The 60762-nt window shown below is 47.7% G+C and overlaps 1 protein-coding gene across 2 annotated transcripts; it reads right to left on the reverse strand.

The window, feature by feature from the left end:
* Positions 1-12991: 12991 nt before the first annotated feature.
* AKAP1 (A-kinase anchoring protein 1) lies at positions 12992-46433 on the reverse strand. 2 transcript variants are annotated; one of them, XM_041724968.1, is made up of 12 exons: positions 46320-46433; positions 40766-40774; positions 25459-27137; positions 22798-22931; positions 21052-21178; positions 20340-20467; positions 18401-18578; positions 16824-16974; positions 16325-16392; positions 14937-15010; positions 14640-14702; positions 12992-14080 (listed from the first exon to the last, which is right to left on the reverse strand). In XM_041724968.1, exons 3-12 carry the CDS (start codon positions 27110-27112, stop codon positions 14006-14008), a joined length of 2652 nt encoding a protein of 883 aa, XP_041580902.1. In that variant the 5' UTR covers positions 27113-27137; positions 40766-40774; positions 46320-46433; the 3' UTR covers positions 12992-14005. The 2 variants fall into 2 exon arrangements, with proteins under 2 accessions (XP_041580902.1, XP_041580903.1); XM_041724969.1 differs by lacking the exons at positions 40766-40774; positions 46320-46433 and adding an exon at positions 32857-32933 and having other exon boundaries at positions 25459-27136.
* Between the last annotated feature and the right edge of the window lie 14329 nt (positions 46434-60762).

Genomic DNA, 60762 nt, shown 5'->3' on the forward strand with positions numbered 1-60762 from the left:
GAGAAGAACAAAGACTTTGGACGTGAGCTGAGGAGGGAATCCTAATTGCCAGCGAGAGAGGAGCGCCCGCGGGCTGCAGGAGACAGGAGACGCGGGGTGCTGACAGTGGCCGACACAGGCAGGTGCACTGCTGACTTGGTAAGTAGAAGGGCAAGAAATCTAACGGGAATGAAGACACCGAGGGAAAGGGGAAGTGGGAATGAGAGAGGAGAGGGGGTGAGGGGTCCCGGAGGCAGCCAGCTGAGGATATGCGCCTGGGGCGGGGGAGGGGTTCCAGCCTCTCCCCATTTGGGAACAGGGGCCTGGGTGGCAGGTGTTTGATGGTGACGTCCCCCTGCGGATGTAATTACAGCTAAGGAGGCGTCCCATGGAGGTTCCAGAGGACGAGCAGGGAGTAGAGGAGATGGGTGGTGGGATCTTCAATGTGGAGGAAATGATGGGCCTCCTGGGCCCAGAAAGGTGGGGTAGATCCCATCCTTCGAGAACCCGCAGAAGCAAAGATGTCCAACCGGTCTGAGAGACCTCTACAAATCTTATCCTCATCCCTACCCACGTGGGAAGCTGAAAGGCACAAATAATAAACGAAGTGCATCCTAGATGCCATGAAATTCACATGTAATTCCCACAGTTGGAGGTGACCCTAGTTCACAGATGTGCAAATTGAGGCCCAGAGAGGTCAAGTAACTTCCCTGAGATCACACAGGCTCTTAGCCGGTATGCCAGCCCGTAGGCGACCATAGATGTCGATTGCCTGTGAAGTCGGGAGATCGCAGTCTTAGTGGCACATACCCGTGGTCAGATACATCGCGTTCAAGGGCCTAAGACCCAGCAGGTAGGATGTGTCCTTTTAGCACACCACCTCCCACCTGGATCCACCAGAGACCAGCCTGGCACCACCTATCCCAGACCTCCCCGCCGCTGGTGCAAGCCACCTGCCAACTGCTCTGCACGCATTTTCTCATCTCACTCCTCCAGCTCCACCTGAACGCAGCTCTAACTGGCACGGGCGGGATCTAAGGAAGGTTCCTGACCCAGAGGCGTGAGAGGCTAGAACCCAAGACAAGGGAAGAGTCATGGCACTCTCTCTGGGGCATTTCCTCCTACTGAGTGTCTGTGGTTTCTGCTTGAAGGCAAACATAATCATTCATTCATTCAACCAAATATTCTTGAGGGCCTCGGAGATTCTGGGTCCTGTTTCACGCGCCAGCGTTATAGAAATAAAAGATACATGCCCTGCTCTCAAGGGACTCACACCACCAGGAAGTGATGTCACAGCCACAGGACAGGTGCTGCTTTCTGGGGACCAGTGAGTGGGCTACATGCCACAGGTGGGAAGCCGGGGCTGAGGGTGGGAGAAGTACTTCCAGAAGGAGTATGGTGTATTAGGGGAAGAAGAGGAGAACCAGCGGGGGACACAGCCCCTGCAGAGGCTCAGGGGGACAGAGCCAGAACTTTCAACTGTTTGCAATAATGGGAGTTGGAGGTTGAGGGTAACAGTGAGCCGGAGGATCTAGAGGAGGCTCACAGGTTGTAGGTGGCATCAGGGATCTCCCCCGAGGATGGAGGGAATGGCCAGTGCCCCCATCCAGCCTGGAAATGGGGCGAAAGAAACCTTCCAGGAGTGTTTCTTTCCCTAAAAGAAATGGAACAGACTCTCCAGGCCCTTTGACCAGGTCTACCCAGGCTAGTCCACCAGGATCTGAACATGGGTAACCATGCCAGGCCACCTCCGGGTGCCCCTGTAAAGCACAGGTGGGACACGATGTCCCTGTTGCACCATGTTCTAGATGTCCGCAGGTCCAAGTGCAAGCCATAAATATTCATAGCTGGGAAAACAAAGTGATGATCCCTTCGTGCTCCGGAAGAAACCACAGAGGGCACCTGGCTTTCACATCCTCCTGCCTTTAAAGGCTGTGTCAAAGCCCAGGAAGGACTACACCTTCTAAAACCTGGCTTCCTTAATTTGTTTAACAAAAGACATCTCCATGCTCTGTGGCCTCTTAATTTCCGTAGATGTTAAAGTGCAGAGAATTAAAGAATCAATGGCCAATTAAGGAGGCACTGGCAGCTTCTGGCCAAGAGCATATTATTTATTTATTCAGCCAGCCATGCTCATTTTTAAAGCGCCAACTTTCCATTTTGTTTCTGACATCAAAAATAAATCAAACTAAACCGTACACGTCATCGTTGAAAAAAAATTATTTGCATGATGCATTGCCCCTTTGAAGGCTCAGTAGCCACCTGCAAAAGAAATTTTTGTCTGGGTCAAGAAAAAAAAGATAGAAAATTCATTCTGGCACTGGACTCCCCTTAGGATACAGATAGGATTGGAAAGATAGAAATCAGATTTTAATTCACTAGTGATTTTTTCCATCTACTCTCGAGCTCCTTTTGATTTCTGAACATCCATTTTCCTGGACTGTCCTGGGAGGGTTGCAAGGTTTTAGTACATAAACACAGTGGTGCTTTGGTGGAATTTCAGAATGGGCAGAGATCAATAACCATAGTGGGGACAGAGGCTGGCTTTTTCTGTTCCTGGTGCTGGCCTTCCATCTAGAGTAGGGGTTACCCAACGACCCCCTATTTTCTCCATCCAAATGACACTGTTTGACAGGCCTTACCTTAAAAGAAATATAAATTGTCCACCCAGTCTCTTGTCCCTTAACTGCTCCCCGATTTGTACAAGCCCTGCCCAAATTCGGACAATCTGGAGTTGTTCCTGTGATAGGTATCTTTTTTTTTTTTTTAAAGACTATTTATTTGTTCATGAGAGACACAAAGAGAGAGGCAGAGACACAGGCAGAGGGAGAAGCAGGCTCCCTCCCATGCAGGGAGCCCGAGGTGGAACTTGGTCCCAGGACCCTGGGGTCATGCCCTGAGCTGAAGGCAGATCCTCAACCATTGAGCCACCCAAGTGGCTCACAGGCACCTTCACTATCCCCCTGCCTCTGCAGCCCCCTATCCCACCTTACTCCCACCCCCCTCTAGCAAGCCTCCATCCTACTTCCTACTTACATCTACCCAAGCTACTCCAAGGTCAATTCTAGGACAGTGATTTCAAACATCAGTGTGCACCAGAGCCACCTGGATGGAGTGTTTAAACAGTTTCTGATTCAGTAGGTTGAGGTAGGTCTTGAAAATTTGCATTTCTGGTAAGTTCTGAGAATGAGACCATACTTGGAGAACTGGTGGAAGCAGTTGTAGGGAGGAGATCCTTCCAGAAACTTGTGCTGTGGCGCCATCTAGTGGTCCAAGGCCACAGTGGCAGCGATCTGTGCCCGGCAAATGGCAAGACCCTGAAATTCACCCCTCCCCACGCAGCAAGAAGGTCGCGGCTTGAGTGGAGTGTATTCACTTTTGCTATCCCTAGGTCTTTGTTAAGCTTTTTATTAAAATGAAATGGTCTCTCTTCATCCTTGGAACAACCACAGGGCAGAAATGAGATTGAAACCTTTTGAGGCCAGAACTGACAGCGCAAACAGACTTTGGTGTTTGTTTTCCGAATACTGCTAACCAAAGGCATGACAACCCTCGCACACTTGGCAGACAGCAAAACAGCCAGCTAGGTCACACAATACTTAAACCCTAATTTACCCCCAAACTTGGTCCTGAACACTCCTGGCAGCCAAGTCAAGGTAGGAAATGAGAGTTTCATCATGTCCCGACCTGTAGCAAAGGAGCGTACCTTTTAAGAGGGAAACAAAACTGCTCCAGGTTCTAGGAGCAGTAGAGTTCAAATTTATTTTTATTATTATTTTTTAAGATTTTATTTATTTATTCATGACAGACACACAGAGAGAGAGAGGCAGAGACACAGGCAGAGGGAGAAGCAGGCTCCATGCAGGGAGCCCGACGTGGGACTAGATCCCTGGTCCCCAGGATCACGCCCTGAGCTGAAGGTGGCGCTAAACTGTTGGGCCACCGGGGCTGCCCTAGAGTTCAAATTTAAGAGAGCATGAGTTTAGCTATGGAGTTAATTGAAAATGCAGATTCCCAGTCCCATTAAGACTTTCTGGGTAGGGCTCAGCAATTTGCATTTTTAACAAGCATTCCAGGTAAGCCCTGAAGCAAATGGCCTGAGCCCCAAATTGAGAAACATCTGAAAGACTGTGACCTCCTCTAATGGCGTTCCTCTACCCAGGGCTGCCCTGCCACTGACAGGAGCCATCAGCGATGTGCACACATCCACCAGCCACCTCTTAAAAAGCAAAGGCACACATGTAACTGATCATATCTTATTTAACCCCATAACCAAAATATTTCATTCTTTTCCTTTAATCATACTTTTTCTCACAAGGTGCATAGTTTACACTTACAACACATCTCCATCAGGACAAGTCGTGCTTCAAGTGCTCCACAGCCACACATGGCCAGGGACTACCATGTTGGACAGGACCACTCTCGATGTGATAAAACTTGGAGCGGATGGAAATGTTCTACGATCTGCATTTAGGCATCATTTATTGAATACATTCCACATCCTACCAGGCCCCGTGCTAAGTGCTTTTTTCATGCTTCATGCCAGTCATTTCATGCCAGCCCTCTTAGTGATCTCAAGATAGAGACAATGCTAGGATCGTCCACTGCCACCACCATGGCCACATGTCCAGAGGGCCCAGAGGATGCAGAAGGAAAAGCCTAGTGGAAAGCCGGAGCTCAGCTCCTGAACTGATTGGACTGAATCCAACCAACAGGACAAAGTGGATTCGGGGGTGGGATTGGCCTGGAACCACACATCTGGTTAGATAGGATTCATAGTGGCAAGCAACAGAAATGGATTGGGGATTACCTGGAAGGCCACTGGGCAAAGCAACAGGACACCACCCAGAAGGACAGAGTGCGGTGCTGTCTTTCAGGAGCAGGATTCTCAGTCCCAGAAGCACATCAGAGTCACCTGGTGAGCTTTTTCTTTTAGGATTTTACTTTTTTTTTTTTTAATTATTTATTCATGAAAGACACAGAGAGAGGCAGAAACACAGGCAGAGGGAGAAGCAGGCTCCCTGCGGGAAGCTTGATGCAGGAATCCATCTCAGGACCCTGGGATCACAACCTGAGCTAAAGGCAGACACTCAACCACTGAGCCACCCAGGAGGCCCAAAGATTTTAGTTTTTTAAAAAATTATTTAAGTAATCTCTACACCCATCATGAGGCTCAAACTTATGACCCTGGTATCAAGAGTTGCATACTCTACAGACTGAGCCAGCCAGGGCCCCTCCTGGTGAGCTTTTAAAAACCCCAATGTGCAAATAACTACGGAAGTTAAACATATTCCCACCTTATGGCCCAGCAATCCTCCTCCCGGGTACAGGCCCAGGACAAATGAATATATACATCCACCAAAACCCCAAGAATGAGTCATAGCAGCTTTATTCATTACATGTAGCAGAAGACACATAGCTTCTCAGAACTCACAGCGAGTGGAAGCAGCATGATGCAAAAGTACTTGCTGGGTGATTCCATTCATCCAAAGTTCCAGAATAGGCAAAGCTAATCTTACCATAGTAAAAGAATAATGGTCATTTGGGGAGAGGATGATGGCCAGGAAAGGGCAAAGGGTATGAGAGGAACTCCTCGAAATGTCCATCGTCATCTGACTACATTTACCCAGGTGTATCTATGTTAAGTGCATCATGCTCTACCCTCAAGAATTGTGCACTTTGTTTTTTTTTTTTTAAAGATTTTATTTATTCATGAGAGACACAGAGAGAGGCAGAGACATAGGCAGAGTGAGAAGCAGGCTCCCTGCGGGGACCCTGAGGTGGAACTCGATCCCAGGACCCCAGGATCACGACCTGAGCCAAAGGCAGATACTCAACCACTGAGCCACCCTGGTGTCCCAAAAATTGTGCACTTTATGTACCATACTCCAAAGGTAATAATTTTACCAAACATATCTCAATGCCCAGGCTGCAGCCCAGACCAATGCAATCTGCATCTCTGAGAATGGGTCCCAGTCACTGGTAGTTTTAGAAGCGATTCCAGTATGCAGCCAGAGTTGGACACTACTGCCCTAGAACAGAGCTTCTCAAACTTGCATGAGCACATAAATCCCCTGGGAGTCTCATTAAAAGGAAGATGTGGGTTCAGTCTGATGGGGATTGGGATTCTTCTCCCAAGTGCTGCCAGCAGGCACTCTGGGATTGCAGACTACACTTTGCTACCCAAAGAGGGTCTTCCTGGTCGACCCCGGGTTCTGTGCCCACCCTATGTGAGCGGAGGGTTTGTGCTGGGTCACCCTACCAAGAACAAGGTTTCTACCAGGAGTAGGTCTACAAGACACAGAGCTGCCCACCGCAGGGAACCTCAGGGACCCTGAAAACTGTGATTCTCAAAGGCTAAAGGTTGGAAAAGAGGCAGGAAATACTAAGGCCACATTTAAGTTTGATTAAATAGGGGAAATATGCAGGAGTGTTTACAGTGGGGAGGTCGGCAGACTTTTTCTGAAAAGGACTAGGTATTTTTGACCTTGCAGAACATATGGTCTCTAGGCAGGTCCTCATGTTCACGGTTATAGCACAATGGACAATATGCAAACCAATGCCTGTGGCTGTGGACCAATAAAACTAGTTACTAACACAGATCTGGTTTGTGGCTGGAGGCTGACATTCTACTGTCATTTGTGTGTGAGGGATGGGCCATCTTTTAGAAAACACGAGAAACTAAATCATCTCCCCTGGAGAGGAATCGTGGAGGCCTGGAGGACACAGCAAGGAGACACCTCTCACTGGTGATCTTTAGATATCTTTGGAATCATGAATTGTGTGTATCACCTATTTACAAAAAATGAAAAACACAAAGATAGGACTCCCATGCATGATGGATTTGCAGCAGCCTCCTGTGAAGATGTGCCTCTTACCATCTCTTTCTCCAAGTGTCCACGAGCCAGAGCTACAGGACAGGCCCCATCTTGGGGAAGGATGGTGGCCCACGCTATGCAGTCGCCCCCCACCACTTTCACCTCTTTCCTCGGCCTTCTCTTCCTTCAAGGTGCCATCCTCTGCAGGGAGCCCTCCCAGAAACACAGGAATGCTAGCCTCACTCATCCTTCCTGGCAACACGGCTCCTTTGGCCACCACAAGGAGCAGCAGAGGCTTCGCACGCAGGTTAGAGCAGAGCCTGGAGTCTGGAAGGCTCGGTCCCTGTCCTGGCTCTACTGATTTGAAGCCTGTTTCCCACCTCACCAGTGGTTGCTGGGAGCCCCTAAAGAAGTGAGGGAAGGCACCTCCACGGGAAAGCACCATCTGTGTAGAGGTCACTGAGCCCACCTCCCCGGGGAGAGATGCTTCCTAATAGCCAGTGTCTGTCTCATCCTGGCAGCGCCCCAGCGGGATGCTTGGCATACAGCAGGCACTCAATGGAGAGAAAGACACCAGTGGAACCTGACAGAGCTCCTGCCTGTCACCAAGCCAAGCAAGCTGGAGAAAGGCAAGAAATCCATCTCAGGTTGAGGTAGGAGGTGTCTGCCTTCCGGGGCCTTCCAGGGCTTCTCAAATGGCGTCTGTCCGACCAGATGTCAGCCGGGCCTATTTCTAGCAACAAACAGCCAAGATCTCACCTGGATAATTTGCTTTGTAAAAATACAAAGTAAGTCAGCCTCATTAACAGAATCTTCAGGAAGGCTCTTATTTACGGGACAAATCAGTCTAAAGGCAAAGCTGGCAAGTACCTCTGTGTTGATCTAATTCACCCCCACGTTTTATGGATGGGGGATGGGGATAGAGAGGGCCAGAAACATGGTCCAAGCCCCATGGTCAGAGCTCTGAGTCCTCAGAGGAAAGGTCGGGGACCCAGCAGGAGGGACCATTGATCAGGACAGGCTAGGACAGGTGAGGACAGGCTGCAGATAACACGCAGTCTCAACCTCGGGTGACTGATGACAGAGTTGCTTTGCACACCAACATCCATGGGGGATTGCCTGCATCTCTGTTCTGTGACATCGTCTTCATGCGGGGACCCGGTTACATGGACTAGGCTCCACCTGCAACACAGCCATCACTGGGAGTGACAAGTGAGTCTGCCTTGGGACATGCACTGCCTCTATCTCCCTTTCACTGACCATGCCTGAGCGCAAAAGCACGAGGATGCACAATCCTAACTGCAGGGAGGGAGGACAGAATTTTTGGCCAGGAGACCTGCACTCCAGCAGAGATGCTCAGCCTAATAACTGTTGGTGTTGTCAGGACAAAAAGACAGAAATGTTCAGATGTACAAGGTGTTCTGAAAACCAAAAAATGTCAAAAATAATACTCCAGACAAAAGTGAATCCAAATAAAGACCTCGGGAACAGCTATGTAAAAAATAGTAGGAGCAGTAAAGCCGGCGAAACAAAGTTGGGCCAAAATGTTTCCTGGTAACGTGACTGAAGCTTAACAACACCATTCTAAAACTCTTGAGATAGAGGCATATGTGAAAAAAGTTTGGAGTTCTGAACTGGATTCTAACTAACCCTACCAAAACCCAAGTGTGGCATGCACACTTGTAGGAAGAAAGGCAGAAATCTTTCTGCTGAGTTTCTCTTTGGAGGGGAAAGAAGGCCTAACTACATGATATTAAGAGCAATATAAATTCAAAGTTACTGGCGAATAACTGATATCCACTGATAACACAAACACGATATTAAATGCTAAATTTAGGGGCACCTGGGTGGCTCAGTCGGTTAAGCGTCTGCCTTTGGCTCAGGTCATGATCTCAGGGTCCTGGAATCAAGCCCTGCATCGGGCTCCCTGCTCAGCTCGGAGTTTGCTTCTCCTTCTCTCTCTCCCTCTCCTGTTCCCATCCCCACTTGTGCTCTCTGTTCTATCAAATAAAATCTTTAAAAAAAATAAAATAAAAATAAATGCTAAATTTACTACAGGGAAAAATTCTGATCAAGCAAATGAGAAAAGCAAAAGCAAAACAAAACCCAAAACAATCAGAAAAGAACAGAAAAATGAACTAAATGGCAAATATTACCACAGTGACCACAATGAAATCAGATTCACCTACTGACTTCTTAGATGTCACTGAAAAAATTTTTAAAATTCTAGTAGTGTGCTGTTTATAAGCCATCCACTCACCTCATTAAATAACAAAGAAATAAATAAAATTTAAAACAAAAAGCACCCAACAGAATACCACAGATACTTGACATTGATGAGAAAATATCTCCCATGAGCTTCTTTCAGAAGTTTCCAGTTAACGGGGCACCTGGGTGCCTCAGTGGTTGAGCATCTGCCTTTGGTTCAGGTTGTGATCCTGGAGTCCTGGGATCGAGTCCTGCATCAGGCTCCCTGGAGGGAGCCTGCTTCTCCCTCTGCCTATGTCTCTGCCTCTGTGTCTCTCATGAGTAAATAAATAAAATCTTTAAAGAAAAACACAAGAATTTTCTAGTTAAGAAGGACAAAAAAATGTGACAATACCAAAATCTTTTAATGCACTTTTCTTGGGAATGGAAAGTACAGACCAAAAAATAAAAAAAAGGGGGGTGGTGGTGATGGGAGAGGGCAAGAAAGAAAAACTAAATAGCAATAATTTACAAGCTCAATTTAATATATTACATAAAGCTTTATAACAAACCAACATGCATTACTTTTTCCAAATGTCGGTAAAACATTCACCATGATTGCCTTTCAAAAAAAAAAACCATGCTAAAGGTCATCTGGAAAAATAAATGTGCAAAAGAACCTAGAACTTCTCGAATCAGATAAGGACAAACATAAACACAAGGCGATCAGTATGGGTGTGACGGTGATCAGTGGGACAGTCCGGTACCCAACATGGCAGCCACTGCGGCTACTGAGCTCCTGAGCCATAGTTAGCTGAGAAAAGACAGCTGGAAGGGTAAAATGTACACACAGGATTCCCAACACTTGGTGTGAAAGTACTATAAAATCTCATTGATATTTCTATTGTGTATTACATGTTAAAATGTTGGGTTCAACAAACTATTAAAATTTCACTTGGTTTTATCTTTTCTATTGAGGCTCCTAGAAAATTTTAAATTATGCACGCGGCTCACATGTTTCTCCTGGACACTGTTGGTCTAGAAACAATCCAGATATTCTATTCTCTGTCCATATCACTGATGACATTTGCCAGTGGAGATTCTTTTCCCTTTTTAGATCATCAAAGATTAAAAATGTTCACTCTGGCCTAGATGCTACATGTCACTCCTGGATTTATTTATATTTATTACATTTTAATTTCTCATATAAGCAAAATGATCGATCACCTCCTGCCATGGTGTTTTTCCCGTTCTAAGTTGTAAAACTTTTCTGCAGGCTGATGATTTAATGACTGTAGCGTTTTTACCTGGGGGTGTGGAACAAAGCATAATCAATTCTCACGTTGCTTCAGAGGAGCCTTGGTTGGGACCTGCCTTGGGGCAACAGCCTGGCTTTGAGTGTCCAACTGCAAACCACTTTCTAAAGTCACCATCTGGGGCACCAGAGTGGCTCAGTGGGTTAAGTGTCTGCCTTGGGTTCAGGTCATGAACCCAGGGAGCTCTCTGCTCAGCAAGGAGCCTGTTTCTCTCTCTCCCTTTGCCTGCCGCTCCCACTGCCTGTGCTCTGTCAAATATATAAAATATTAAAAAAAAAAAAAACATAAATAAAGTCACCATCTATTTCCAGGGTCAGTCTCTGCCTCACTGGGGCATCATGAAGACCAAGTATTCCCTGAAAAACAGCACACTATCTGACACAGTAAACTCTCCATCACTCCAGCCACTCATCTTGATTTATCTTAAACCTGTGATGGTTAAGTGGCATGCTTGGGGCTGCACAAGGTGTAGCAGGAACCCAGGCTCCAGCCTCCATGCTGACACCCCACTGGGATCAGCCACCCCCTCTGCAGGGCCTTAGGACAGGAGGAGGGTGGGAGTGGGGGAAGCAGTTGAAATAAACACCTACAAAAAAAAAGAAAAAGAAAGAAAAGAAAAGGAAAAAGAAGAAAAGAAAAGAGAAAAGAAAAAAACAAACACCTACAGGGAGAACAAGTTGGAAGCTCTAGCCTCCTGCACCCAGCATGCCACCTGTCTCCCCCATACCCCAGGGCAGGTGACTAAGTCTCCCTCTAGCACCAGGAGTTTTCAAAGTCATACTTAAACTGTCCCCTGGATGTTACCTCAGAGGACATATCTAAAATATACTGGCTCGGGGATCCCTGGATGGCGCAGCGGTTTGGCGCCTGCCTTTGGCCCAGGGCGCAATCCTGGAGACCTGGGATTGAATCCCACATCAGGCTCCCGGTGCATGGAGCCTGCTTCTCCCTCTGCCTGTGTCTCTGCCTCTCTCTCTCTCTCTTTGACTATCATAAATAAATAAAAATTTTAAAAAAATAAATAAATAAAATAAAATAAAATAAAATATACTGGCTCAAAGGGCCAGCATCCAGAACAGGGGAGGGAGGACCTCTATAAATCCACTCCTCTGTAGGAGCAACAAGATTATCAGCAAAATGGTCAAAATCAACTATTTCCAAACTCTGTAATCTGAGAAGGGTGAATTCAAAGAGTACATGCCCTTCACGAACCTCCAAACTCAACCTTTCCTCCCATATGCCAAAACCTCCTTAAATGGACCCATCCCTGAAGGCTAAGACTATAAGCCCTGAGCAGTCCACCTCCTCATCCCCATTGCCCCATCTCCCAGTCCTGGGGGCCTTGTCCAAAGGATCCTGACCCATCACTTGTCATCCTAGGGACTATCTCATTGGAAGCCCTTGTCTTGTCTGGATCAACTTGGCTTGGTCTCTGCTTGTCCACCACCCTGTCCCCCACCAGCCACCAAACTAGCTTACAGGCTCCTACATACCCAGTCTGCTCCAGTGATGCAGAATTATACAGAAAAAGCTGAGACTGGTTGTAACCCGAGCTGGCCCACATCATACCCAAATAATGCTGGGATTAAAGACGACCTGCAACTACAAATACACGAGAGCTCACCTTGGGCCAAGCTCCATACAAGCAGGGGACACTCCCGTGATTTTACTTCATTGCCTTGAGGTTAGTTCCATGAGCTAGTCCCAGGCTCTTAACCACTTATTACCCACAGCCAGGGGAAGTGGCTGCAGATCTGTGGGAGGATTCCTTCAGTGTGAAGGAATCCCCCTTGGAGGGTGGGAAAGCTCTGAGACATAGAGGCCCAAGGGCCAGAGCCTGCCTTTGCCCTTAAGAGGAGTGGCCATTAAATCAAAACTTCATTCTGGAGCACCTGGGTGGCTCAGTGGGTCAAGTGTCAGCCTCTTGATTTCCACTCAGGTCATAATCTCAGGGTGGTGAGATGGAGCCCCACGTCGGGCTCCATGCTCAGCAGGGAGTCTGCTTAAGATTTTTTCTCTCCCTCTTCCTCTGCCCCTCCCTCCTAGGCACACATGCTCTAAAATAAATAGATCTTATTTTTTTTTTTTAATTTTTTATTTATTTATGATAGTCACAGAGAGAGAGAGAGAGGCAGAGACACAGGCGGAAGGAGAAGCAGGCTCCATGCACCGGGAGCCCGATGTGGGATTCGATCCAGGGTCTCCAGGATCGCGCCCTGGGCCAAAGGCAGGCGCCAAACCGCTGCGCCACCCAGGGATCCCAATAAATAGATCTTAAAAAAAAACAAACAATTTCATTCTGCTCCTCATGTAGGTGTATGATCTTCCTACTACTGCAACAGATGACATTAATTCAAAGTTCTATTGAGAATGTAGAAAAGAAATGTAGAAACCAGTGCTCATTTAAATTTAGGCCTGGCTATCTGAGACACTCACTAGGGGAAGCCAGAGGAAGCTTGGCTGCCACCTTGTGGCACCTTCTTGCCCTTCTTGTGGGGCAAGAAGAAGAAAAAGCTGGATGGAAATTTCTGGCTGATCTTCCAAGAGCCCCAGGGCTCCTTTAGATGGATCCCTCTGGCCCCCTCAGGGCTCCTTTCCATGGGCTCCTCCAGCCCACCACACTCAACCACCTCCTCACTCCCCATTCCAACCCTCTCACCCTGGAAGAAATGGACTCAAAGCTACAGTGTATACAGTTCAAGATTTATAGAAGTTTAAGTTACTTTCTTATGTGGCACAATGCTGAAGCCAGTCTGAAAAAAGAATCAAACACACCACTGTAAGGTAATTCAAATGAGTTGATTTTTTTTTTTTTAACAAATTTGTACAGGAAAAAAAAAAAATCCCCGCTCACAATCTATACCTTATACCCTGTCCAGTATTCAGAAAGCCACAGGAGGAGCTGGCAGGGGCAGCTGTGCTCTGCAGAAGTAACATCTGCTTACAGAAGATGTGGGGTGTGGAAAAATCTTGAGTTCCCTTTGTTCTCCAGTGTATCTTATACAAAATATTACATTTTTTTAAACATATATTTACAGAGTTTGCACATATAGAAAATGGTTACAAATTACAACCAGGCTTAGCAAGATAACAGTTCCCCTCCCCCACAGACCAAGGCCGGAGGTATGACTGCTTCATTATTTACAGATGCATTAAAAAGTCTGCCTTCTAGAGACCTAGATGAAGTTTATAAAAACTGGTTAAACATCAGAAATTCATTTACGTAAGCTGTACAAGTAATCAATACCAATTAGTGATTTCATGTCTTGCTCCCTGAAGAAAGATTTTAAAGTAAAAGAAACCCTCTCAGGCAACACATCTCTTGGCCCGTCTGCTACAGTTGGTTTGGTTCTGAGTGAGGGGAGGAGGTGGGAAGAAAGAAGGGAATGGGGGTGAAGGGGTGGTAAAGGACAACCTGGTTGAGACAGTTTCACTTTTTTTTTTTTTTTTTAAAGGCTTGGAACCAGGCTAAATTGACTGGCTTGTTAAACACCATCCTATGGCTTTGAAAGAACCCATGGTTCCCTCCTTGTCTCAGAGAGGAGACTTCTCAACATGACTACAGCAGGAAAAAAAAAAGAAAAAAAAAAGAGGACTTTCTGGGGAAGATAACGCTTGTTATTCTGATGTAACGTCTTTGCCTCAGCGCCAAGCCCAATTTCAACAGTGCAAAAAGACTCCAGAAGCGGCTGTGGGGGACGGGGGTCAGAGGCTCGCGTAGTAGCTGTCTACCCATTGAGCAAGTCCTCGCTCCACCAGCGACCGGTTTATCAACACCGCCTAGAAAACAAAATTCCCTTGAGAGCTTTGCCCACTGCACCTCGGGGCCAGTTGTCAAGCCAACATGGGTTTTCCCCTCTCTCAGTCTCAGATAACCATCACACACTATAGGTCCAAGAGAAATAGGGGGTGAGGGACAGGACTCTTCTAGGCCAACAGGGGCATTTATTTAATGTTCCATCGGCATGAGGGCAGACTTTTCAGCACACTAAAGAAATCTAAGCTTTAACACCATGAAATGGGGTGGAAAACCCAGGAGACACAAGGTCCCGAAAGGTGTGGCTAAGGTCCAGGAGGACCACTGACATTTTGTTGCGGGGCACTGCGGGATGTGTAGCAGCACTCCCCAGCCTCTACCTACGTGATGCCGCTTACCATCACCACCCTCAACTGGGGCAACCAAAAATATGTCTCTGGACTTAATTAAATATCCCCTGCAGGGAAGGGGGCAGTGGTCTATAGTTACATCCTCTGAGTAGCTCAAGAGAAAATAATGGACGAGTCAGCTTCAAATCTATGACTGCTGGCCAGTCACTTGAAGGAAAAGAACAGAACTTACTTCATTTCCAACCACACTCCATAGCTGAATTAGAGGAAGGCCAGTAGGACTGTAACTTGTCACCTAGAAAAACAACAGAAGAAAGCAAGCACGTTTAAAAGCTACCCCGTGCACCACTCCTTAAAGACTGCTGGCCAACCCCGGTCCCAAGCCACAGAGGATAAAGCAATTCAAAGGTCAGTTCCCAAGAATCCAAGATCTTGGATAAGAGAGGCCGGGAGGCACTGCACAAGCCAGGCAGGAGGCTCCTCAGACAGACCCTGTCCTGTCCAGCCTGCCCGCCTCCCACCCACACACCTGAGCCAGCAGCGCTGTGTTTCCTGTCATCTCGCTCATGGCTGCATCCGCTTCAGGTGAAAAGTGGTCATCATCTTTAAAAGGAAAAAGAAAAGCAGCATTTAGGCTTTCACCGAGGCAAAGTATTCCTATCACTCACACAGTTTCCAGGGGTTTTCCGAGCGGATGTCTCAGATGCCGCTTCACCTGCAAGAGCCACCTATATAGTAGGTACAGAGGCCAGGCCTCCACGGGGCTCCAAGCAGATACACCCACAGGGTCTCCACTACATGCTACCTGCTGTGGGACAAGAGTGAAGGGACAGGGACTCTGCCTTCAAGGGGAACATGCCACCACCACATTTAGGTGCTGATAGGGCTGAATCTTGTTCCACTGAGGCAGTGACAGCTGACAAATGCCGGTGTTCCCCCCACTTTCTAGATGGGGACACAAAGACAAAAGGGGATGGCCCAGTGGTAAAGGCTGGCCTCAGGTCCAGGCAGTGGCCACAGAGCGCAGCGTGGGCAAGTCCCCTGCTAGAGGGCAGGGCATGGGGGTGGCACTCTGCATCAGCTTATGTAGTTACACACAAGGACGGAGACACAGGTTCACCAAGATCTGGGGAATGCCTGACAGAGGAGGGAGTGCTTCGGCGGGCTTGGATAGACCGTGGAGAAATGAAGGAGAACTGGACAAGTGCAAAAGAAGAAAACAGAAGGAGGCCATGGCCCAGCACTTGGGCCGGCAGGATGCAGGCAGCCTTCAAGGCATCTAGTGCATTTCCCGGTGTGGACCAGAGAGAAGAGTGTGGGATGATCGCACTACCACCTACAGATACAAAAATCCTGGTCACCGGTAGCTGCAACTTGACCACCATCCACATATCAGTTCCTGGGTTATGTAACTCCTGAAGAACAGATACTATCCCACTTCCCAGAGGGTTAAAAAAACAAAAAAAGGTTGGGGGGAAGGTGAGGATAACTTGCCTAGGACCACTATGCTAGTCCCGCTGGGGATGGGGTCAGTGTAAGATCCCACACAGGTGAGCACCGGCAAAGTCCCCGCAGTCCCCGCCGAGCAGTACCGTGGGCTCCCATGCCTGCCCTCCACCATGGATGCTAGGTAGGACCCTGGGTCTCGAACACGTTTTAGAAACTGCTTGTGTTAGAAACCTCTCAAAGGCTGGCAGCCTGGATAAAGTCCACCCTGAAAGGTGCTGCTGGCATCACTAAGTATTCGTTAGAGATGCATGTCCTCGGGCCCTAGCCCAAATCTGTTCAATCAGAAACTCTTGACAGGGGCAAGCAATATGTGTTAGCCTATGTCCTCCAAGTGCAAATAAGGGCTCTCAAAGAGAGAGACCTACTCTCAACCACTGTTCCCACCATGCCAGAGGCCCCATCTGTTACCTGACAAGGGCATCACACTGTCCAGAAGGACCTCTGCTCCCTGGAATGGCAGAGTCACAAAATCAGATCTAGAAAGGCAAGGGAGGAACACTGTTTATGAACTCACAGGCCAACTCCACTTCAGCCCATATTTACCTTGTGATGTAGCGCTGTGAGCCTCCCACAACCCAAGACGAGGCAAAGCAGAAGCATATATGTTACACAGCAGGCCGCAACTCCCAGCATGCCTGAACGCAGGCCTCCCTGTGTAGCAACCTGACCTCAGAGCGTCTGCCATCAAGCTCCCAGAGAGAAGCTCTTGGGGCACCTCTGCCACAAGAGGCCTTTCTAGCTGGGAGGAGCAACATGGTCTGTTTATATCAGACTCTGCTAAACCAGAGTAGGCACCAGAAGAAAGAGTCAACCTGTGTCCCAGGGTTGGTAGAACTGAGCCAGATAGGCAGGAACCCCACACCCCAGGTACACAGGGTGTGTGTTTGTCTGAGGAGGGTGGACCCACCGGATCTGCCGGAGCACGTCCACTTTCACTCTCTTATATCCGCCGTAGTCCACATAGCGTATCTCCACTTCATTGCTCTCCTCATAGGAGGCCACCACTTGGGCTCGCCACCAGGCACCGTCCACGCCGGGGGCAGCGCAGATGACCGTTACTGCAGGTCAGGAAGAGAGTGTGTGGATACTCCTGGCATAGGGCAGGGCACCAAGGGTCACCCCAGTCAACACTACCCACCCTCCCCACATCACTTCCAAGGGGCCGGTGTCTCCACAGGGCCAGGAAATAGCAAGGAGTCTTCAAAGCTCCCCTGGAGCCCAAGAGTGTATTAAGGGAAGGATCTGGATATGGGAAATCTGGCCTCCCATGTGTACTACCCAAAAGCTCTCCAGACCAAAAAAGCACTCTTCCAGATCCATTTACTTTGAAACCTACAAAAGCCTTAGATGGACAAGGATGGATCAGAAGAAATCAAGTAAAATCCCAAACTTAGAGAATGGGGACTTATATTCTCTAGGGAAAGTCCCAGAAAGAATCAAGAACCTCCGAGTGCAGCAGATCTCGTTGGCCTATTATCTAGAGCCTGTTCTGGCCCGAGGTGACTCAGAAGTCGGTCAGAAGACTCCCAGGCTTAAAACTCGCCTCTTCTAGCCTTTGCTTCAGGAAGGCACCAAGAGCACAGGTATCCCAGGCAGCCACGACCAGGTAGCAAGTGTGCCAGCAGTCACTCGCCCTGTGGCCACAGAGCCAGGACAGATGGAACTACAGCATGAAGACCTGCACACATGGCTGACCACACTGGGTCCTGACCTTGCCCCTTAAAGGGAGCCTCTGATTCAGTCACCTCTTAGATCCCAAGTTTGGTCTTCACTGCTGGATCAAAGCAACATTAAAAGACTGACAATTAAATCCTATTTCTGCCACAGGTAGCTTCAAAGGTTTCCTTAAAAGCCTTGGTGCCCATCAGGGCACTCCAGGTTAGGAGTCCCTGACAGGAGTGGATGAAGAGATGTTCTGACATTGGATTCTTGCCAACAAGGGCAATAAGGAAATAGTGACAAAGAAGACTCAGGAGCACAGCTAAGTTTAGATCCCAGGTCCTGCTCTTATATCACCTGGGCAAGCCACCTGACTTCAGAGCCTGCTTTCTCCTTGGTTGCAGGAAGGTGAGTCACCCCACCCCAGGGGTCTATTGCTCTCAGGGAGCTTCAACAAGAACTATCATCTGGATCAAGGACTTTACATATAACACACATAGAATCCAACCCTTATTCCTGAAACAATGGGCATCACTCCATTCAACAGATAAATTGCAGAGCTGGGATCTGAGTTCATGTGTCAAAACTCTACTCTAACTCCATGGGACTCTTGTCAGCCAATGGGAAGACCTTTTCCATTGGGATAGTTGGGAAACTCAGCCCAGAGTAACTCCACACTGATGACAAAAACTTAGGGATGCTGTTCCCATGAAGAATCCCAGAATGGCCTCCTCCTGGATCAAGACCAAGGGCAGAACAGGTCACCCCCAAAACTCCTCCCCTTGATAACCCAAGGCTCCCCAGTGACCCTGGGGCAGCACTTACTTTCCACTGGGGTGGGCAAGGTGGGGATTCCTGGCTGAGAGTAGCACAGGTACATCTGCTGATCCAGGCTACGCAGTGCATGGAAAGTAGGATGCGTGTGCTGCTGCACAAACAAGTGCCCAGCGTTGACCTGGTTGACCACAATCACCTCCACAGTGATGCCATCAGGGAGCATGAGCTGTAGAGAAAGGGGAGGGGCAGCAGGCACTGCAGCAATCCTTCTCTTATGTTTGGATAAGCCCTGAGGCCCCAGGGCAAGTCTCGAAACTGGCACATCTTTGTAAAGGGCATGGCAGCCCAAAGCAACAAGGCACCCAAACGGCAGAAATTCAAGGAAAAGTATGTCAGCCATGGAAAGTGTGGCTCAGCAGCCCTTACCCTACAATACCAACACTAACCTGTAGAGGAGGCCTCAACTCAAGGCTGGGCAGGGAGGAGCTAGCTGGGGAAGTAGTGTAGGGGCCTGGGCAGGGTCCCTCTCTCAAGGGGTCTGTAACACCCAACGAAGGCAAGGGAATGGGGAGCCACGGAGAACAAGTTACTGGGGCATAAGAGGTGGGTGGGCCCCAGGCCCCTGAGCCAGCATCCTTGGCCCTGCCTGCTGACTCCAGGAGCTGCAAGTCCAACAGGACCCCTCTACTCTGTTCTCCTGCCAGCAAGAACCCAATAGTCTGCGTGACACCATCTCTTCCTCTCTGCACGCCAGACCTCCTACCAACTCATTCCCACTCTGGATTTGGAATGTAGGTTTTCTCAGTGGCTAGGCCCACATCAAAGACTTGTCCCTAGACACTAGTTTTCCTGTTGCCAAGTTACAGACCACATCTAGGTACTCTGGACACAGGAAGATGTGCCACCTTCCTGACCTTCATCCCTCCCTGGGGTGTGGCTGGTTGAAAGGCACCTGGGATCTCCTCTCCAGTTCTACCAAACCACAGAGAGTACAAGGGAAGGAAGCCATCCCAGCTGCTCAATTATTTAAAATTAAAGAATGGGTCTGGTCCAAGCCTGCTGGGGAAAAAAAATGCTAGGATTCAGAAGTAAAGCACAGAGTGGGGTCAGCCTGTTCCCAAATATCCAGAGGGAAGTAACAGGACACTCATCCCTCCTGCCATAGCATAAGCATCTTTGGAGGGAGTGGAATAATACAGAACCAAGAAGTCAGTCATCCCAAACAAAAGCGAAGGAGACAATTTTCTTGCAGCAGCCCATGTGTGAAGTATAGTCATCATCTCTGGTCTACAGAACTCTACAATTCTACCTGGGAGATGAGGCTCAAATAGAGCTGGCAGGATGCTGTAAGATCTTGAGCGATAGGCCCCAACACACAGAGGCCCTAAGATAGAAGCTTCCTCCTCCTGCCAAGCTCCAGGAACAACCTCCAAAAGAGCCACCTGGCTTCCAGGGCTGGGTGGGGAGAATTTCTTCTCCTTTATAATCTAGATACTTCCCTTGAGAAGGAAGGGGAAGGGAATCCTTCACCAGAGCCATTAGACCCAGCTCGAGTAGGAGTAAGGAACATAAGGACCCACTACAATCCCATCCAGGCCCCCAAGGCTGTGACTCCGGACATATCACCAGCTTTAAGGAGATCCAAAGTACACCCAGTCTCCTGGATAGACTATACTCCTTTCTAGGCAAATGCCTTGAAAACACAAAAGATGTCACGGCAGCTGAGCCCGAGAAGAACGGTCCTTGCCAAGTGGGGACAGAGGCATGTCTGGTTTTGTACCAGCACTTCAGCCTCAAAGCCCAGCCACAGAGAACACAGGCTAGAAGCAGAAGCAAACTGACTACAGGAGGCTAGAGGGGAGGGGTCACAGGCATCAACAAGCTCTTGGCCTTCCTGACCCATGGTCTCAGGGATTTCTAATTTGGGGCAGGTTGGCGTGAAAGGGAGACAAAAAGGTCTGGTCTGGTCCGCCAGGTGCATGCTCACCCAGGAAGTCATTGGAAGAGAAGGCAGTGCCAGTGATGGCAGTGGGGGAGCGTAGATATTGGTGAGGTTCAGCTCCTTGAACTTCTTTCCAATCAAGTTCAGCGCCTTGTCTACATGATGCTGAGAGCCTAAATGGGGTAGAGGCAGGAGAGTCACAGTGAATACGACAAACTGCAAAACCAAACCCATGCACACACCCCACCCCGCAGGAGCTTTCCTAGAGTTCAAAGGTATCTTTACAGAGCCAAAAAGCTAAGTTTTGCCTTAAGAAAGGTTATCTAAAGAGGACTGAAATCACCAACCTATCAAGTGATACCACTGCTGTTGTGTCCATGCTTTGAATGCAATAGGAGGCTAGCTGATGGGAAAGGCCCAGCCCTCACCAACCGGAGGGGAATCATGTTCTGCTCTGTGAGGAATTGTGTGAGGCAGCGGGCACCATAAATCCAGGCCACCCCAGCCTGCCCATGTGAGTGCCCACAGCTCTCCTGGCCACAAGATCTGGGGGAGGGAGAGGAGGCTCCTTCAAGTAGCTGAACTGGAGAAGAAGGCTAAAGGAAGACCCCCCACCACCACCACCATGTTCCCTTCACCTGGGATGAGCAGAGGTTTCTATTCAGAGACTTAGATTCCAAAAAAGGGAATAACTGAGATTCAAATGCCTTACATTTCAGGGAAGACAACAAAACCCGAGCGGACAGCTGCCACTGACCTTCTATGTGGCAGATCTGGATGTTCTGGGTGTAAGGCAGGGTGGAGATGTAGATCTTGGCACCAGACGTTTGCTTCAGAAAGCTCACATACCGCCCCTGCTTGCCAATTAGCCGACCAACTAAGTGCTGAAAGAGAAAGAGACGATTGGGGTGTTAATAGGAAACCAATTCCCTACGTTCCCAAAGACTTACCTTTGTTTTTACACAAAGTGAAGCTCAACTATATCATTAACTGTGAACATACCAGCACTCATTTGCCAGGCACTGTTCCGAGCACTCAGCTATGAAACAGATACCTTTATCACCATTTTACAGATGAGGTTAACAAGCTCAAAGAGGCTAAGTAATTCACCCAATATCACACTGCTAAGTGGCTGAACTACACAGTCTGGCTGGCTCCAGGACTCAGCAGTTCCCATTTCTTCCCCGACAACCTGGCCCACATCCAGAAGGCTGCAAAGCCAGCATCTTCTCCTCCCAAATCTACACTAGGAGAGGTTCCACCACAGCACAAGGGTCGATTTACGACTCCTCCGACCTCTTCAAGTCTATCCGGGTTCAAAGATAAAAAGGCTCCATTTGAAAATAAAAGTTGAAGAAAGAACCCTTGGGCTTCTGCTGCCAATTGATAGCGGGCCGGAGCCTTCAGAGCACGAGGCTTGTAGAAGTGCCCAGCGTGCCAAGAGCTCAAGGCAGACAGAAGAAGCCCAACTTAGCCATGATGTAAGGCGAGCTCTGAGACAATCCCACACAACCGCACACCAGCAGAGCTACCAGGGACATGGTCGCCCTGTACCTAGAGCTGTCTGGGTGTGCCCTTTGCAACCACTAAGGGAGGAGGAGGCACGACTGCTATCAGGGTCACAGGGCAAGGGGGGAACCACCAAGGGAGTCAGCACCCTGGGGTCAAAGCAGCCTGCCTGACCTAGAGTTCAAACCAAGCCAAGTCTCCATGGCGGCGGTAGGGAGCTAAGTTCCTGGGAGAATTCAGTTGGCCAATTATTTCTGAGCCCCCACGATAAACATCAAGATTGAGCTAATAAATTTTAAGTTAGAACAGCAAGAAGCTCGAAAACACTTTGGTACCCTGGATTTGGGGACTGGTGAAGTAACCGGACTTTCCCACAATGAATAATGCAGTTAAAATTATATTTTCAAAAGAATAATGCAGGAAAATTAAATTGTTAAATATTTAAAAGCATTAATTAAAGCAACATAATCTCAGTTTTGTTTAAAAACCACAGGGTGCAAGACGAGAAGGAAACACAAGTCTTCACAGCCACTCCCGGGGGTATGATTAGAGCAGCTTGTTATTTTCCTCATACGTTTCTATACTTTTCAAGCTCTCTGAAATATGGATTTATGCTGTGCTCAATTATCAAATATACTTTGCACTGGAGAGCTTTGAGCAGAGAACCGTGAAGGGACTCCCGCCTAGCCCACGTCCTCAGGCTGGTTTTTGCTAGCATCTCCAAACAGATCTGAGCCCCAGCACACAGGAGGAAGCCCCAGGGAGAGCGTAAGTACCCTGTGTGTGAGTTTGAAGGGGACGAGAACAGGTCCCTCCTGAAGGCAGCTGAGGGAACTCCACTTGGCAGGAAGCTCTGTGGGCCCTGGCAGGGTGTGACACTCCGGCTCCCTTCAGCCTCTGGCTCACTCGGGGGGCAGCTTCAGGTTTACTGTCTCCCTCTCCCTTAAGTTCGATGACCCTGGGCCTGTAGGAGTGTGGAGCTTGCAGCCCTTACCTTTGGCACCTCAATCTCCCAGATGATGAGGTCGACCTTCTTAGGACTAGAGGCTGCTTGGGCATTCTGGAAACTGTCAGTCTTCCTGGGGCCACAGCAGCCATCCACTGAATCCATGCTGTTCCCGTCCGAGCCTGCAGGGGTGGAAGCAGCATGCACAGACACACAGAGGCCAGCTAAGAGCAGTCAACAATGAAGAACTTCCAAACTCACATTCCCAGGAGGCCCCCGCCCCACACCCCCTCCTCGAGCTTGGCAGGTGACTGTCAACCCGAAGTCTAGAAGGGTTAGAACAACCCCAATGAAAGGAGGACTGGGGGTGTAGATACACCTAATTTTAGCCTGTCACTCACAGCTCCACTTGCTGAATTGGCAGCCACGCCCAGCCACAGCTGCTGGAGCAGAGACAAGTGGTGAGCTGGGAAGGGGAGTCCACGGGGTGGGGGAGCAGGCCAGCAAGTTCACATGGTCCCAGAAGCTGTATATGTGCTGGCTTCCACAGAGACCAACCAGTCACAAGGGGCCCAACACCCCAGCACCTATGCCAGCCCCTCAGACCAAGGGACCTAGGCCTGGGCTCCATGGGCAGTGAACTTCAGTCCAGCAGAGCTAGAAGAATCCCCCTTGCTGGCTCGTCTGAGGGACCCATTCTCATCTTGCACTGGGGCTCTACTGGAAGTAGATGAAGGAAGGAGGTCCTCCTTTCCCTCTGCTTAGGCCTGACTTGTGCAACTCTTAACATTCTGGGCTCATGGTGGATCTTTACCCCTTGGTCCCAAGACTGGGCTGATGTTCATGCCCCAAACAGACAGAGCAGGAAGCAGGCCCCTGGCATCAATGTGGTCTGCTGCTCTCTTGCTCAAGAGTGTGCCAGACAGGCTATCCCAGAAAAACAGGGGTCCAGACCAGCTTAAGAGAAAGGCCTCTGGCTTAAATATGGAGGACTTAACTACCAGAAATAGATTGCTCCCAAGATTCTACTACTTAGGTTATTATGCACATGGTTTTTCCAAACTCTGTACATAATCCTTTGCCAAGCAACGCATGTACTGTCTGGATGCACAGTAAGGCTTAAGAGATTCTGTCCCCAGATAAGGACAAGTCACCTTGAGAGTGACCTTGTCCCTCAACATCAGGGGCCCCAGCCTCTCCTGGACAGAACAGGCCTGGCTGATACGGACCACTCCAGGGACACCCAGAGGTGGCTCAGACCACACAGCACTCTAGCAGTCTGTGCTCACAGGCCAGCTTCCTCAGTGGGCCCCCTAGGCACCAGATAGGGCTGTGCATGGTCAGGTACATCAGATGCCAGGGAGGTGGGAGCTTATGCTTTGCCCAACTGAGGGCCAAGTGAGTGGTATGCCACGCTCCCATCTCTTGTTCCTGTACCTCCCCACGGTCATAGCCTTCTCTTCCGCGAGGCCTCAACTCAAGGCCTTCACCACACCTGAGTAGCTACCACAACCAATCTAGAGGTGGCATGACACAGCTCTAATGGGTCTGTTAATTCAGCTTAGGGCCAGTGGATAAAGAGAAACTCCTTTATTCTTAGGAAAATATTTGTTTACCCACTTTAAGATTTTTTTTTAAAAAAGCACACACACATTTTAACATCCCTGAAATTTGGATGCATCTTATACGCTCTGGCCTTCTATGATCACAATCAAATAACGAGTTCTCTTTCACTTAGAGGTACAGAAATCAGTGATGTCTTCTTAATCAACCCGATAGCCATCTTGGAGGTGACAAAATGTGGTGTGTGAAACACACTAGATGCTACTGAAAGAAGTAAAATTCCCCATAAAGACTCCCTGCCTTCCTGGAGTGGAGATGGTAGAGCATGGCTCCAGGACACACAAGTCAGAGACCCCCACAGGGAATTCATGGCCTCTCTGCAGGAGATAATGGAAAATACCCCAGGGTGGCTGTGAAACCAGGGACAGGAGTTGCTGACCTGTCCATTAGCGGTCTGAACTGTCTATGCTGGGGTCAGCACCCGAAAACCCCAGTGGACACTTCATTACCAAAGTGCCCTTCTTTCCTGGGGATGGAACTGCAGCTCACAGAAAGGAAATGGCGGAGGCCCTCTGCGGAGGAATAGTGGCGGCAACAAGGCAGGAGGGCGAGAGCCTCCCTCAAGTGTCAAGGTTGTGGCCGCTCTCTGGGCACTTACCCGGTAAGAGCTTCTGGAGAAGGAAGGCGGGTGAAGACATGGGAACAAGCACATGATTAAAAGGAAATAAACCATTAAAAAAAAAAGTTCACACCCATTCTTGGTACTTGGGAATTAAAGCTAAGGAAGCCTCTCCATTACAAAAACCTTCAAGAGGTGGTTTGAGAGAGAAAAAGAGGCTCACACTGAGGTTAGTCGACAAACCCAACATTGAGCTGGCTCCTTCAGGAGAACTGGGGAGGGTTCTGGCTGCCGAACCAATTTACAGCTCCCGTGGCTCTGCGGGTTCAGGACAGCCTAACTTCTCAGTTACCCACCAGTGTTATGCTGTGCCCCGACTTTCTACAGGCCAGCAGGGACACGGAGTTGAAGAGCATTACTACTGCAGAAGGAGCAGAGGGAGGGGCAGACCAGCAGCCTTTGCCCAGCATACAAAGGGAGCACCCCCACCCTGTCCTCTAAGTGAGGAACATCCAAGACCCTCCTACCTCCCGAATGATCTGCTTCTGCTTCCACGGTCCATCCATCCTCATTCCCCAAGTCTGATAGCTCCCCCTTCAGTACCCCATTGCTGAAGGGCACAGTACTTTCTGGCAGCGGTGGGGAAATGGTCTGGCCCCTGGGGCTTGAGTTGGTGTCTGTACACAAGTCTTCAAGCCCCGAAGTGCTGACGGAATCTGAGCACTGCTCAGAGGCCACTGAAGGGACATCCTGGCTGTTGTCAGAAGTACAGGTGATGCATCCAGCATTTCCCACCAGGACACTTGCTTCATCTGGAGACTCTCCCTGAGGCAGAGCTGGCGACGGGCTGGGGGCCAGGGAGATGTGGTGTGCAGAGTTCTTTGGCTTCCTATCCTTAGTGGGGCTGGACAGAGGGCTGCTCAGGCAGCTCATGTAGGTCTTTGGTGATGGCAGGTCCTCTGTGGGCAGGTCTGGCAAGGGGAGGGCAGGGTCTGACTGGCCAGAGATCGCCACCGCCTCTGCCACTGCCTCCATCACTGTCTCCGCCACCTTCACTGCCTCCACTACCTCCACAGTGGCTGGAGTGGGCTCAGCAGCATCTTGCCCCAGGGCAGTTTTCTGGCAGACTGGCACACAGCTCTCCTCCTTCTGCCCTTGCAATTGACCAGCTGAAGCCTGATGCACCCGACCTGCAATCCTGCCCATGGTGGTGGCCAGCACCTCTTCAGTTGCCTCCAAGATCACTCTAGAGATGATCTGGTAAGCAGCCTGCTCAATCTTCTCATCTTGCTCCACAACCTCCTCTTTGCCCAGCTCTCCCATGCTGTCTGCATCGCAGGCTCTGCTGCTGACCCGAGGTGCCAGCAGCTCATCATTCTCCATCAGCTCTGTGTGAGCCGATTCGATGAGGCTGCTCAGCAGCTTCCCCGCTGCATCCTCCTCCACCTGTGGTGGGCTGCCCTTCCCCTTCTCCCCTGCTCCTCCCAAGGGAGCTGGGCTAGGTGCCTTGCTGATCTCCGATTCAGAGTCATGCTCCTGGAACAACACACCCTCTTCCAGCACGTTTTCTCCTAACACTGCATCACCAGTGCCTTCAGCTCCATTTGTTTCTCTTGGCTTCTCTTGGAGGGCTGCAGCTTGGCCCTGCCAGCTCAGTCCTCCTGTCCCATTGAATGGGGACTCTTGCTTGCATACCTCAGCCGCTTCGTGGGGGAAAGGAACACCCTTTGGGGCTGGAAGGGGACACTCCAGAGGGATGGACCTGGCTTCATCACCCGTCAGGGCTAGTTCCACCTTTGCGCTGTCATCTCTGAGTGTTCCTCCTGGTCGAAATCTTGGGTCTGTGGTGTTAGGAAGGCTGCCTGAGGACTCTGACCTGCGACAGGTTAAATGTGGCCGCAGCATGGCTGGGGGCTCCATGGGAGGCTTGCTCACAGTAGATGGCTCCTTTTCTGCAGACAGTATGATGCTGGGGGACGTTGCTACTACTGCAGGACAGGGATCCTCCATGGAGAGTGGCTCTTTGATGGCATGGCTAGCCCTTAGCTCCACAGCGCTGGCCTCCACCTGTGTGTCCTGACTGCTAACATGCTTTTTACGAGAAAAAAACCACCACCAGCCAAGGACTGCCAGCATTCCAGGCAATGCCAAGGGGAAAAGTGAACGGAACTGGATGGCCATCCTGGAGGCCTGAAGAAATTATACCTGGAGAGGAGGAGGAGAGAGAGAGAGAGAGAGAGAGAGATGCTATGAGAGCCAAGTATGGGGATCCTGATATCACTGCACAAGAAGATAACCAGCTGTTCTCCCTCCCCTTTCCCTGTAAGGCGCATCCCTCCCCCCTGCTCATAAGCACAGCGTGATCCACTAGAGGTGAGTGGGCAGGGAGATACACCCATTTCTGCTCCCTTGTCCATGCATACTTCCTTGAAACAAGATGAGCCTTCTCTTAGACCCAAATCCCTTCCTTCATCACTTCTCAATGCCAAATTCCATGTTCCCCCAAGGGGATCATGTGTTTGGTGTTTTAGTTCTCTAAACTCCCAGAACAGTTATCTATTTAGGTGACTTTGGAGTATTTTTATTTTTTTTGAAAGAGAAAGTGAGTAAGCTTGCAGGGGAGAAGAGAGGGAGAGAGAATCTCAACCAGACTCCCTGCTGAGTACAGAGCCCAAAGTGGAGCTCAATCTCACAACCATGAGATCATGACCTGAGCCAAAATCAAGTCAGACGCTTAACGGACTGAACTACCGAGGTGCCCCGACATTGGAGTATTTTTAAGTACCCGTGAAACCACATGTATATATGTCCCTCACATTACCCACAAAATCATGAGTCAATGAAACAGTAATGCAGCAAGAGAGTGATGGAACAAAGGAGGAGTAAGATTTCTTTTATTTTATTTTATTTTATTTTATTTTATTTTTATTTTATTTTATTTATTTAATCTGAGAGACAGAGAGGGAGACAAGACATAGGCAGAGGGAGAAGCAGGCTCCTCACAGGGAGCCCAATGCGGGACTGGATCCCAGAACCCCGGGATCATGCCCTGAGGCAAAGACAGATGCTCAACCATTGAGCCACCTAGGCATCCCAAGGAGTAAGATTTCAAAAGGATGAGGGGGATGCTCCAGGGTGAGAGACCAGCAAAATATACAGTGGCAAGATGATACAGGTCATGCCTGAAGAAGCAAGCGGTTTAGTGGACTCAGTGAGGGTTCTGGGGCCTCATCGTGGAGTCTGAACTTTATCCAGTAGGCAACAGGGAACCATCAGAGGTCTGCACAGCACACACACCAAACTTGTTACTAGTTGATCCTGGGAGTAGGATGAACAGCATATCTAGAGACACAGACGTGGATACCTCAGTCAATTGGATTCAGGCCAGGAGAAATGATAAAGGGCCAGAAGAAGGTAGTTGACACGTAAAGGAGAGAAGAATCTCAGTTTTCTTCATCATAAGATGGGGACACAGCTCATAAAGGATGGTTGGTACAAGGTATGTACTAGGTGCTATGCAAAGCTGGGTTAGCTCTCTTTAGAGGTATGTGACAGACTTATTTTAGAATGCTTATAATTCAGTACCTCCCATGCCAGTGAATTTTATTGTCTGAAAAAAATCACATCTTCCTAAAACCAAAAATCCTCCACTGATAAGGTGAATTATACCTTAATTTGGGTTTGTGCTTTATTGTGCTTACTTTGGATTTGTGCCTCCACTGGGAATCACTGCTCTAGGACTCTGCTTCTCAAGGAGCAGTCTATGGACCAGAAGCACTAAGCATCACCTGGGAATCTGCTCGAAATACAGCCCCAGCCCAGATCTACTAAATCACAAGCTGCATTTTAACAAGACCCCCAGGAGATTCACAAACACATTACAGTTAGTAAAGGAACACTGGAAAACATATTCTGCTCCAATGTGAGGGCGTAGAGAAAGCCATAAACCTTCTTGCTAATCTTTGAAAGTGAATCCGTGGGATTGGAAAATATAAAGCACAGCTAAGCAGTGGCCAGGCTCAGAAGATCCTATCAATCCCTCTAGGCAGAAACTTCGATGATGATGATGATGATGATGACTCTCCTTACAACTTCAGATTCAAAGAACCTCACTAGATGCTCTCCCTTTGTATCACTAAATCCTCAACCACCATTTTATTTTATTTTATTTTATTTTATTTATTTGTATCACTAAATCCTCAACAACCATTTTATTTTATTTTATTTTATTTTATTTTATTTATTTAATCTGAGAGACAGAGAGGGAGACAAGACATAGGCAGAGGGAGAAGCAGGCTCCTCACAGGGAGGTCTGGAATGTATTGCCAACAGCAAGGTTAAAATAGCTCAAGGTCATCTGGGTGACTCAGTCGATTAAACGTTCCATTCAATCTCAGCTCAGGTCTCGATCTCAGGATCCTGAGCTCAAGCCCCAAGGTGTGCTCCATGCTGGGTGTGGAGCATGCTTAATATTTAAAAAAAATTAAAAAGCTCAAGGTCAGGGCACCTGGTTGGCTCAGTCAGTGGCACGAGCGACTCTTGATCTTGGGATTGTGAGTTTGAGCCCCTCGTTGGGTGTAGAGATTAAATAAATAAATAAAAACTTAAAAAAAGAAAGAAAGAAAGCTCAAGGTCATACAGCGTAGGACTGGAACTCGGGTTCTACTCCACATTAAGTCTGGAACACACCTACGTGTTTGAGGAAATGAGGCATCATCATATGGGCCAAGGAAAGGGGAAGTTCATATTGCTATAACCTATGACCTAAAAACCCCATACCTGCAATCTTCTCTTTAAAAAAAAAAAAAAAAGAACAAATGAGAGTAACTCTGCAAAGGCAAAGGTCTATATAAAGGCTTACTGGGGCATCATTTGAAACAAAATTCTGGGGAATCACTGTTAAATATATTGCAGGATCCATGGACATACCAGTGATCAGGAAGGAAACTGATCTCATGTACAGATGTGGAAAGACTGCCATGACACTGAAAATAAAAACTGTAGACCACCATATGTGGAATGTCTATATCCGCATAATCCTATTGAAAAACTGGGAAGGATACACACCAAGCCTTTCGGTTGTAAGACAGGGAACAGTTTTGCACATTGATTCTGTATCCTACAACCTTACTGACCTCATTTATTAGTTCCAATAGTTTTTTTCTTATCTGCTAATAAAAGATAAAAATCTCTTCCTTTGGGGGAAAGAGATTTTTTAAACCTCTGTCAGCAGTTCTCCAACTTAGTGGCACATTAGCATCATTTGAGAAGCATTTAAAATCCCAAGGCCAAGGTGGCACCCTAATCAATTAAATCAGAATCTCTCAGAGTGAGACCAAGGTACCAGGTTTTTTTGGTTTGCTTTGGGTTTTTTTTTGGGGGGGGGGCAGTTGTTTAAGATTTTTCTATTTTTGGGATCCCTGGGTGGCGCAGCGGTTTGGCGCCTGCCTTTGGCCCAGGGCGCGATCCTGGAGACCCGGGATCGAATCCCACGTCGGGCTCCTGGTGCATGGAGCCTGCTTCTCCCTCTGCCTGTGTCTCTGCCTCTCTCTCTCTCTCTGTGTGACTATCATAAAATAAAAAATAAATAAAAATTTTAAAAAAAAGTCTTTAAAAAAAAAAAAAAGATTTTTCTATTTTTAAGGAATCTGTATACCCAACACACTGGGCTCAACCTCACAACCCCAAGACTAAGAGTTGCACGCTCCACTGAGCCAGCCAAGTACCCCTAATTCAAGTGATTCCAATGTACACTCATGTCAGAGAATCACAGTTCTAGAACAATGTGTACACCACCTGAAGAAGTGGTACTTGCTGTATATTCAATGTCTTCCACATAGAAATAAAAATAAAATCTGACAAGGAATAGAGGCTGTGGGGGAAGAGTGCTTTCAGGATAAGGCAGTATGCCTGTGACAAGGCCTACTGTCAGAACAGTGCCCCCCAACAGGTGACATACAACAGTGTGGCTCAGGTCTGAACCAGGTTCTCCTCTTGCCAGTCACTTTAGATTCTGATTCCTCACTAACTACCCAATCTCATTTCAGCAGGGTTTATAGCTAGGATTCCCACAATCTCCTACCAATTCTCTGATCTCAGGAACAAGATTACATGGAATGGGGTAGAGAGGAAGATAAAGAATCCTAGAACTTCATTAAGAACCCATAGAGGGCAGTCTCCCTGTTTTACACACAAGGGGCCCAAGACCAACCTCAAATTGAGGTAGGTGTGTGTGTGTGTGTGTGTGTGTGTGTGTGTGTGTGAAAGGAGGGAGTTGCTACCCAAGATACCAGCTGCCTCTCAAAATAGCTGGGAGCGGCCTCCACGCCTCTGGTACTAGAAGATGATCCTAAGGGTCCAGCAGTCCACCCTCCCCTTCACCTCTGGAGAGTCCAAGAATTGCCTATAAGGCAGAGGCCCACACTCCCAGCCTGGTTTTGGTCCTAGTTGATCCACACATCACCCGGACCCTGGCCCCCTGTGTCACTGCCCCCTGGCCTCCACCTCATCCATTTCTCAGACCTAGTTCACACTAAACACAGGACCCATCACTGGGGACACAGCACTGCTCTGCAGTTTGCCAGGACACCTCTACCACTCTCCCACCTAAAAATCCTCCCCCTCTCCCCGTCCCACCTGTTCACCAGAGACTCAGGCTCCAAGCCCCTAAACCCACCATCCACAGCCCTCTACAGTCAGCTAATCACACCTCAGGAAACAAGTTTCTATACTATTTCTGAGCCAGATGTCTCCTGCTTTGTGGCACCAGGGCCCCCTAGGACGTGTTTATTAACATGGGTACCCTGAGGCCACATCACCCAACCAAAAGAATACTGTATGCTGCACCTAGGTCCCCAGTGCCCACCACTCTCACTCGGCCTACAGCTTAGGAGCCAGGAGACAGTATCCCCGCTCCTCCAGGGAAAGTGCTTTTCTCTATGAGGACCTACAGGTACAAGAACTGCCCAACTGAAGTGCTCCCCCAATCTGAGAAAAGAGGTATAAGGATCCCCAGACAGGAGAAGGCGTGCTTTGTTTTCTTCCTTGCTACCTGGGGCCTGTGATTAGAGATATTAGCCATCTCCACCAAGAACAGAGCCAGGAGCCCATATGATCAGCAGCTGCCCCCCACAAAGGAGTCCCGCTGCCTGCAGGCACCTCTCAGGGAGCGCCAGGTGACCAAGCAGTCCCTCACTTCCTTAGCCCTTCACTTCCAAGGGTCTTACCCAGCCAATCTCACCTCAGTTAAAAGACTTCTGGTGAATTGATAAGGTGCCATGTGCCCCACTTTACATGGTCTGATAGGCCTAGATAGGGGCTGTGAGAGGCACCAACCTTTCCTGAATTCACAGACAGGGCCGCCTTCACCTGTGCATATACACATAGGCCCACATGTGCAGGTGTGCACACTTCAGCCTTATAAGGCTCTCTGCTACCTTCCTTCTCTGGAACAGACTCCTGAATTGCTCTCTTTGCCCTGGTTTTTGGTTTTCTGTAAAAAAAAAAAACTGAACTTCTCCAGATCTGAGTGGCATTTAACACCATAGGTCTAAAAGCCTCACACTCACAAGCTAATTGAAGGCAGCCACCTCCCCCAGGGCCTCCCCCCTCCTGAGGCCCCAGACACTCAGGCAAGCCAGAGAAAAGCCTTGGAGAAGGATACAGCACCCTGCCTGAGGGTTGGGGGGGAGGAGACATGGCTATTTTGAATCTGTTGGAATTAAATAGCTGCCTGCTTATTTTTAGCAGGTCCATTTGCCCGGGAATAGATGCACGCTGGCTGGTTGCCCAGTGGTCACACAGAGCTGAAGGCAGGCACGTGCCGTGGCCCCACAAGGCCTTGAGGTTTACCTGCTCTGTCTGAGTTCTAAAAGGATTCCTTTCCTTTCTCCCAGAGGAACCTGCAGCTTCTCAGAAAAGCTTACCTCTGGAGAAGTAATGGCCTCACTCCCAGCACCGATGACCAGCCCAGTTACTGCAGTCTAGAGCCTTCTGCTAAACAAGAAAACAAATTTCTGGGAACAGTACAAACAGTGTTGGTCCCAGTGACTAAGCCCATTTGGCTGCAATTATTGTGGAAAAAAAAAAGCTGCATGTAATTAATTGATGGGAAAGTTGATCATAAAAACAAGCACTTAGTAGCCAAGTGGCCATCAAGTCCACTGCGGACTTAGGCCTGGTCAGTGAAGTCACATCCACTCAGCATTCTGAATGGACTTTTCTATACCACCCCATCCTCACACCCCACACCCCTGGCAAGTTGAAATTTGAACATTTCCAATATTCCAGGATTATGTGTTCACATTACCAAAGACTGGCCCCTGGTGTTCAAGACACTCCATCTCTAGAATGCCCAGGACATCAAGTTGTTCAGGGGCTTTTCCCCCTGAAGGGGGTCTTCAAAGGACAGGAACAGCTAACATGATCCAGGACCTGAAGCCCAGTATTTGCTACCACTGCATTCAGAGAACAGCAGGCTATGGGCCAGGTCAAGGTCCCCCCTCCCTTTTTCCATCCCATCCCCTCAACCCGCCCCACCAGTTTACTGAAGGAAGACCACAGAGGTCTGTGCAAGACCACAGAAGGGCCTCTTAGTTTCATAGGATGCTTTTACCTGACTCCTCATCAGGTTGAGGTTACGCACATACGTTCACTCACATAATAATTCACACATAAATACGCTTAAGTTGCTGCAAGAAAAAGATTCTGTCCACCAGAAGCTCACAATGTGTACTGAATAATCTGTGTGTCTCTCACACACAGACCTGCACCAAACTGAGCCCAATATCAGAAGTAGGCAACAGAACCCAACTGCCTCAAAGGCACCAAGAATTTGCTCAGGTTGCAATGGTGGGTTAAAGACGTAAATTAAGGTTCTAAACCCAAGATGCCTTTGCGGGTGGAAGGGAGCAGCAAGTCCCAGACCAGAACAAGTCCTGGGAGTGAAGCTGAAGAGCTGGTAGGAGGCCAGATAAAAGGAGTTTGACCTTTACTGTCAAGGCAATGGGAACAAGTGGCAGCAACTGAAACATAGCCAAAGCAGAGCAGGTCACAAGAGGCAAAGGCCAGGGTGATCTCCAAGTGGCGACTACAGTCCAATATTGGCAACTACTTAGTCACAGGGGGCTAACTTGAAATGTGACCAGTGAAACTGAGAAACTGAATTTATATTTTATTTAATATTAATTGAAATAGCTACATAATGCTGGTGGCTACCTAAAGGATAGTATAGTCCTAGAGGGCCTTCCCAGCAGACCAGAAACAAACATAAGAGCTCTATAAATGCTGTGACAGCCAATGCCTACCTTGTTGGGTGGTATCTGGTGCTGCCACTGAGGGTGGGGGATGGTGGTAAGCTGGGCAATTCACCCTCAGCATGGCTGGGGCCCAGGAATCAGAGTGCTGGAGCCATGCCTCAGGGACATTGGTCTCAGCCCAGCCCTGATGTTCAAACAGTTGTTACCTTCATCCATAGGGGGCCTGTGTGGGCTGTGACTCATGTTGGCACCCTAAAGATTCCAAATTAGCTCACAATGGGGCTGTGAAGTCCTCCCCATACTGTCCCCACATCCTTCATTGTGATGGCCCCACAGAGCAGCCAGGTGAGGCACTGTGGCCAGCCCATCCCCACTCCCTGTTCTAGGTAGATCAGCTGTCCAAAAGTCACAGAACGCTTCCCAGGCTCTTCTCCAGGAGACTGAGGGCTTAACCCAGTACCATCAGGGTGTGAGTACCTGCTCAGTGAAGTCTTCTCCAGGCAAAATGGAGACCCAGAGTCCAATCCCAGGAGCTCCAGGTAAGAAGAACCAGAAACAAAAAATCCCATCTCTGGACATGGTCTCAAATTAAGAATTGTTTCTCCTCTAGTTCAATTACAAATTAAACTTCCAGTTTGGAAAACTTGGTAAAAAAGAGAACCCCCACACAAAGGTGAAATGCCCAGTCTCCCTTGTTCTGCTGACCAAACACTGGGCAGGTCCAGTCTCATTAAGTTATAAAGAACAAGGCTGGGGGGGTGAGGGGTGGGAATCAGCATTTTCTACAAAGGTCTTCCCATTGCTTCAGTTAGGGAGTAGGAATGAGGTTTTCAAAAACCTTAATAAAAACCATGTCACATCCATCCCCAGCTCTTGGCAACCACATTGTTTTACCAGTAAATTCTGACAAATTTCTGAGGATAGTGATAAAGCAGGTACCAGGGAAGTGTTTCTAGGTACACAGAGTTTCTGTCCATGACCACAGAACACTACTCAAGACTGCCCAAAAGATAGGAAGTTGTGCTCTGTCAAAAAGCTTACCCAAAAAAGCTAATAAAGGTGACACATGCCTTCAGGAGAAATTAGAAAAGATGGTGTGAGGCAAGCAGCCCTTCACACCATCACCTCAGGTGGGCAGATGAACAGGTGAGATGCTGATTTTCCAAATGGCAGATGGTAGAATATGACCAACCCAAAAGTCACATAAAGGCCTAATGTCATTCCTATCCAACAAATACTTATGGACACCTACAGGGTACAAAGCACAGCAGGACACAGAAATGAATCATAACGTACTTTCGAGGCACTTTCAAGTCTCACACTTTTTTTTTTTTTTAAGATTTTATTCATTTATTCATCAGAAACAGAGAGAGAGAGAGAGAGAGAGAGAGAGAGAGAGGCAGAGACACAAGCAGAGGGAGAAGCAGACTCCATACAGGGAGCTCGATGTGGGACTCAATCCTGGAACTGCAGGATCTCACCCTGAGCCGAAGGCAGATGCCCAACCACTGAGCCACCCATGTGTCCCAATCAGTTTCTTTTTGGGGAAAAAAAAAAAAACAATGACCTTCCTCAATGGGCTGCTGGTGCCACCCTTAGCCACTGACCAACTGACAATTTTGGTCCAAGAGTCAGGCAAGTATCCTGGATGGGATGGGGGACAAACAGGAATTAGGCTGCCAGTTTCCACAGATTAGAATGTTCTAATGTCCTGGGATGGAAGAGGAGAGGTTATTAGCCTGAATGCCAGCACTGTGAGAGCTAAGAGGGCTTCAGTTATCCCATTCAATATGCACTTTCATTCCGTACCCATTTTTCTCACTACCTAATGCCCAAATCCAGATCTCCTCTCATTTAAACTATTTCATAAAGTGAAGCCAGATCTTCTGCTGGCATGGTGAAAGGGATGTGGGCACCCCATTGTCTTTGCTAACTTTCCACCAACTTTCTCATCTTTGGCACACCCCAAATTCATGCCTTCAAAAGGACTTGTCCTTGTGCATGAGTTAGCTTGCTTCTTGTCAGCTACCCTCCCCCACTTTTTCTCAGCAAGCTACTGAACGATGGGCTCCATCAAGACAAGGGAGCAAACCAAGAAAGGATGGGGCACCCTTCCACAAAGCAACACAAAAGAAAAGAAGACTGGATTCCCAGGATGAAGGGGAAGCAGGGACAGGGACAGGGATGCTTCTCAGAAGCAACATGAACAGCTGAGAATCTGCTGTATTTAAGTCCAAAGAGGTACTCCGACAGCAGTGGCCAAGGTGCAGTGAAGAGCTGGAGATCAAGTAAAACACAGAAAACAAAATTGAACACAGGAAATTAACTAGGAGAGGAAAGGAAGGGGGTGGGGGACACAAGAAAGGAAATATGGAAAACCAAGGACTTTGTGCCCATAAGCAATATTTGTATCATAATGTATACTCTGAACAGAAACTTGACAGAAGTTGTGCTAACTCTATACCAAGATGAGGGGAGAAAAAAATGTGTAGGAATGAGTCAAGACCTTACTTTCCAGAGTAGAAAAACAAACCAGATTTTAAAAAAGGAAGAAAGGAAAGCAAGGAAAAGCATCCCACTTACAGATATAAATGGCAGGGAGGACAGCATATTAGAATTGAGGGCAGCTGCCTCTAGACAAGAGGACAGGTCAGGGAGCACCTAAGGGTAAAGGGCTGTTCTTTCAAACCTCGTGTACAATCAAAGTTAAATCTTCCTACCAGTAATGCTTTGATAGAACAAAAAATACATTCTTAACTATTAAATAGCAAGAGATGCTCTATCACCACAGAGCTTTGGGATTCTTATTAACCAGTATAATATGTAGTGAATGTCAACTCATCTACGAACAAACTTGTAATGCTTTATTTCCCCCATAATTGATGCCAAATCTGATTCAGGGCCCCTCAATCACCTTGCTGACAAAACCGTAGTAATCACAAAGAACAGAGGCTTATTAATGGTAAGACTCTTTCGAGCCAAGGCACCAGGTCTCCCCATCCCACTGAGGTCTAACCAGCAGGACCCCTCAAGGCTAGTCATTTAACATAGATTTTAATTCCCACTGTGAGCCAGGTTCCACGGGAGAGGGGGCTGAAGGAGGCGGTGGAAAGAGCCCTCAGAAAGCAAAGGCCGCAGGCGGGGTAGGGAGTCACATTTCAGAGACTGAAGATACAGCAACCCAATGGCATAAACCTGAAGCCTCCCTCAAAGGCGTTCAGAAAACTGAATGAACTTAGGCACCCCTTGTATGCAATGAATTCACTATATTCCTGTGCATCTGGAAGGGTCCTAGTTATCACTCAGTCATGTTCTGTGTTCTGCAATTTAGATGAAGAACCCAGGTTGAGAAGAGCTGGGTAAACTGTGCCTGGAAGAGAGGCAGCTTCAGACAGAATGGTCAGGAACGCCTCTCTGAAGAGGTGGCAGCAGAGCTTGAACAGTGAGGAGCACCCGTGCCAAGATCTGGGAGGATGGGGAAAGGAGAGGGGGAGAAAGTTCCAGGCAGGGAGAACATGTGCCAAAGTACTAAGGCAGGAACAAACTTGGCTGACTCAAGCGACAGCAAGAAGGGGAGGTGAAGATGAGGTCGAAGGGCTGCTGCCAGAGAAACTACTCCCCACCATCACCCAGCTGAAGCTGTGCTGAAGGTCAAGGACCCAGGACAGGTTCACCGAACTTCCTCCACAGGAGAACAGACTTGCCCAAAGAGCCAAGGGGCTGTAGTTTCTTTTTTCTTTTTTTAATTTTTTGAGTGATGCAGTTTTGAATTTTATTTTTAAAATTTTATTTATTTAGGAACACCTGGGTGGCTCAGTGGTTGAGCCAGGTCCTTTGGTTCAGGTCATGATCCTGGAGTCCTGGGATCGAGTCCCATTATCGGGCTCCCTGCAGGGAGCCTGCTTCTTCCCCTGCCTCGGTCTCTGCCTCTCTCTGAGTACCAATCATGAATAAAATCTTTTAAAAAACTAAAAATTAAATAAAATAAAAATTTTATTTATTTAAGTAATCTCTATACCCAACATGAAGCTGGAACTCAACCTTGAGATCAAGTTGCATGCTCTTCCAACTGAGCCAGCCAGGTGCCCCTGTAGTTTATTAACAGAAGCAAATTCTAGAATCTATGTCAGAAATAGAGTGCTTCTCTGGCTGGTAGCTCAGTGGGTACACACTACAAGAACCCAATAGGGGCTCACTTTCTACTTGGGAGTTCTCAACAAATGCATTTGCCAGGAAGCCCTCGGGTCACACCACTCAATAGCCTTGGAGCCACTGGAGGTCCCTACCTAGCCTCCCCTGCCCCCCACCCTCTCAGATGAATCTGTTCTAAGAAGGCAGTCCAGCCCTGGGGAGCAGATGGGAATGGAGGCATGTGCGTGTGAGCACACACACACACACACACACACACACACACACACACACACCCCTCGCTACTTCTTTGAATCAGACTTTGCAAAAACAACCTCGGTCTCCAGCCAACATAAACCATAGGCAACAGAGGGCCTTATACGGCTTGAAGGTTTCTTAATCAGAAAAAGATAAGATGGGCTGGAGTTACAGGAAAGGGGGAAGAGGAAAAAGAGGGGAGAAGACAGGACGGTGGTGAGGAGCAGAATTCATCAAACTTTCATCACATCTCTCCAGCTTCCATGACTCCCCAGGAGCAATTCCTGGTGAGGGGCATGGCTCGGCCACCTTTCATTTTTGTTTTGGTTTTTAAGCCAGAGGATGCCAGTAAATCAGGCTGCCAACAGAGCCAGTTTTACACAGTTTTTAGTGTCTGTGTGGAAGCCTGCTCTTGGGGTTCCTGGGCTGCCTGTGTCACAGGCCTGCCTGGCCCAGGAGGCAGGACCAGGCCTCTGCCACAGATCCAGAACAGAAAAGGAAGCCCCAGGGACCTCTTAGGCAGTCACTGCACCCCCCCCCCAACACATACCCCATGATAGTTTTTTTTTTTTTTTTAAGATTTTTTTTTTTTTTTCTGTGAGAGACAGAGAGAGAGACAGAGACAGAGACAGACACACAGGCAGAGGGAGAAGCAGGCTCCATGCAGAGAGCCCGATGCGGGACTCAATCCTGGGTCTCCAGGATCAAGCCCTGGGCTGAAGGCGGCGCTAAACTGCTGATCCACCCAGGCTGCCCCCCATGATAAGCTTCTAGGGTGACTTTATTCTCCTTCCTCCCCTGACAGAGAGATAGGAGCAGCGTCTGCACCAGGACCTGCTTGTATGCTGAAACCACATGTACTTGGCCTTCCTAAAGGATGCCACCTGCTAAAAATAGGACACAGCACAAGCTTGGCTGGGTGGGCCTCACCAAAGTCAAAGGACAAAGCAAGGAGGTTATTCTCAGCACTGCCTTTTCTCATCAGAGCTACAAGGCACATCAGGGTGCAGGCCTCCTTCCAAGGCAAGTCACTCCTCCTCTCTCTTTGGAGGGACAGGAAGGAGGTCTATGGAAGACTGAACCAGCGTTCAGATCCATTGTCCCAGGCCAAGGCCAGAGGAGAAGGGGCGGGGTGGCAGGGCAGCATGCTGAGGGCTGGGCTTGAACAGATCCCGGGCCTCCTCCCATACAGATAGTGTAGGCTTCTCTTGAGGGCTGGGGGATGGGTCTCATGACCTCCATGTGAGGTCTGACAGCCCACATTATTATGTGCCAAGGAATGAGGGACCTGAGGTTGTCTTTTCAACCAGGTGACTGAGCTACACCAGAGTGTGCAGAGCAGTTTCCAGGCTCTAAGGCCCAGCTGCCTAGCCTCCAAAGCTCTTAGTCAGTCATTCTTTGTGCAGCTCAAAGCACTGGACAGTTGCATAACCTGGAACTAAAACATGACTTTGGAAAGACAAGAGTGTTAGAGTACGATCCTGAACTTCGGTTTCCCATCCGATGGAAACATCCTATAAAATGGATTAGGAATACCTCTCTCACCTGGACTGTAATGAGGCTGAAATGACTCAAGACACCAAAGAGCCTGACTCTATTTGTGGGGTACATCATTTTAATCTTTTAAAAACCCAGTTTCCTCTTCCGGATGAGGATGGAAGGATAACAGAGCAGTTAAGTAAGAAACCGCCTCTAAGCAGGCAGCTAGAGAGAACCCTCATCTTAGTACAAAGCAGCTCAGCAAACAGGGGTAACGTTAGCTTCCTCAGGGCCTCAGCTCCCTCACACGCAAATGAGAAATACTTTACCACATAGGGTTAAGATAAAATGAGTCAACACAGTTGACTCTTGAACACGGATTTGAATTGCATGGGTCCACTTGTGTGTGGATTTGGGGATATAGTACATGACTGTAAATGTTTTCTCTTAGGATTTTCTTAACATTTTTCTCTCTAGCTTACTTCTTTTTAAGACTACAGTACAGAATACACATAACATGCAAAATCTGTGTTCATCGACTACTATGTTCAAGTAAGTCTTCTCCTTGGCAGTAGGCTATTAATAGTTCAGTTTCTGAGGAGTCAAAAATTATACGTGGATTTTTTTTTTACTGCATGGGCTGGAGTGGAGGGGTTAAGGGTTGGTGCCCCTAACCCTCACATCATTCAAGTGTTTGGAAAAAACCCTCCTAAGGTGCCAGGTATACAGTAGATGCTTAACAGGTACTTGTTATGCAGCCTATGCTGGCTGGTCCACAAAAAGGCAGCTCTCACATTATATACCAAAGGTCAGTCTAGCAGGGTTCAAACTAGGCATGCCCAAGACTAGCTAAAAAGGTATCTGGAAATAAAGCTCACTCCCCAGAGCTAACCCCACACCAACACTTCTGGAACCCCACTGTGGCCCAACTCTCTCCATTGCCTTCTGTAAAAACAGGCCTCCTAACACCCCAATGGACTGGAGGGGTAGAATCAAAAGGATGCTTGTTTGTAAGGTGTCTGCAAATCTGGTTCAGCATTGGTCCCACAGTGGGATTGTGCAGGAAGTCATCAGGTGAGTGAGTGAAGGACCAAGGAGCAAATCTGCTGACATCTGAAGACCAAGGACAATGAGAACAGCCCTTAGACAACCAGCAAGGACCTTAGTTTCTCAAACCAAAACAGTTTTCCAAGGGCTTAACATCTGTCCTCCTACTTCGTGCTCCCATTTCCCAACTCTTCACCACACTCCTCTCTGAACCGTTTCATAATTGATCACTCCCTTCCAAACTGGCAGACCAGAATTTGCTTCTTAACATGCCATGGATAGTGCTGATAAATAACTTGTCACCAAAGCTGTTGGATTTGTGGACTATAAAGGACTAAACCCAAACATGTGATGCGTTACAAGGTGAGGCAATTAAGCTTTAACAGTGCTATCCAACTAGAACCTTCTGTGATGGTGAAAATGTTGCAGGCCTGCAGTGTCCAGTAGTGGCGATGTGAAGATACTGAGGACTTGAAAGGAGACTAAAGTCACCAAGGAATGGATTTTTTAAAAAGATTTTATTTATTCATGAGAGACACAGAGAGAGAGGGGCAGAGACACAGGCAGAGGCAGAAGCAGGCTCCATGCAGGAAGCCTGATGTGGGACTCAATCCCGGGACCCCAGGATCACGCCCTGAGCCAAAAGGAGACGGTCAACCACTGAGCCACCCAGGCATCCCAGGAAGGGATTTTTAAATCGTATTTAATGCTTACAAGTTTAAATTGAAACAGATTCACATGACTAGTTGCCACCCTACAGGACAAGGCAATTCTAGACTATCTCCTCTAAGGATAGATTAAGGAGGTAAGAATAGAGATACAATAAAAAATAAAATAAAATAAGGGGCACCTGATTGGCTTAGTCAGAGGAACATGTGACTCTTGATCCCGGGGTCGTGAGTTCGAGCCCCATGTTGAATGTAGCGATTACTTAAATAAATAAAAAATTTTAAAAAATATTTAGCACAGTAGCATCTTAGAGCTAAGAGAACTGGAGATGCACTTAAAACAGTGGACTGTGGCACTTTTTTAAGTCTTTGACTTACACTATCCACAGAGCCATGCTTCCTAGCCCAAACACACCCCTCCCCATATACAACCCTGCAGATAATTCCACCTTGCAGCAGCCCAGAGACACTTTAAGGAGCAGAATCTGAATACTCCTGATTGATGCTGACCAACCCTCCTTTTTACCAGCTGAAGAAACAGACCCCAAAAGGGTTTAGAACTACTTCTAGGTTTCAGCCCTGAAAGCTGTACTCCCATCTTTACCCCTTAAGCCAGGGCTCTACCCAGCTAAACCGGTGTTGAAACAAGCCTCATGAGCCCTCAGCACTGTGCATTTTTACTTTTCATAATTCACCTGGGGTTCTGCTTTGTTCCTAAATACATGGGTCTCAGTAACACCAGGCTGAGTGAAGGCAGCCAGCCAGTATTACCAGATGGGGACAGAGTGTTTACTATCAACTGCTGCAAACAACAAACTGAACTGTAGAAATATCCAAATGGCCAGGATTCAGACAGAATCAAGACCATTTAGAACCATTTAGGAGGAGGAAAAGAAAGTTAAAGGAAAGGACACCCTGAAAGCTACTTATTACTGAAAGCCAGTCTTCAAAATGCTACATGGTAACACACACTCCTTCACTGCAACAATCTGCTTAGAAAGCAACAGAAAGATTAGGAGAAAAGCCCACGGATTTGACTATTCCTTGGTTCTTCTCACAACAGAGGATCTAGTTTAAGTGCAAAGCCACACTTGTCAGTTTCTCTGCCCCTCAATTTGTATTTATATTAGCCATGAAACAATCTCGATTGACCTCCAGCATCACCCTCCTGAACAGTTGAAGTGTGAGGATTAAAGGATCAGAGAGGTGTTTGCTTGTAACTCTCCCAGCACAAGACAGTAACTGTCAAGGAAAAGGTATCCTCTAAATTATAGCTCCCACATTCCCACCAGCTACCTCTCCAGCCAGACTCTGTCCCACTCAAAACGTTGTCATGGATCCTGTTTTCCACAGCCCAAGTATAAAATCAGGTATCAGAGCCAGCAGGGCTGCTCCATGGAGTGCCATATACAATGGGTACTTAATGTTAAATGATCATAAAGGTGAAACCCTGCATGAGGCACTACACCAGAAAGGGTTTTGGATAAAAGAACTTGCCTCAGAAAGCCAAGTTTAGGATTTAAATACATCCCACTCAGATTAGCAACTCAAACAGTAGGAGAGGATTTCAGTGGGACAAGAGGCCCAGAGGACCCCTGCCTCCCCAGAGCAGAGGAAAATAGAATGGCAAACAGTCTTAAACCATACACAAAATTGTTGACCTCCTCAAAACAGCACAACAGACCAAGATACACAGAGAGGTCCTCTCATTCCAGATTCACAGAGAAGATTAGACAGGAGTGGCCTGGGGAGAATAGGCTGGTAGGCACCAGCTGGCCAGGCACATGAGGTGCCCACCCCTCAAAATCCTGAAACGTGCACTCGACCAAATCATGTTGCCACAGGCTAGAGCCAGGAGGCTGGTAGCACAGTGTGGGGAAAACAATTTGTTTTCCTTCCAACTAAGTTTCCAGGTCAGAGGTTAGGGGGAGGGGTATTTTTAATAAAATCCAAATCACTCAAGTCATTAAGAGAAACTTAACGTTAATCTCAGAGATTCTTTAGGAGGAGAAAAAAAGCAACACTTGAACAGCCATCATGAACCAGGCACAGTGCCCAGTCTAAAATATTATCTCAATCTGTCTTTAGGATGAGAGGGGAACACTGTAAAGACTAAAACTAGCCTTCACCCACAAACAATGGCTATGGCCAGGCCTGGGTCCAACACCCATGTATAAAACAAGTTGCTTTAAAATACTGATGCTCAACATTCTTATACTGGAGCCACATCCACTTGGCGCCTGAGCACTTTGACAACAGACACCTATGTGCTCACCCAGGAGTGGCTGAGCATGATGCACTTCCTAGAAACAGCTGGGAGGAGGAACAGATATTCATACAAAAGGCTCCAGCAACTTGGAGATGTCTCACTCAAGGGCTTAGATGAGATCAGTTCTCTGCAAATTTTAGACCATTACCTAGCAATGTGCATGACAACACAGCCAGTTTAATCCAGGTAGGCACAAAAGTTTCAGAGCTTTGTATATCTTTAGGATCAAAAGGCCCTCTTCTATCCTAGAACCACATTTCATCTGAGAATAGACCCAAGAATTACTACCCAGAACCCACAAAACTAGTTAAGAGATGAAAGAAGTTAAAGTTCAATACAAGTCAAAAGGCTCCCCAAACACAGCCTCACGTGCTTCCAGTGCTCAGAAAGTTTTTTTTTTCCTTGTTTTATTTATTCTTTAGCAATCTCTATACAACACGGAACTTGAACTCACAACCCCCAGATCAAAACTCCCATGCTCTACCCACTAAGCCAGCCAGGGGCCCCTCAGAAAGTCTTAAATAATCAGCAGATGAACAACGTGAATGCCAGAAACAGAAAAAAATCTAATAAATGATCAAATCATGCTCATGCCACCCTCTACTCATTTCAAAGATGCTCCGTGCCTTTAAGAGCAAAGGGGATGGGTGGTGCTTACTAAGAGTCCAATCTTTGCTTTCTGAATAGTTAAAAAAAAAAACACACACACACACAATTTGGGAAGGACTCGATTTACAAGAGCACAGAAAGGTTACTAGTTACCAGAATTACCAGCTTTTTGTGAATGGTCTACCTTGTAACGGTGACAAAGGAGGGGGCGGGGGGATAGCAAGCCAACAGATACAACCTTACCAGGGTCCAGCAGCCCAGATTTCCCTGCAGGAGATACATTTAAACACAAAGTAACCTGCACATCTGTAGGGAAAAGATAGCCGGCTTAACCTAATTGCTCTGCCCGAACCGCTACCCGGCTTGAGCGGCCTGCCTCACACCTGGAGTGGAGAGCACCGGGTTTCCGTTAGCGGCGGCCCTAGAGGCGGAAGGCACCCGCCAACCTGGGCATCTCTGCAGGAGAGGAAGATCTCGAAAGGCCCAGAGCTCCCAGCAGTCCAGGTCGGTTCAGCACCGCCCACCACCAACAGCGCCTTTCCCTGCCTAAGCCTCCCTGGCGGGGGGGGGGGGGGGGGGGGGGGTGAGGACAGGGAGGCGCTGCACCCTAGGGCACAGTGTAACTGATGAAAGCCTGCCCCCGAGGCGTTCGGACCACAGTCTTCCCAGGCACCTTTTGACCCAATAACTCCGAAAGTAGCGTAGTCCCCCCCCCACCCGTCCACGGCCTAGGCGGGGGTGCGCGCCGGGTGTGACACGTGACCCACGCGCCCCCGGGCATGAAGTCAGGGGCACGCGGGGCAAGACAGCCTCCACCTCGCCCGACAGCCTGGAAGGAGCTGCAAACGCTAATCCTCTGGGGAGGCCACCAAGCCTTTGACCTCAGGACCCTAACTCGGTGCCACAGATCCCTGCCCCCAGACAGAGTTGCAAGCAGCACCGCGTCCTAGCCGCACCCTCCGGGTTCCGCACACCCAGCCCTTTCCAGCTCTGCCGCACTCAACTCCCCGGGGCTAGGCTACCTGCACGGGGGCGCCACGCCGGGCCGGGTGGGGGGCGACCCAGCGCGAGCTCGGGGGGCCCAAAAGTTGGGCGAGCTCCCTGAAATGAGCAATCCCACCCTAGCCCTTCGGGAGGAAGAAAGGGGTGCCCGGGGCCCCGGGGCGCCTCCTGGCCCTGCCCACAGCCCGCCCCGCCGCCGCCCTCCCGGCTCAGACTTGGGTACACACGACCTTTGAAAAGTAAACGCGTGTGGGGCTGGGCGACCTTGGGTGGGACGCGCTCGGGTCTGTCCCCCGGGCGGGTGCGCGCGCCCCGGGAAAGTTAAGCGGCACAGGGCGCCCCGGGCGCCGCGTCCTGGCCGCCCCCCGCCGCCCCCGCCGCCCCCGCCGGGGCGCGCCAGCCGGGCCCAGGCGGCCGCAGACCACGGCCCCAGCCGCGCTCCCGCGACCTGTCAGCGGCGGAGGGCGAGGGGAAGGGCCTGCGCGTGACAGCAGGCGGCGGGCCGGGGCCCCTCGGCGCGCGGCGTCGGCAGCCTCCGGCCTCCGGGGCACCCGGAGCGCGCGTCCCCGCCACACCTGCACCGGGGCTCCCCTGCGCCCCACGGCGCCGCCCGGGGGCCCGGCAGCTGGTGCTCGGGCCGGCCGCCCCGCAGCCCCCAACTCACCAGGCAGGTGCTCGGCGACAGTCGGGATGCAGCGTCCTCGCCCGCCGCCGCGGCCGCCGCCGCCGCCCCCCCCCCACCCCGGGCCCAGCCGCCCGGCCCGCTGCGCCGCGGCCGCTCCCCCACGTGCTTGCCCAGGCCGGAGGAACACAGAGACATTAAGTACTGAGGACGCGCAGCTACGTGCCCGCCGCGCGCGACGCAAGGCCCCGCCCCCGCCCGCTGCCCCCGCCCCGCCCCGCGCACCTGCGCGTGCGCGCCGCCCGCGCTGCTCCCAGCTGCGCCAGAGAGGGCGCGGTCTCGAGCGCTCCGCCGACATCCCGCGGCCGCCGCCCGCAGCCGGGCCTCGCTCGGGCTCTCGCGAGAGGCCCTGAGATCTCGGCGGGGCGGGGGGAGGGGCCTGGCTGGAGCCCGCGGGCGTCGCGGAGCCTGCGAGGTCCAGCGCGGCCCCCGCCCCCCGGCCGGGCTCGGTGCGGTCTGCGGGGGTCACACCGTCCGCCCGCCTTGTCGCGGGCAGCCCCCCGGAAAAGAGCAGGCGGGCCGCGAGGGCTCCCCCGGAGCTGCCAGGACTTGTAACGCTTAATCAGGCGGCCGTTAATAATTGCTCCATTAATGACTGCATCATAGAGGAGTACCTGCCACGGCTCAAATGCAACTTTTATTTATTTTTTAAGATTATTTATTTATTCGTAAGAGACGCAGAGACATAGGCAGAGGGAGAAGCAGGCTTCTCTCAGGGATCCTGGACAACCCCCGCCCCCCCAGGTCATGCCCTGAGCAGAAGGCAGATGCTCAACTCCTGAGCCACTCAGGTGTCCCTGCAGCAATGCAACTTTTTTTTTTTTTTTTTTTTTTTTTTTTTGCCTATTTTCACATTCAGTGAGGTATCGAATTGAAAGGTGGGTTTGAGGTTTGGAAGAAATCCTGAGAAGAGAGGTGGTCACCCTGAGTCACTAACTCTGCCCGCGTGGAGGAGGAGAACATAAATTGCGGACAGTGGACAGGATGGGGTCGCAGCGGGCCAGGCCTGTTCTGTCTTAAGAAACGGGGACGCTAAGTAAACATTTGGGTGAAATACAGAAAAGAGATCGCGCCAAACACTAACCGCGACTTGGGAAAAATGCTTCATCCTCCTTAGTGATTAAAATGCAAATTTTTTATTTATTTATTTTTTTATTTATTTATGATAGTCACAGAGAGAGAGAGAGAGAGAGAGGCAGAGACATAGGGAGAAGCAGGCTCCATGCACCGGGAGCCCGACGTGGGATTCGATCCCAGGTCTCCAGGATCGTGCCCTGGGCCAAAGGCAGGCGCCAAACCACTGCGCCACCCAGGGATCCCTTAAAATGCAAATTTAAGTGACAATGAGATACCTTTTACCAGTTGAGTTTTAAGTATAAAGTCATGTATACATATGAATTCCAATCGCACGCTGTGATTAGTGCTCTGAAGGAAACAAAGAAGAAGCTGAAATAGGCAAGAAATAGCAAGGTTCTCTGGTTCCAAAAGTCAGAAGATCCCAAAAGTCAAACTTAAACTGAAACCTAGCGGATGAGGAAGAGCCAGCCTTGCAAATAGTATTTGGGAATAAGGACTGGGAAGTATTCTCAGCAGAAGCAATAACATAGGCAAAAGGAAGAAGCAGCTTCTGGCGAACTAGAAGATCATGGTGGGTAGAATATAATGGGGGTTAGGGACAGTGCTGGGAAGGAAGGTTGCAGACAGGGGGAAGAGGATGCTGGTGAGAGGGTAAAGAGAACTAGACCGCCTTATAAACTATAGCAAAAATAGGATTTTATTCTACTCTGCTCAGCCCCAAAGCCAAGCATGCTTCTACCTCAGGACCTTTGCACTTGCTATTCCCTCTGACTGGAATATTCTTCAGAACTCTGCAGAGTTGACGCACCTCTTTCAAGTCCTTTGCTCAATGGTCATCTTTGATGTCTCAGTGAAACTTTCCTGGTCTCCGTATTTAAATTGTAATCACACACAGACACTTCTCTGTCCCTCACCCCTTCTTTTTTTTTTTTTCTTCATAGCACTTATCATTATCTAAATTCTATATAATTCATTTATTCACAAGAAGAGACATTGGGGGCATGGCACATGGAGGGCACTCAGTAAAAAAGATGTTTAGTGAATGAATGGGAAGCCATTAAAAAAAGGTTAAGGAGAGAATAATACTAGGGGCGCCTGGTGGCTCAGTCAGTTAAGCATCTGACTCTTGATCTCAGCTCAGGTCTTGATCTCAGTCAGGGTCATGAGTTCAAGCCCTGCATTGAGTGTGAAACCTACTTTAAAAAAAAAAAAAAAAAAAAAAGCAGAGCAGCCCCGGTGGCCCAGCGGTTTAGCGCCGCCTTTAGTCCAGGTCATGATCCTGGAGACCCGGGATCCAGGGCTTCCTGCGTGGAGCCTGCTTCTCCCTCTGCCTGTGTCTCTGCCTCTCTCTCTGTGTCTCTCATGAATGAATGAATAAAAATCTTTAATAAAAAAAAAAGAGTGATACAATGTAATTTCTGTTTTGTTTTGTTTTTTTTAATTTCTGTTTTTAAAAGGGAGCTGAAGCTGCTATGCAAAGAATGGGCTAGAAGAAGACCAGTACAGAAGCAGAGAGATCAGTAGGAAGACTGCTGCAGTGGGCCAGATGAGAAATGGTACTGGCCGGAGGTAAGAGTCATGGCAGTGGGTATGCAGAGACTGCTTTGGACACAAGATATATTTTGGAAAAAGTATCAGCAAGAATACTTATGCTGTTGAGGATAAGGAAAAGGGAACAATGAACAATGCTTCCTCTGGCTTGAATCATTGGTTTCATTTGGGACCCACTATGTTTATAGTGTTTTTGGACATTCAAGTGCAAATGAATAGTTGTATATGCAAGTCTGGAGCTTCAGAGAAGTGGCTCAGGTCGGAAATACAAATATGTATTAAAAATCATATAAAAGTGGATCTTTTAAAGAAAGACAATGCCCTGCTGGTAATGGAGGGATGGACTGTCTACAGAGGAGAACCTGGGAAAATGATATCCGAGCAGTTAGCCCTAGACACATTGGTAGGAAAAAATGGGGAGCGGTAGGAAGTAAAAGAAAAAGATGAGACTATGAATATGATTATGAGGAGGGGCAGAAAAGCAGAGTCAAAAGACTGAAGATCCACCCAGCAGCTGTTGCTGAGGAGGAGGTGGCCACAAGGTCAGGGCAGTGCACAGATCTCAAGGCAGCCCTTGTATGAGATTAGAAGGTGAAGGAATGAGAAGGGAGGTAAGGATAGAGGGCCATCCTAAGAAGTTGGCCCTGAAGAAAAGAAGATGACCAGGCTTAAACTTTAACATCACCTCAAAATGGGCAAAAGTCTACTTAAGGCAAGAATTTTAAGCTAGGATGCATAAAACAGCTTCAGGGATGTTTGTGAACCCCCTGAAATTGCTCACATAGTTTTATAAGTATGAAATTTTTCTATGGAAATAGTCATGGATAGCTTCTATCAGATTCTCTAACCCTGATGTTAAAAAATAATAATAACAGAGGCACCTGGCTGGCTCAGTCTGTAGAGCATGTAACCCTTGATCTTGAGGTCGTGACTTCAAGCCCCACATTGGGCATAGAGATTTTATTATTTTTTTAAGATTTTATTTATTTATTCATGAGAGACAGAGACATAGGCAGAGGGAGAAGCAGACTCCCTGCAGGGAGCCCAATGTGCACCTCCATCCTGGAACCCCAGAATCATGCCCTGAGCGAAGGCTGACAGTCAACCACTGAGCCACCCAGGCCCCTGCACCCCAAAAAAAAAAAAAAATTTAAATAAGAATAAGAATCTAGTAAATGGAATAAGACAGAAGGTAACATTGTATTTTAGAAAAACCGGGGGCTGGGGGGGGGGGATAGGTCAATCAGAAGGAGGAAGTGACAAAGGAGACCAAAAAAAAAAAAAAATGCTGGAGATTAAGTAGTGACTATCTCAGGGAGAAGGTACTCAATCTAATCTGATCAAGACACTGCCCTCTCTGGTAAGTGGAAATGGCCCAGTCAGAACCCAATGCTATTATTCATTTAAATCCTAGAACTCTGCTCCTCATCCTGACTCCATACCCACCAAGCAACCTTCTGATAATTCTCTCCAAGGAGAGAAGCCATGGATGTACCTGTGGCAGGCGCCAGTCCAGCTAACAGGTAGATTATGGTCTCTGTCAATTACATAAATAGCCCTCTTGTTTTCTACATCTTGTATACCCTGTGAAGGTTTGTTGTTTGAGTTGACTTTCAGTTCTGGGACTTGAATATGGTGGAGTTTTTGAGCCTGCTGTAAGACTGAGTAAAGACTTGATACAGGACCATGGCAACTTTCATCAAAACATCACCAATACATCGTCTTGTGAGGCTCTTATTTTTTTTAAGTAGGCACCACACCCAAAGTAGGGCTTGGACCATGACCCTGAAATCAAAGTCACATGCTTCACTGACTAAACCAGCCAAGCTACCCCTCTGAGGCTATTAGAAAGTCAACCAGTTATCTTCTCTGGGCAGATCATCCAACGTCAGGGAGCACATGTTTGAGAAATGTCCTGCCTTTCTTAACTGGAAGCATCTACAGAAGGAACTTTTTCAGTAGTAGCAAATACGAACAGTCTCCTTAACAGACAATACAGTGAAGGAGTGTCCCAGCTCCTTCAGTTGCACTGAATAAACAAATGAAACTAAGTCCCTCCCATGCTGCACTGGTTATGCCCCAGGATCATGTGTATCTACAGAAAAGGGTAAATGATCTACTCCTAAAGAAGTCAACAGAAAGAGTTAGGGAATAATAATACCCATAGCTAATACTTAATGAGTGCTTAATGCCCAGCATGGTACAAAGCACCCCTCCTAATCCTCCATCAACCTCAAATACTAGGTATTCCTATTGTATACTGCAATCCCATTCTGCATCCTTAGTCTCACAGTGGTGGAGGCAAGGTTTTAACCCCAGAAATCTAGTTTGGAGCCCATGGATTATAACCAACTCACTACAGTGAGTACTCCCCTCCTGGAGGCAGACCTAGAGTCAGCAGGCAGTTTTATACAGGAACATGTCTGCTATGGTCTTGAATTATGTCCCCTTAAAAAAGACATGCCAAAGCCCCAACCCCCGAACCTCAGAAGGTGACTGTATTTGGAAATAGGGCTGTTGCTAAGCTGAGGTGAGGCCAGAGTTGATCTGACCCCAAAGCAGTCTGATTAGTGTGCTTCTAAGAAGATAGCCATGGGAAGATGAGAAATGTGGGGAGAAACACCACAGGACAACAAAGGATTGGATTTATACACCTGTAAGCCAAAGAATGCCAAAGATTGCCAGCAAACCACCAGAATTGAAGAAGACACGACACTTCCCCAATACCTTAATTTTGTACTTCTTCCTCCAGAACTGTGAGACATGTTTCTCTTGTTTTGAGCCATGCAGTTTGTAGTATTTTGTTCCTACAGCCCTAAGAAACTGACATAGTAAAAATAAAATAAAATGAAATAAAAAGAAAGAAACTGACATAGTACCTTTCTTTAAAAAAAAAGATTTTATTTATTTATTCATGAAAGTCACAGAGAAAGAGGCAGAGACATAGGCAGGGGGAGAAACAGGCTCCCCATGGGGAGCCCAATGCAGGACTCAATCCCAAGACCCCAGGATCACAACCTGAGTTGAAGGCAGATGCTCAACAACTGAGCCACTCAGGTGTCCCAATACCTTTGTTTCTTGAACCTGTGGAAGCAAGTTGGTAAAAGGGAATGTGAAGTCACTCGGCTGGTGATAAAAGGGGGGTGTCCCCTTCCTCCTCTCTGGATCCAAGGTGTCCTGGCTCCACAGAGCAGAGGCCCCATCCAAGTGGCTATCGTGAAGGGGCCTCACATCACCAGTACCTAGGCTCTGGCACTATCACCACCATATATTTCCTGGAAACTTTTCACCTACATATTTAAGACCTTGATTCTGGGTCTATTCAGTGGGTGTCCCAGAGGGCTATGGTTGGCTCTTTCCCAGAGCCCTCTCCACTCTTTTCAGCTTCTTCCGATAGCAGTACAATTGGGAAGTAGAGCTAAGAAACTCAATGAACTACTTCAGACAGGATGAAGTTGTACCCAAAACCAATTTAGGTCCTTTTCCTATAGCCAAGCTCATACATATAGAGAAGCAATTAATTATCACAGATTGTTACTTACTTCATTTTATCCTGTGGGTGGTATTTGCTGCTAGGCCACCTGTTGTGATCCTCCCAGAAGGCCACCTGACCATGCTGCATGCCTGTATAGGGATGCTTGAGTTGCTTGGACTCTATAAGAACACTGCAGTGAACCCTCTCTGGCAAGGTTTAAAATGAGTTGAGTGTTTGTTTTGTTAGTGTGCATAACTTTTGAATGCCACTGCAGCTGGATCGACTGAAACGGCAAGGTGTAGAAGTCTCAGATAACTGCAGGGATGAGAACCGCCCTGGGGATGAGACCCTTTGCCAAGGTGACTCATGTCTAGGAGTGATGATGTTGAACACATAACGCTATAGGAGCTCAGACGCTACACCCAATCTCCCATTGCCCCAACCTCCACACAGCCTCCACAATTCCTTTGGAACCATTTTCTTGCTCTATCTATTCTAAAACCTGGCAAGTTTCTGTCTTCTGTTTGATGAGACAGTTGCCTACAAACTAACGTGTCCTACCCAGGACTGTCACTAGCCTACAGTGGCATTGTGCAAATTAGGTAACAAGTGTCCCTTCCTCCAGACAGACACAACTCTGTGCCAGGCCCCATGGTGAGCACAGTGCAATAGCACAGCTTGGGTTCCAGGCTCTACTTGCCCTTGGGCTAGATGTCCTCGTGCAGGACACAAACTGCACAACCTTCTATGACATTCCTATAGTTGAGAGTGAGTCCTAACAGAATGAGTGCTGTCCACTATGACACAATCAGCCAACCAGACCTCTGGGGTTTTTTGCATCACACTGCGATGGTTTTATTCACTTAACTGCTGCCAAAGCCTAAAGTATTGCCTTGCAGCACAGGTTTTTGTTTGTTTTGTTTTGTTTTTAAATTTTTATTTTTAAGTAATCTCTATACCCAACCTGGGGCTTGAACTCACGACCCCAAGAGTCACATGCTCCACTGACTGAGCCAGCCAGGTGCCCCTCAGCACGGGTATTTTTTTTTTAAAGATTTTATTTATTTATGCATGAGAGACATAGAGAGAGAGAGAGAAAGAGAGGCAGAGACACAGGCAGAGGGAGAAGCAGGTTCCATGCAGGGAGCCTGACGTGGGACTCGATCCTGAGTCTCCAGGATCACACCCTGGGCTGAAACTGCTGAGCCACCGGGACTGCCCAGCACAGGTATTTAAAAAACACTTGGCTCAACGGTTTAGCGCTGCCTTCGACCCAGGGCCTGGTCCTGGAGACCTGGGATCGAGTCCCACTTCGGGCTCCCTGCATGGAGCCTGCTTCTCCCTCTGCCTGTGTCTCTGCCTCTCTGCCTCTCTCTCTCTCTCATGAATAAATAAATAAAATCTTAAAAAAACAAACAAACAAACAAAAACCACTTGCGGCAGGCAGTCTCTCCTTTGCTGGCCTGCCCACTGCTCCCTTGTGATGTGTTCAATAAACATCTGCCTCCTTTGTTCTACCTTGGATGAATTCTTTCACTGCCTACATGGCCAGCCTCCAACCAATCAGGTCGCCCCACATTTGGTGGCCCTCTAGGGGGAACCACTGCTGTGCTGTGCCAGGACTTCCCCTTGGTGAACTGATGAGTATTCCTTAGAGAATTGACAACCTCTAACCAAGGTCTCTCTTCAGTGAGGATCCAAAGCCCCAGAAGAGTCTGCCAGACCACTCTTGCCCAAAAGGGTGAGGGATTTCCCCCCTTGCCCTTCAGAGGGATCCTTCCCTCCCTCTCCTTTCTCTTTTCTGCCCTCTGGCAGCTAAACCCTAGTGCTCCTCAGACAACTGAGGGTCTCTGGCCACGGCAGCTCCCTGGTGTGGTTTGAAGGTCTGAGGGCAAATGAGTTGGACTGCCCATGACCTCCCCTCTCCCACTCTGTCCCCCTGAGGCCTCCTTTCCCAATGTGTGGCACAATTGGCAGTGGCAGCCCATCGAAGGTGAATCCGCACATTTTGCAGACTTGGTTGGGACCTTTTCCTGAAGCTGGCTGACTCTCAGCCGCCTTGCTTCTTTCAGCACTCCCATTTTTCCTTTGTTCCCATGGGTCCAGTCACCATCTTGATCTACAGGCACAACACATTACTATGGGTCTGAGTGAATGCAACAATTCCATACAAGAATGCTGATTCCACAAGGGTTCCAGCCCATGCCATCGAAGGGTCCCCTTCCCCAAAATCCCATGGACTTTGCTATTAGAGAATTTCACTCAAATCCCCTCTCAGCATGTTAATCTAATACCATGCTCTGGTCTCCAACTGCACAGAACCCCTGATGGACACTTTAGGTAGGGACAGCCTCCCCACCTCCATCTAACAGGAAGCAGCTACTGAAGATGAGCCCTCCACCCAAATGCCAAAGATTTGTCATTATGGAACCATCAGGGAGAATGTAGAGGCCACTTTTAGGCAAACAGGCTTGAGTAATGGAAGCCTGAGTGAGGCAAAGAGCCCAGAGTGACTACTGGGCTGAGTACAAACAGGCCCAGCAATTCATCTCAAAATAAAAATAGGCCCTAGCTGACCAATGGGTTACTTACAACTGGGAGGGAATAGGTACCAAATATGTTCCTATGCCTTCTCACTCCCATCCATAGCTACAGCCCCCCCCCCCCCACCTCCTGGCAGACAGTCTCTCCTTTGTTGACTGCCCTACTGTTCCCCTGCAGTGTATTCAATAAACTTCTGTCTCCTTGTGAATTAATTAAAGAAAAAAAAAAAAAACACTTGTAACCTTAAGTAACTTGACCTAGCCTCTCAGTTTCCTCATCTGTAAAATAAGAATAATAACAGGATCTACTTCATGTGATTTTTGTGAAGATTAAGTGAGATAATCCATATAAAATACTTTGCACAGTACTGAACCCAAGAAATAAAAGTTATTATTCCTTTTCAAGTGCTTTTATTAACCAATCAAGAGCAAAGTCAAAACTCACTCAGCAGATATGTGATAACAATTATTTTTGTGCCAGGCCTTGTCTAAGGTGTGATTCCAAGGTGAATACTCCCAATCTGGTAGAGAAGGCAGACACGAACATACGTAAAGGCCATGTGCAGTGGGGTCAGTGCTATGACAGAGGTAAGTACAGAGGTGGGATGAAAGGTGGCAAGTGTCACTGCGTTTCCTTCCACTGGTCTTAGAGTTAGGGAAGCTCGAATGGATTTCTGGTACTCTTCCTGCATTTGACATTCACCAAAATAATATGTATTGCTTGCGTTAGCTGTTGTTGCATACCAAATCATCCCAAAACTAAAATGGCTTAAAACAACCGTGGATTGTTAGCTCAGTGGGATGGTTTGTTTCTGCTCCATATGTTGTTGGCTGGGTGACTTGACTAAGGTTGGAGGATCCAAGATGGCATCCTTCACATGTCTAGTGCCTCGGCTGTGTTTGCTGGAATGGGCCTGGTGTTTGTTTTTCTCTCTTTGAGAAAAGTGTGGTCTCTCCACACTTCCCTTTTTGCTGGACTCCCCTACCAGGGGCTGGGGGCTCTAAGAAGAGGAAGGCTTAAGCTGCCAGGTGTCTTAAGACCTAGACCCAGATGTGGGCAACAAGTTACTCAACCTCTCTTCCATGCTCTTCATCTGTAAAATGAGGGGCAGTAAGATCTAACTTGCCAGGTGTTTTTTGAGAATGAGAGAGAGTGTAACGAAAGCACTGGCACATGGTAGATGAGACAGTTGAGCAGTGATAGAATATTGTTTTTGCTAGTTTTCTTGACTTTCTTCTTAAGTAAGGTAATATGACTGGTATATTTGGATACATTTTCCCCTCCACCTGTTATGGGAACACCCAACAGACTTCTAGTATTGCCTGCCCCTCCCTAAAAACCTCAGCAATTATGCCATGGAGTTGGGGCTTGGCTTTGTGAATTTGTTCAACCTTTTGGAAAGCAATTTAGTAATCATTAACAGACTCATAAAAAACGTTCTTATCCTTTGACCCAATAACTAGATTTTCAGAAAATTATCTCAAAAGAAAAGCCACATACACATCAAGTTCTCCATTGCCATTTTCTGTAGAGCAGGCTAAAATAGAGAAGCAGGGGCACCTGGCTGGCTAAATGGAAATAGAAAAGGCCCACAAGTAGGAACTGACTACAGTGGAGTGTCTGACTCTTGATCTCAAGGTTGCAAGTTCAAGCCCCACATTGGGTATAGAGATCACATAAAAAAATAGAGAAATAGCTTAAGTGTCCAATAGTAAGGGAATGGTTAGCTAAAATATAATACAAATAAATACTTTCTAGAATATTATACAATTCCTAAAATGACTATTCTTATCACTATATGATAGCATGGAAATTTTTTAAATATATTTTTTAAAATTTTTATTTATTTATGATAGTCACAGAGAGAGAGACAGAGACAGAGACAGAGACATAGGCAGAGGAAGAAGCAGGCTCCATGCACCGGGAGCCCGATGTGGGATTCAATCCCGGGTCTCCAGGATTGCACCCTGGGCCAAAGGCAGGTGCCAAACCGCTGCGCCACCCAGGGATCCCCAGCATGGAAATTTTTATAAATAAAATGCTAAGGGACAAATTCAGAACTCAAAAATGTCTCTACATGAAAAAAGACTAGAGTCAGACATGGAAAAAAAATTGTGTGTTTGGGAAGTGATTTTGGAATTGATTTCTTTTCTTTTTTAAGATTTTATTTATTTATTCACAAGAGACACAGAGGCAGAGACACAGGCAGAGGGAGAAGCAGGCTCCATGCAGGGAGCCTGATGTGAGACTCAATCCGGGGTCTCCAGGATCACACCCTGGGCTGAAGGTGGTGCTAAACTGCTGAGCCACCTGGGCTTCCCTGATTTATTTTCTTTAAAAATGTTTATTATTATTTAAAATCAAAATCAGGAGAAAAATTTAGGCAAGCCCATATAGAAAAAAAATGGTTTATTAAAAAAGAAAAGTCATAGAGTAAATGCTAGAGAATAAATTGCAGAGCTTTTAAAAATACAAGTGCCTGGGGCACCTGGGTGGCTCAGTCAGTTAAGCGTCCAACTCTTGATTTCTGCTCAGGTCATGATCTCAGGGTTGTGGGATGAAGTCCCACATCAGGCTCTGCACTCAGCAGCTGAGATTCTCTCTCTTCCTCTCCCTCTGCCCCTCCCCTGCTCACACTCTTTCTCTAAATATGTGAATAAATAAAATCTTAAAAGAAAAAAATACAAGTGCCTAAGCTTCATCCTACAGATTTCAATGCAGAGTCTCAGGTAGGGCTTAGCTATTTTTTTAAGATTTTATTTATTTATTCATGAGAAACATGGAAAGAGAGGCAGAGACATAGGCAGAGGGAGAAGCAGGCTCCATGCAGGGAGCCCGATACGGAACTCGATCCCAGGACCCCAGGACCATGCCCTGAGCCAAAAGCAGATGCTCAACCACTGAGCCACCCAGGTGCCCCAGGTTTAACTATTTATATTTTTTCACAGTTCCACAAATTATTTTGATGTACACCAGGGCAAGACCCGCTGCGATGGAAACATCATTATTCTTTCAAATGATCTAATAAACACTCTGATCAGAAATAGTAATACAGGGGCGCCTGGCTGGTTCAGTGTTACAGCATGTGACTCTTGATCTCAGGGTCATGAGTTTGAGCTCCAGGTTGGACAGAGAGTTTATTTTTAAAAAATAGTAACACAAGGAAGATTTACATAATTAAAACATTTTCCCCCTAATAAAATATGTTCCTACTTGTGGGCCTTTTCTATTTCCATTTATTTACTTGTACTCTGATAAATTTGTAGCCTTTGTACATAATCCAGAACACAAAAAGGACAGCTTTCTATAAACACATGTGGTTCTGTACAATGTAAGGAAAAAAACATGGCATAAGAGCTGATGGCCTGAGGTTTAGCAGGAAGAGTAATAGAAGCAGAGAAAGATCTCATCTCCATATCAGTCAAAATATATTGACAGAATTTCAAGGACGATCTCCCGCTGTGACCAGCTGTGGACCTTTCCTGAGGAATAGAAGTAGTAAGTAGTTTCATGAGATTTGATATGCATATTTTTCTTTCTTTTATAACACTGGCATTAACCCACAGGGATTTATTATTAAAGACTGAAGAGTAGAAACTGAAAAAGCCAAATTGAGCCTTGTTCTACCCAGCTTAGCTTTCAGAGAATATGATGAAACAGACAGTAGATTCTTTGAGAAAATCCTGGAGTTAAGCAATTTTCATGATGACTGTGTTTCCTAACCTAAGACCATCATTTCCCAAAGTCTGCTCTTTGTATAAAATAGTCCCTCAGAAGACTGAAAGATATTGCTTGAAAAGGGATTTCACCATAAAATTAGTTTGGAATGTAGGATTTAACCAAGTTAGAAAGATTTCTTTGCAGGACTTCTCAGGGCCTTTGTGAATCTCTAAGAAAGAATATAGTAGGAAACATGAAAACCTTATGTTGGTGGATGGAATATATTTAACAAAACACTTCCATAGGCCATGGGATTTCCAGTAAAAGCTAAATAAATGTTAGTTGTTAAAAGCAAAGAAAATTAGTATAGAGTATTATGGTCCTAGGTTTATATTATTTCATTTGGATTTTTCACCAAAGAAAAATTAACTTTATGTGAAAATCAGAAGATAATATTTAGGAAATTCAAGAGCTTCTCCAGATAAACTCTTAGGATTAATGAGAAAGTTCACTAAAGTTTCCAGACATAAGATCCTTGCCCCCTCCCACAAATAGATTTCCTATATACCAATAGCAAACAATTAGAAACTTTAATCTTAAAAATATCATTTATAATAGGGCCAAAATCTATACACTATCTAGAAAGAAGTTCAACAAAATATGGTCTAACTACTATGTATAAAACTTAAAGTCTTTATTCAAGGACATAAAAGAATTCATAAACAGAGAGAGAAATTATATACCATGTTTATGGTTGGTGAGACTCGATATGGTAAAGATGTAATGGCCTGCATCCTTCACTTACTTCATTTCCTGACTAAAACTTCTATTTCTCTTTTACCTTTCATTTTCTTGTTTCTTGTAATATCTAAGAACAAAGATGGTCTTCACTCTTACAGAAGGTCTTCTGCCTGTCTTAGCAAGCCTCTCATGACACATGTTTCAGGGATCCCTGGGTGGCGCAGCGGTTTAGCGCCTGCCTTTGGCCCAGGGCGAGATCCTGGAGACCTGGGATCGAATCCCACGTCGGGCTCCCGGTGCATGGAGCCTGCTTCTCCCTCTGCCTGTGTCTCTGCCTCTCTCTTTCTCCCTCTCTCTGTGACTATCATAAGTAAATTAAAAAAAAAAAAAAAAAAAGACATGTTTCAGAGCTCCATCTAGAGATGCCCAGTAATACCTGGCTGGCTCAGTTGGAAGGGCATGTGACTCTTGATCTTGAAGTTCTGAGTTTGAGCCCCATGTTGGGTGTAGATATTACTTAAAAAATAAAATCTTAGATGACACCTGCATGGCTCAATGGTTGAGTGTCTGCCTTTGGCTCAGGTCGTGATCCCAGGGTTCTGGGATAGAATCATGTATTAGGCTCCCCGCAGGGAGTCTGCTTCTCCCTTGCCTATGTCTCTGCCTCTCTCTGTGTGTCTCTCATGAATAAATAAATAAAATCTTTTAAAAATAAAATAAAATAAAATCTTAGAAAGAAAGAAAAAGATGCTGAGTAATAAATCCTGGTGGTTGTTTGCAAGAGTTCCAGTACAGTGCAGAAAGGTCTTAAAGCATTTTAGTGTACTATCAGATTTTCTGAGCACCTATGCAATTTATTTGTGTCTTCCAATCCTTAGATATCTCTTTGGAAACCTTAGCTAGATAGGGCTTTCTTTGTGCCCCAAACTGCCCAATTTAAAATTATTTGTAGATGTAAATGAAGATGGCTTCCTGGCTCACAGCAATACCCACAGAGGCCACATTTGTGCAACATTTCCTCTGATAATAAATTCAACCCCAAATCATAAAGATGGAGAGGAGGTAATCCAGGCTGGGTAGATTATAATGCCTCATTCCTCTGCCCTATAATTGGACAAGATGGTGAACACATGGCCCAGGCTGAGCTGATCAGTCTTTCCTGATGGAGGAAAGAATAAAGCTAACAGAAAAAGAGCAGAAGAGACCAGTCATTTTTGAACTTCTGGCTTTAGTCACCCCTGCACTTTCATGGGTTGAGGATATGAGCCTTTATTTTCTTAAATTTGTTCAATATGGCTTTCCGTCTCTTGCAACCAAAGAATCTGTAATAAGTGGGACACCTGGGTGGCTCAGCGGTTGAACATCTGCCTTTGGCCCAGGGTCA

The sequence above is a fragment of the Vulpes lagopus genome, chromosome 12 (genome assembly GCF_018345385.1).
Source record: "Vulpes lagopus strain Blue_001 chromosome 12, ASM1834538v1, whole genome shotgun sequence".
Taxonomy (NCBI): Eukaryota; Metazoa; Chordata; class Mammalia; order Carnivora; family Canidae; genus Vulpes; species Vulpes lagopus.

Coding starts and splice junctions, on each gene's coding strand:
- AKAP1 (XM_041724968.1), bottom strand. CDS start 27,112: ATGGCCATCCAGTTCCGTTCACTTTTCCCCTTGGCATTGCCTGGAATG. Junction 16,975..18,400: donor CTTGCCCACCCCAGTGGAAA/GTAAGTGCTGCC, acceptor CCTGACCTGCAG/TAACGGTCATCTGCGCTGCC. Junction 14,703..14,936: donor ACACAGCGCTGCTGGCTCAG/GTGTGTGGGTGG, acceptor TTGTTTTTCTAG/GTGACAAGTTACAGTCCTAC.